The 71,008-nt window shown below is 47.3% G+C and overlaps 5 protein-coding genes across 7 annotated transcripts in view; 2 read left to right on the forward strand and 3 right to left on the reverse strand.

The window, feature by feature from the left end:
- The window catches only part of LOC144129060 (uncharacterized), an 11,713-nt gene extending 7,706 nt beyond the window's left edge, over positions 1-4,007 (reverse strand). The window contains exons 1-2 of one of the 2 annotated variants that reach the window (XM_077662946.1): positions 3,591-4,007; positions 1,107-1,213 (exon numbers count right to left, since the gene is read on the reverse strand). In XM_077662946.1, coding sequence (XP_077519072.1) covers positions 1,107-1,213; positions 3,591-3,676 — 193 coding nt within the window. In that variant the 5' untranslated portion in view covers positions 3,677-4,007. Of the gene's footprint in view, positions 1-1,106; positions 1,227-3,590 lie in introns of both variants that reach the window. The other variant, XM_077662947.1, reaches the window with a different exon arrangement.
- A 12,306-nt stretch (positions 4,008-16,313) lies between these two features.
- On the forward strand, positions 16,314-19,129 carry LOC144127512 (serine/threonine-protein phosphatase 2A regulatory subunit B'' subunit beta-like). Its single transcript, XM_077660504.1, has 2 exons — positions 16,314-16,451; positions 17,761-19,129. The coding sequence occupies exons 1-2, from the start codon at positions 16,421-16,423 to the stop codon at positions 19,077-19,079; spliced, it is 1,350 nt and encodes a 449-aa protein (XP_077516630.1). The 5' UTR covers positions 16,314-16,420; the 3' UTR covers positions 19,080-19,129.
- An 11,696-nt stretch (positions 19,130-30,825) lies between these two features.
- On the forward strand, positions 30,826-40,540 carry Cpsf73 (cleavage and polyadenylation specificity factor 73). The gene is made up of 2 exons (XM_077662948.1): positions 30,826-32,453; positions 40,004-40,540. The coding sequence occupies exons 1-2, from the start codon at positions 30,834-30,836 to the stop codon at positions 40,475-40,477; spliced, it is 2,094 nt and encodes a 697-aa protein (XP_077519074.1). The 5' UTR covers positions 30,826-30,833; the 3' UTR covers positions 40,478-40,540.
- A 3,719-nt stretch (positions 40,541-44,259) lies between these two features.
- On the reverse strand, positions 44,260-46,215 carry LOC144127514 (uncharacterized). The gene has a single exon (XM_077660505.1). It carries the CDS (start codon positions 46,052-46,054, stop codon positions 44,729-44,731), a length of 1,326 nt encoding a protein of 441 aa, XP_077516631.1. The 5' UTR covers positions 46,055-46,215; the 3' UTR covers positions 44,260-44,728.
- A 12,446-nt stretch (positions 46,216-58,661) lies between these two features.
- The window catches only part of rdgC (retinal degeneration C), a 174,401-nt gene continuing 162,054 nt past the window's right edge, over positions 58,662-71,008 (reverse strand). Inside the window, exons 11-15 of one of the 2 annotated variants that reach the window (XM_077662949.1) lie at positions 67,971-68,116; positions 67,786-67,892; positions 63,637-63,803; positions 63,007-63,091; positions 58,662-62,627 (exon numbers count right to left, since the gene is read on the reverse strand). In XM_077662949.1, coding sequence (XP_077519075.1) covers positions 62,311-62,627; positions 63,007-63,091; positions 63,637-63,803; positions 67,786-67,892; positions 67,971-68,116 — 822 coding nt within the window. In that variant the 3' untranslated portion in view covers positions 58,662-62,310. The remainder of the gene's footprint in view (positions 62,628-63,006; positions 63,092-63,636; positions 63,804-67,785; positions 67,893-67,970; positions 68,117-71,008) is intronic. The other variant, XM_077662950.1, reaches the window with a different exon arrangement.

A 71,008-nucleotide genomic window follows, 5' to 3' on the forward strand; every position in this document is an offset into this window, starting at 1 on the left:
GCACCTCTCTTTTCCTTTCTCCTTTCACTCCCTCCTTTACCCTTCCCTTACGGCGCGGTTCAGGTGTCCAACAATATATGAGACAGATACTGCGCCATTTCCTTTCCCCCCAAATCCAATTATTATTATTATTAAACGGGGCGATGTTTGAACGTTCGGCTCATGGGACATGACAACCTTTCTTCAGACACCGTTCGTTCAACCATCGCTCAACACTGTGCAGAGTGCATCAAGAAAAATAAAAAAAGACGTGCAAAGCTGTTTTCAAAGATACCACCGTGTTGTACCGGCATCGTGGCCCGCGCACTCCAGAGATTATGGAGGCATATTTTATCGGAAAGAAAAAAAAGATCTCTGTGTTAGCACTCCTTCTGTCACGTTGTTTGAAAGAGAGATAGGATTTTTAGATGCCTCATGATGTGTCGCCTATTGATCTGTGGCGCAATGTACTTCAGTTTTTCTGAACGTTAGAGGTGATAGTGCTCTCTACGCTATCTTTGAACTGCGCGCCTATCGCACCTATGCCGTTCATCTGTGCATATATTTGCGTTCCTTCTTAATAACATTTAGTTGCGAGACAGCGCTTGTTTTGTCCCCTTTGCACTGCCATTCGTCCCTCCACGCTGAATTTACCGCCAAAATGAACTACACCCAACTCGCCAATTCACCATTCTTTTGCAACTGCAATGTGCAACGTCGAGTCGGAAAGGTAATGTTGGGCACCGTTACAAATTTACATACCCAAAGCGAAATCGTCAACTGGTTCATTGGAGGTTCTATCTTCCCTGTTGTAGGGAAATTTTCCTTCGCAGAAACGAGATATTAAATACAAGCCCTTCTACGGGAGCTTCCAAGAGAAATCAGTATTATTTCGTCATACCCACTCTTTCGTTATAGCGAGGTTCGACTGTATCGCTTCGGATATCGATAGAACTAAATGGCGAATTTATGGACGATGTTTAGAGGTAGCGCGATTTTACCACACAAAATCTCGCGCTTTGGCGTGAGAGGGAGTTAAGCTTATTTTTGTTTTCCGCGTCATTGTTTGGGAGCAATTTGTTCAGTTTGCCTTTTCGTCGACCGGTTCCATTCTTCTGTCCACTTACCCTTGCCTTTCAGGAGGTGCAGAAGAAAGTACCCGGCTGGCGCAATGGACAGGGCAATCGCCAGCAGTGTGATCCTCCTGAACACTCCGATGGCACATCTGGATTTTCTGCAACGAAATGCTTGAGCATAAAAGTTAAGCTTTCCTTGTTTGCAGCCCTCCCTTCGTATCGTTAGCGCACAAAGCAGTGGCTGAGAGAAAGGTTGCATGAATTAACTTTTACAAGTCAAAACATCATGCGCTGGGGATTATCATGTGCCTAGGCCTAGTGAACACTCCTCTCCGGTTAACTTTGTACTTCCTGCGGTTCTCCAGCATGCACCGAATTTGCGTACATAACCGCTCATGCTCGTCTCTGAAAACAGGTTCGAACCGGTGAGTTCGTGCTTAGTAACAAAACGCTGTGTTGTTACCTCATTGTTTGAAAACATGAACCAGGTGCAGGGAAATAGAAATCAATGGAAGAAAGGAACAGGCAGGCAATGCCACCATGAGGGACACGATGCTTGTGATATAGAGAGAGGAGGGACATATGAAGAGAAAATTAAGAAGTGAGACTATGCGACGGCACTCGCCCCGCAGGAAAGCACAGAGAGACGAAGCCCACAGAACTACGCTATATAAGTTGGAGGGTTGGAGTTTTCTGTCTAGACAGGATCAGCATCTTTATCATGTACGCCATAGCTTGCTGGCTATTGTGTACGAGTTACAACTGGTCACAAAAGAGAATTAAAAGTGCAGGAGCGCGGTAAGACAAAGGGATCATTGATTAGGTAACGCAGTTGTACGTGTTGAGGCATTGCCCCGTTAGTTTAGACAAACGCCGGGTGTGGACCAAAAAGCTCCACTACTTCGTCGAGCGTCTTCTATTAGCGCGTTATTGGTTAAAGAGATTTTGCACGGCATGCAAGGACGCTGACAACGTTTACAGCCTTGAGAAGCCACCGTTAACTCCGAACCATGCTCAAGCGTCACAAAAAAGTGTTGAGTTTTACTTCCACGACTGCTCAGTGTCACTTCTATTGCTTCCGCTTTCATGCCGGCTACGTGGTCGGAGGCCGTCTGGCTCCTATATTTCGGCCGTGGTCACTTTTTATTTCTTTTCAATACAAAACTTAGTTCTTGTGAACCGTCTGATGTTTCCACACTTCGCACCGCGACTGAATGAGTGAGTGGTGTGTCACAACTATAGATACATAAAGCACTCAATACACTTGCATTTATCACAACTATAGATAAAGCTACTCAGGCATCAATACGGCCAGACAAAAAAAACAACGGGTTTTTGATGGCTAAGCGAAGTAAGTGTGTATGTATTGTTCCCCGCTTGCTTTCACTTGTTTTTTTTCTCGTGTACTATTTGGCTTTTGCAGAACACAGTTTTTAGAAATAAACTTCTTGTTACGTTATTGTCTTACGTTTGAATCACTTAATTTCCAATCTGTTACTACTTTTTACGGCGATAGTGTTTCACTTTGCAACCACTACTCTAAACACAAACATTTATGCGTTAATTACTTATATGAAAGCTGTTTTTACTAAGAAATAAGCGAAGATAAATTGAACTTGACTTGAGAGCACAGTATTGCCGCATATATATATAATCAAAAAACAGTAATCCAAAAGAAATAATATTCGCCGAAAACAAGCAAAGAAACGAAAATTGCGTTCTGAGATGAACACCGAACGAAGTCCGCCAAATTTTCTGAAAAGTAAAACTGAAAATTCCAATCCCTAATTACACGCTTAGAGGAGGCAAACTGAATTAAAGTAAGCGAATTATGGAACATCGACACGAATATTGTCTTGAAAAGCATTGCAGAACGAAACACCGCAGAATAGAATGTAACTTAAAGGTGCAAAGTGTAAACCATTGTAATAAAACAGTGTAAAAGCGCGCAGCACAAAGCATTGCACACAGATGGAGCTTTCTCTCTCTACACTCACACACAAATACACACAAGCCACCCTGAAACAGGTGGCTCTATCGGAAAATAGATCAGAAGAAAAAAACCTGATTTGTAAACAAATTTTTTTCTCTGCTACCTGCCACTTCCGTGTTTATGAAACAATTAAGGAAAAATAGCGTAGTTTATGTGCAGGACGAAAATGAGCGCTAGTAAATTGTATTTTGCAGCTCAATAACAAAGACCGGAAAAACCTGAACTTTTATAAAATTTTGCTGAATATAACCCAATTTGTACCCAAACTGGACCTACTTTAGCTCATCTTATTTCTGTACAATTGTGATAAATGGCGCGATGTTTTAGTGGCAGTATGAGGGTTGGATTTTCTCTTATTCGATATCACATACCCTATATTTGTATAAGGCCGGATGATTCATGTGTGTGTTGATGCAACGGGTTAGGGAAGCTAAGAGGCATGCGATTTCTTTAGCAGAGCATAGGCGTTACGTTCACGATCCCAGCACGTCAAACCATGATCACAATTAAAGCATGGAGACGACAAACTTTTGCTGTCTTACCTCGCAACCCGCCGCAACTCATTGGGCTTCAGAGCTCTGCTCGTCCCGCACTGGAAGGCTGACCAAAAGCTTGTGCACGGTCGCATGAGACACAGGGCACAATGCCGGAGCTGGCGCTTCCAGCGCGTACACGCCGAACGTTGCCTAAGCAACGTTCCTTATGGCTTGTGCAGATCAAGAAAAACTCGCACTGTTGCCACCTGTATACGCAAGCAGGCTTTCTCGTGTCTCGGTGCAATGACGTGTCTACGAAGAGGGGACAATGCACGCGGTGATCAATGATCTCGCTCACGCTGAACTGAGCTCTCTTATATAGCTTCCTCCACGGTCCATATCCCGGGCAGTGTATCGTATATAGTTTCGCTGATGCGATACTTGCACGCACTCCCGCACAATGGAGGCCTTTTTCGGCCCAACGCTCTGTGGCTCCTCCGTCCTATCGCATCTGCACATACCCCCCGTCTCTCTCATGCCCCGCACCCACTTCACTCTACACTATCTACGATAGTGCGCAGAAGCGTATAGATACAACAGGCTCTCCCGATAAGCGCTGCTACAAGGGGATTCCTGTAAAATAATGGGCTAAAACCATTCTCGCTTGGAGTTATTGATCGAACCGGTCTATCTCTATTATCTTCTAGACATCATGGTTAGCTTAGTTGGTAGAGTGAATCCCGGATCAGGACGAATTTTTCTTTAGCTACGGAGTTTCCGAGTAAGGTGTGTAGATTTCTTTTGCAGCTGTATGGCGGCGCTAAGGTAGATGATAGTGAGTAATTACTCCTTTATTGTTAACTGTATACACACCCCGAATGAAGGTCACAATTGCAAGGTTGACACTGTTTGGAAGTCACGTTTAAGCCCACGCGTTTTTAATGCAGCGGTTTCTCATTGCGCGTAGCGGATGCCGGAAAGAATGACTTTTGAGCAGGTCAGAAAAGTAGGTGAGTTGGTGTTTATTAGACATGAGGGGCCGCGTGACAAAGACAGGGCTACAGAGCCAGCCTGCCTCATCCTCTTGCCGTGCCCCTGTTCTCTTCGCGTTATTTATTTACATTATGTCTACTGACGCTTGATGCCACCTGCTTTTGATGATATCGTTCTTGTATCTTCGTATCATAGTTGAAACGGTTGCAATATCATGTCTAAGATGGGAAGGACAGCGGCAGTGACAAAACGGGTCTGGCCGTAGATTCAATTTTGTTATAGTAATTTTATAGGCTCATTGTCATCAAACCGGCTTCTGCGAATGGGTAAGCTGCAGTGCTCAGGCAGCGCTGCAATTGTTCCACAGCGCGTATAGAAACTGCAGCCCCCAGCCATTCGGGTCTCAATGAACGCGGGACCACATTCTGATCAATTATAGAGGCGCCCGTTTGGCTGATAACATAGCTGATAACTTGCCCGGGTGCTTTTCCTTTTGACATAGCCCAGTTGGCTGACACATGCCACGTGTGGCTTCAACAATGTGTGCACGTCATGCCTGTAAGCGCAGACAGGTGGCGTGCATGGATAAGTTGCTATTCCCATAAGGTTGGTGACTGAGCTTGTGTCGAAAAGTAAGGAGGCATTGTTCAGAGATGTAGATCAAGCCTTTCAGAGCAAACAGGTACCAGAATATTGGCTGCGCAGCAGACTAAGTTTAATTTACAAAGCTAAAGGAGAGACAGCAAGGATTGATAATACAGACCAATCACGATAACGTCGGCTATATACAGGCTTGCGATGCAGGCTATTTAAGCTGAGCTGCACATACAGATAGAGAAAAATGTAACAATGGGAGAACTGCAAAATGCTTTTAGTCAGTTCAGACGTTTGGAAGACAGTCTGTTTGTACTAAAGCAGTGTATTGAAATAGCTAGGATGCAAAACAGGCCGGTTGGCTTTTCTAGATGTAAAGGTGCATAACAATGTAAGCCAGGAAGTATACTGTGGCACTTTCTAACGGAAGCGGGGCAAGGTGCTGAAGTATTCAAGTATTTGCACAACAGAAAAGTGGACACGCGATTGAGGAAAAGGACTAGAAAGGTTACGGCAGGCTACGCGGGAGACAACAGGGCAATAACACACATCAAAAAGAAAGTCCGCGAAACCGAGAGTGCGAAGTGCAGGCAAGAAATGGGAACAAAAGATTCAGTGCGTGAATACAGAGCTGGTAATATTGAAATCCGCAAGGAAAGGAAACACTGTATGATAATTCAAGAGGCAGTAACCTTCTATTTGAGGCTAGGTCAGGTGGCCTTAGATCTAGGTGGTATAGAAGCAAGTATGAACGGGGAGGTGATATTTGTGTATAGGATGCGGGAGCAGTGTGGAAAACATTAAGCGTGTTCTGGTGGACTCTAAGGCTATAAAACCAGATGCGGGACAGGACATATATTGAGCCTTCCAGTAGCTTTGGGCTTTGGCGATAGTTAAAGCAAACATAACACATCAGCTGTAGAGACGTGCAAGAGAAGACTGGAGTACTGATGGAGAAAAAGCAGAATGAAGGAGTTCCCGGGTTCGAACCCGACCGCGGCGGCTGCGTTTTTATGGAGGCAAAACGCTAAAGCGCCCGTGTGCTGTGCGATGTCAGTGCACGTTAAAGATCCCCAGGTGGTCGAAATTATTCCGGAGCCCTCCACTACAGCACCTCCTTCTTCCTTTCTTCTTTCACTCCCTCCCTTGTCCCTTCCCTTACGGCGCGGTTCAGGTGTCCAACGATATATGAGACAGATACTGCGCCATTTCCTTTCCCCAAAACCAATTATTATTATTATTATTATTATTATTATTATTATTATTATTATTATTATTATTATTATTATTATTATTATTATTATTATTATTATTATTATTATTATTATTATTATTATTATTATTATTAAATTGTACCAAATGCCACAGAAATCGAAGTAGTATAGCTTACTACGTGAAAAAGAACCTTATATAGCGGGGAATGAAAACTGGACGGAACATAATTCAAAGTTTAAACAAGGAGGCGGGCAGATACAAAATATATAAAACAACTAATCACATTATCTATTGGATAAGGGTGGCACTCGTCACGGACGCGATGCAAAGGGGATGCCAATATTTATCTATCGTGGGCACGCCTGGAAAATTCTTGCTCCTTTCGCTAAGCTGCGTGTTAAGGCGCCGCTATCTACAAGGCAAAGTTCATCGCAGATAGTCTATAAGTGCACATGATCGGAACAGGGTATCTCAGCCAAACTGGCCTGCGGTATGCCCCATGCAAGTGTGTACCTTAGCTTACTTTCCAACATTTCCACAGCGTTGCTATACTTCGGTGTGCCTTCCGGGGAGCCGCAACACATAAATCTTTACTGAAGAGATGTCGTACTTTGATTTGCAGCCATTCACCGTATACTGTGTATCCAGCCTGAACAATCCTTCAAAATTCTGGCTCTGTCCTACCGCCGTCACCACTGCCGCATTCAGCAAAGCGTGACATAAAATTAGCATACGAGGGAATAGTTTCTTTCCTCCTAAATGTTAACGAAAAGAAATCCGCTGGTACAGACGCGATACCGACTGCATTTTTACGGAGGTACGCAGAATGGATGGCTCACTATCTGCCGGTTATCTTTAGTACCTAGCTTCAACACAAACAGGTCCCAGTTGATTGGTGTTTTACTAAGGTAGTGCCAATAGATAAATCAGGAGATCGGCAAAAAGTTGAAAATTACCGGCCAATCTCTCGACATCCGTCATTTGCAAACTTCTAGAACACGTGATTTCTAAATCAATTTGCCCGTATATTCAGGAAAGAAATCATTTTCTTTCTAATTAGTTCGGATTCAGGCAAAACTTTTCCGCAGTAACACATCCTCTAGAAACAACTGATCACTTCGCCAGGGCATTGAATAACAAGGGACAGGTTGACGCAGTTTGTCTCGACTTTTCAAAGGCGTTCGATAGAGTGTCTCATCCTGACGTTATTGAAAAGCTAAAACTGACGTAAATAAATTTTAATGTGATACAACGGATAAGCGTATACTTGACAAATCGATCCCGGTATGCAGAGATTAATGGCTGTAATTCAGAATGCTTGAGCGTAATTTTCAGCATCCCCCAAGCGATCTGTTCTGTGACCAGCCTTATATTTAGCATATATTAACGGCATCGCTGTTAATGTATTGATAAAAAAGCCATTGTACAAATTTTTGCTGATGATTCTTTACTTCACCGAGAATTAAGCCCAAATGAAGATCAAAACTTAAGAGACGCCTTAACAAGTGTATAATCAAGTGCATGCTTAGTCTTTTTTCTCACCGATTTCCATTTTCCACCATTTTTTAATTGTAATCAAAATTAAAAACGGGTGGAAGTCATTGAGGAAAAACCAGTCATCCTAAAAGCCACTAACAAGCATGCACTTGGTTATTTTATGTGCTGGGATTTATCGAACTTAATGCAGTTAATACAGCCATATTTCGGAGTAACGATAGCTAATGACTTGAGTTGGTGTACCTACATTAATCATGCTTGTTCAACTTCAGGAAGGAAACTGTGATTCTTAAGAAGCAAATTAAAACTCGCAAAACAGTCTGCTGTACTTACAGCTTATTTATCATACGTTGAAGCCCCATTAGAGTATGTCAGTGTCATCTGGGACCCCTTCCAAATCGGGCTAAGTGAAAGGCTCGAGAAAGGGCTACTTAGGGCGGCCGGATTCATCTTCTCAAGTTTCTCGCAAAGATTCACTCCCACATTACTCCCTTCCTTTATGGCGCGGTTACAATTACTGCGCCCCCCCCCCCCCCAAAAAAAAAAAAAGAAACGATTTTCAATTCGCTCACACAAATTCTCATTTCTCCGGAAGTCGGGCAGGCCTGAAACTTTTTTATTTATTATCCATGGGACTTCTTCAACACTGACCCGACACATTACTTAGTTTTACGAGAATCAATAATTTACGAAGCAGGCATGATTATAATCACCGCGCTCCACAATAACACATTAATGCTCACGCCTGCTCATTTTTCCCTACAACAGTAGCACAATGGAATTCCTTGCCAGCTGTTTTTGCGGTATCAGACACGTTGCCATCATTTGATGATACGATTATAATTAACCTGTAACAGCCATTTTGCATGCGTTGTAGCTTTATACTCAATCTTGTGTTGTTGCTGTATTGTAACAATGTTTTTTTTCTCTCACAACCATTGGTTTTTGTTGTGAAAAAGTGTGTGTTCTGCTTTCCCTGTAACGGCTTTTACTGGTCAACAGTACTGGAAAATAAATAAATAAAATAAACACTGTCTGAACCGTGCGGTTCGCTGCACTGAAGAGACATACCTTCAAGTCACGCCATGCAAAACAAGAATGCTTGTTTAATCCCGAAGAAGGAGATATTAACGTTTGCCACCAAGACAATGGCGTCGCTGTCAGCGGATACGTCGCGTCAGAATACCTCTAGTTTTCTTCGCATATTTATTTACGACCGCGATTTTGGATTTCCGCGGTAAAAGACGTCATTCAACACGGTCATCGTATCTTAATTGTCGGCGCCTCGTCACATGCGCGCTCTGCCATAAAAACAATCAAACTCCGCAAATATGGCCTCAGCGTGTCTCCCTTAATCTGCGGTCTTAAATCATTGCTGGGAGTCAATACATGTCGGTACAGTCGCATTCAGCCTTCCAGACTAATTCTCTGCATTTGCGTCCTGAGGAACACCTCTAATATAGCAAGGCTCTGTTTGTACCGCTGGCGTTGATGACTGAGCGAAACGCCTTATATCACTTAGGAAGACTGTACCGCTGTAGGACTGCTGCTCAGATTCTACCCAGATTAAGTTCGCGACCTCACTTAACGAATACGTTTTTGCAGCGAAAAAGTAGAGTACAAGAGATCTCATCAGATCAGCTCAACTTTTTTCATTTATTTAAGCATCTTACTCATATTTCACTTCATAGTTTTTATGCCCTGAGGCAATAAACATCGCTTCAAAAAAGAAAAGAGAGATTAAGGGGACAACACACGTGCTCTTTCAGCCTTTCAAATGAGGGTTTATTCACACGCTGGTGCCGAATTGAGTACGGTGACCGCAAGCTAAGAAAACGAGTACACAGAAAAAAATGCTAGCAAAGAAGGTTTACTCGCATGGGCTGTAAAGTGTGAATGCGAATAGTTTAGAAAGTCCAGCTCCTATTCTGGTGACGTTATAGAGCCTTACAGTTTGGAACGTTTCCGCTAGTTTACGGGTGGTGATAAATGCGACGCAAGAGGATGGTAGTGTTAGCAAACTTACACGCACAGCCACAAGAATGACAATGAGTTGCAGGTGTTCGGCAGCCGGTTTGCGCTTGATAAGCTACATGGCGACAGAACTAACGCATAGGCCACGGCGCAGACAGCGAATTCTGTTTTTCCAGGATATAGTGCAGAAGAGAAAGCGGCCAGTAAGTATTAAGACCACATACAAAATGCTTTCCTGGCTTTAGCTAACTGGAGATGTAAATAGACCCTATATAACTGACGCAGAAGATGGTCAACGTTCGAAAGGTGCTCATGCTGTGGGTATATGTTGCGTATAGTGGAGCAACATCCAGTCAGTAATGCTAAGACGTCTGCCTATAATGATTTATATGCAGCGCGTACGCATGTCCAATTTTAGAATTTGGATCTGTGTTAATATCCGCTTAACCTGCTTGTAAGCTTCGCTCCTTTGTTCTTCTGGAGTGGGAAGCGCTTGGTTTGTGCCTTCGACGGCCCAGATGTGTGGCATATAAGGTGTCTTATATTGAAGCCTTAATTCCATCCCTTTTATCTCAGTTTCAATATCTGACAGTGCAGACATACATCAGGCTTTATGTGGCTCGTGCTTGCATCGAACACAATCAATTGTTTTTTTTTACGTTATTGGCCTTGTTTTTATACGTCACATGTTACCTGCGTGTGAACACTGACTAACCTTTATAAATATGGATGTTATATAATTTGTCTCAGCAGTGTGGAATCTGTGTTCAAATATATTTGAAGCCTTCCCTAACAATACTAACCTAATGCTTACTTTTATTTTGAATGCTTTATTACAGAATCATTTTACGAGTCTTACTACAAACATTACGATTGCGACCGACGCTTCGTAATGCAACGAAAAAGCAGGCGTGGAGAGAGAGAGAGAATAAATATTTATTATGTAAAAGGAGTCTGGAGCGGATTGTGGGTGGGGTCCTCAGACATATTATAAACGAAAACGTAGCATATGGACGGGACGTAGAAGGGTGAAGACAGGACAGGACAGACAGGGTCCTCAGTCCAGGACTCCAGTAGCTTCCGCCGACGCTTTCGCGATAGCAACTAGCGCCTCCTGGTCTTGCAGGGTGCCTCTGGCCAACATCACTTCCCACTGCTCCAGAGCCACGTTGGGCGGCTTTAAGTGGTTGGGTTTAGCTGTACATGTTGATGTAATGTGTGCAGATGTAGAGATAACACCATACCAGGCACATGTACCTGCGTGAAAAGTTGAGTAATGTGGTGTAGGTGGTGACTGTCGAAAGTGAGTGTTCGGATGCGTCTTAGGCGGTAGGAGTCCGCCAGGGAAAGTTCCTTATGTGGCGGGGGTAGAGACGCCTATTTAGGCAGAGGGTCTCTAGGCAGGTTAAAAAATTGGTTGAGACTGGGCAGAGGGTAGAGTCAATGTGCACTGCTCGGTAGGTAATATCCTGAGCTAGGGAATCGGCCCTAATATTGCCATCAAGATCTGCATGTCTTGGGACCCAGGTGTGGACATGATCATGTTGGAGATGGCTGCCCAATACGTGGAGAGCCGTGCGCCGGACACGTTCACTCTTATAAGCTCTACAGGCGGCTTGAGAATCTGCAAAAATGTAGGAACCGTGGTGTTGGGTGTCTTTCATTTTAAGAGTGATGGCTATGGCTTCTGCGGCCGCCGGGTCTGGTGCCGCGAAGGAAGCTCCAAGATAGGGGTGTCGGCGTGGTTGGCATAGTATATGCCAGTGTTGGTGTACTTCAAGAAAGCGCAAGTGATATTAACTAGTAAAGGAATTAATTAAATGCTAATATTTAACTTTTTAACTATTACGGTAGGCACCCGCTTGCAATTAGAGATTTGTAGCCTGCAGTTAATAATAACCATGTCAGTTTTTGTAATTTCGAAAACGCGATTATCCTCGCCCCTGTGGCTCAACTAATTTGGGTCATTCCTCGCACCATCGAAAGCGCGCGCTGCGGGAGGGGCGCAAAGCGACGTCAGTGAAATTGCGTCACTCCGTTGCGTATCTACCGCAGTATACGTATACCAATGCACGGGCGGGGCAGCGATTCGACGCTTTTAGTATAGGTAGTGGAGACGTATTAGCGGTGACGTGGTATACCGGTTTACCGGACTCCTCTTGCGCACGCACAGTGACATGCTGGGTCCAGGCGGGGCAACTGCACGTGCGCAGGACGGGTCCGGTAAACCGGTATACACGTCACCGCTAACACGTATATTGTCGTCTGGTACGTGCGTTAGTTGCAGTTATTCGTGATTTATTATCACTGCACTCGTCCCTCGTACGTCCGCTGACTCTAATGCGAACGCCATGTCATTGCTCCCTCATTCCCTTCCGTGGTGGCTGGAGTGCTTTTGGCGTTCGGGCTATGATTTTAAGATCTCGTGATTGAATCCGCTACCTAGATGGAGGGCGGCATGCAAAAATGCCGTGTGCTGTGCGATGTCAACGCCCGTTAAGGAACCTCAGGTGGCCTAAACTAATCCATCACGGCGTCCCTCATAGTCCATGCACATGTCGCTTCTGGACGTTGCACGTATTTCACGTGCCACGTACATGTAGCACTGTTTCCTCCTCACCTGCGCCTGGTCCATGCGATATTGCCGCAGAGATTTCTTATACCTCTTTTAAATCGCATTTCGCTATCGCGGAGAGAACAAGCCTGTATCACCTTCCGTGCGTTCCGTGAGGCGAGACCAATAGGTCACAATGGCACGATCATGATCACAAGGCGGCAGCTTGCACAATGATCGAGATTGTTCCCTGCGGGGCTCTATCTCTGAAGTTCACTTTACATTTAGCGAGGACTAAAGCAATGTGCATTCCGCTCCCGCCGAGTGCATACTTGTCGCTATCGTCCCTGCCGAGTTTCTAAAGGTGTCGTTCGAATCATACGCCATCCTTCCCTTTTGTCGTCACCGAACGTTGCGAAGGACGAGCGTAGTGATAAGGGATCGCGAATGACTGATACTGATTAAAGAAAGGACCTATACGGTGACACACTAGCTTTTAATTCATCGGCACTTCCTCGAGCCATCCGATTTTGGATTGATTTACCAGATAACATCGCTTCTCTGCCTCATCCAGATACATTCCATCTCCAACTCACCGCACATTTTACTGAAGCCATCGCTTAACATGCTTTCGAACACATCTTTTTAATATCTTGTTTGCTTTGCTGCAGCTGTTTTAAGTACCATTTTGATGCAGTTTTCGTACTTAAGTTTTTCTTTTATGCCTTTCAGCTTTTTTTTCATATCTGTTTGTAGTATTCTGCTCACCATGTTTTGAATTTTACTGCGTCACGACAATATGACCGCATATGGAAGGTTCTCTCAGATCATGAATGGCAGTTTACCAATATCCCTGAAGAGGAAAGTATACAACAGCTGTTACCGGTACTAACCTACGGGGAAGAAACGTGGAAGCTAACGATAAGGGTTCAGCTCAAGTTAGGGACAACGCAGCGAGCTATGGAAAGAGAAATGATAGGTGTAACGTTAAGAGACCGGAAGAGGGAAGAGTGGGTGAGGGAACAAACGCGAGTTAATGACATCCTAGTGGGAATCAAGAGGAAGAAATGGGCTTGGGCAGGGCGTGTAATGCGAAGGCAAGATAACCGCTGGTCCTTAAGAGTAACGGAGTGGATTCCAAGAGAAGGCAAGCGTAGCAGGGAGTGGGTAGATGAGATTATGAAGTTTGCGGGCGTACGGTGGGCGCAGCTGCCAAATGACAAGGTTAATTGGAGAGACATGGGAGAGGCCTTTGCCCTGCAGTGGGTGTATTCAGGCTGATGATGATGACGATGCATCACGACTTGTTTGATTACGCACTGATAACAACACGAGTAGGAGGCGACGACTGGCTAGTTGGTTCATTTGAAGCCAGCGAGTAAAATTGCGCAAAGAGAACGCCACGAAAGGCACACATAAGCACACGAGCTACTTGCATTTTACATTATTTTGTTATTGCGCTTGAACCTGTATTTCGCATTTCTTTTTCTTATTTCCCTGGCGTTAGGTCCATTGCTTTGTTCTTTACATGTGTTCAAGTATTTTTGCAATGTATTGCATTTTTATTCTGTTCTGCTTAATAGGTTTGAAATGCACTGTTTGAAATCTGGCGCCCCCCTCCCCCCCACTACACATTGCCCTACGGGCCTGTAACGTATTTCAAATAAATAACAATAAATAAATAACCTGGCCTCCTGGCGGGTAGCAATACCACGCGACTATAGGTCACGAGGTAAAGAAGCACAATAAACTTTTTTTTTTTTCTGAGAACACCTGTCCCGTAATATTTGTTCGCGATAGTACACTAATAACTAAGCGTCTTCTTTTAACATCTTCAGATTACCACCATCTTTAACAGAGCATGAAATTCTGTCGAAAAGCTATATTAATCTCTCTTACGTGGCTGCGCTGCCGCATTCCGTCGCTGAAATTTCAGCTTCACAGGTCAGGCTTACTACTCTCTCCTTTATTCCCATTTTGCCGTGAACCAGAACCAGGGGATAGACCACATTGTACTGTTTTGCCGCCGCTTCTCGTTTGGAGGAAGAGCTTTGGATGGGCTGCTGCGTCACAGATGGGGCCCTCGTTTTGGACAGTCCTATCTTGCGATCATTTGGCGCCACTATGCTTGGATGCAGTCACAGGAGTGTTTGTTGCGCCGTTCAAAGTTTCAAATTAGAATCACTTCGGATACCGTGCTAAAACTTACATTGACCTTTACGTCTTTATTGGATTCAATCCACCGCCTCCTTTTAATAAGCACACTTAGTAATGCTCAGCCGCGCGTCTTGTGTAGTCTACCTTTTGGTTTGGTTTATGAGTGTTTAACGTCCCAAAGCGACTCAGGCTATGAGGGACGCCGTAGTGAAAGTCTCCGGAAATTTCGACCACCTGGGGTTCTTTAACGTGCACTGACATCGCACAGTACACGGGCCTCTACAATTTCGCCTCCATCGAAATTCGACCGCCGCGGCCGGGTAGTCAACCTTTTATTTTCTCTCGTCAAAATCATGTCCTGCTGATTAGCCTTCTCTAAGCCTGCCAGCTCTTGGATTATACCTCAGTGTGAGTATGTGCCACTAGATGCCTGGATAACAACAGCAGCCATAAGCACGCGCACAAACTAGTAGACAGCAGCGAATAGGTGATGGGGATGGCCGACAGTCCTGCCTGTGAAAGCTGTGGTTGTGAGGAGCCCATCGCTCATCTTCTCTGTGAGTTCGCTGCATTTGCGAGTGCAAGACGTACACTGTGTTGTGCCCTGGACCGCCTCCATCCTCGCCCATTAACAGAGCAAAAGATCCTCGGTCCGTGGCCACAGCAGTCGACTGCCCTCAAGGCATACAAGGCACTCTTTGGCTACTGGAGAGCGACTTGATTGAGTGACATTGTGACAGCGTTGTGCGTGTGTGTGTGTTATGCCTTTTTCCCCTTCTCTTTTCCTCCTTTTGGTCTCCTAATCCCTCTTCTCCAGTGCAGGGTAGCCAACCGGAAACCCTTTCTGGTTAACATACCTGCCTTCCCCTCCTCCTCTTTATCTATCTATCTATCGTGCAGCGAGAAACGAGCCGAGGCATATTCTTCTTCTTCTCCTTAGTAAGCATGGCACGTACCCACGCAGGGGGATTGGCCAAGGTTCAGTAGATAACTCCAATGAGGTATTTGCGCGGGGAAAAATAATCGTGAGAAGACTAAAAATTGGAAAAGTCAAATGAATTAAAGAAATATGAATTACCAGGAATATAATCGAGCATTTTTGGACATGCGACAAAATTTTGTATACAGCTAACAAGGTAATCGATCAATTGCACTTATGTAATCATGAAGGTAGCCGCAGACACTGCTAACGGGAATCCCTTTGCGCTCGCACCGAACGAAAGAATAACTGGAAGAGACAGAGGGAGTCCTAACCTCGAAAGAGGGACCTCCAAATACTGTGTTCTCTGAACTGCTAACCGCCGGCAAGAGAGGAGAAAATGATCTATTGTTTCAACTTTCCCACATGATACTCAAAGGTTTGTCGCAGCGAACCCACATCTGCATAAGTACAAACTTAAGTGAGGGATTCTGTATCGCAGAAGCGTCATTGACACCTTACAAAGCCTTGATTTACACCACCGGATATTCCATGAAAACATTAAGTGGTTAAAATCCACGGTATTGAGCGATGGATCACTCAGGTTGGCTGAAATATGTTGGAAGTGCTGGAAACGTGAAATTTCTAACAGAATGAGGTGAGGGACGGGATAGATTACAGGAGCGCTGAGAGCTGACCTTGCCAATAAATCATCCACCTCGTGAAAATAGACGCCCGAATGCCCAGGTACCCAGACCAAACGGATCTCACGCACTGTGCGCCGAACAAAAAACCTAAGCGAACGATTCAATAAAGGTTTTCCCGAATTTTGGAGAGAGACTATAGAACAGCGCGGCTTCGTCCTCTTCGTCGTAGCTCGTCAGACGCATCGCCATGGGCGCACCAGCAAGGCTGCTGGGCCCCAGGCACGCCAGGGGACCAGCACTCTGACCTCGCCGAGCGCCTCTTCGGCACTGCATTCATGCTCCTCCCATGTCGGAGCCCTCCCGCCAGCTGCACGACGGTAAGGACGGCGGCCGTTCTCGCTCTAGCTGTCCCCGCGCCATGAATACGCGTGGCATTTTTCAGTCGGCCGTTCGCAGAGCCTCACGTGACGCGGTGCATCTTCCTGGCGACGATATCAACCGATTTAAGTCGCCTGTCGACAGCGGATATGCAGAAGCAATGAGGTATCGTGTGAGACGGTAACACGACAGCCAGCGTACACAGCTGCATGCCCCCGAATTGTGCTGCAATTTCGCGACTCCGTGAACATGACTCGGAGTCACGGCAATCTGTCGGGGCAACCGAGCGACTCACAGTTTTAAAATGAATGACTATAGCGATGTACACCCCGATAATGTATGAGGCGGAGCGAAGAGCTGGGACCAGAGCCGCAAGTTCTCTTTTGCGAAGTGCACGACGCGACTGGTCGACGTCTTTCTGGTTGACTGGTATAAGTGTGGGCTGTTGTCCGGTGGCCTTACATGACTGTTTACTTTCGTGCTGCGGATAATCATAAAAGGCTGTAGCTTAAAGGTGCGCTAAAGAGGAATCTGAACTCGTCTCTTTACCGCGGTAACTCTATCTACACGTTCCGGGCATTTTTAGAAACTTCAAATTATTGTCCTGTGCGGCCGATTTCCCCAATTAAATAGGATTAAACGTCCCGGCTCCCGCATTTTCTTTTACCTCAACGCGGTAGGTAGAAGGAGTCAACCAACGCGCCAGCCAGTCCCGCGGCGGCTTGCCGCGCTGCCATCGGCGGAGTGATACCTAAATCAGAGTCCGTGTGTATTTTTATTTCCGTGGGCCTAATTGGAGATTATATTGCCCGTGACTGAAACTATTTATTCACAGAAACCTAACAAACAACATAAAAGCGAAAGCGAAGCCGCCACTGGACTGGCTCAAAGACAATTCACGCGTTGGCTGACTCCGCCTACCTACCGCGTCGAGTTAAAAAAAAAGCGGGAGCCGGGACGTCGAATCCGATTTAATTAGGGCAATCGGCCGCACAGGACACTACTTCGAAGTTTCTAAGAATGCCCGGAACGTGTAGATTGAGTTCCCGGGGTAAAAAGACGAGTTCAGATTCCTCTTTAGTGCACCTTTAATGGGAGTTCTATGGACATGGCTCCCGATTACCTGTGAAGTCGTGCGCAGCAAAGAATTTCGGATGCAGTGTAAAATCACAATAATCCCTTCACCGCCAGTAGGTGATTTCACCTCTTAAGCATCTTACAGTTTCGCCCTCTTTGATATTGCTCATTCATTGATCCTATTTTATCAGTGTTCATGGAAGAGCTGTCATTGCCTGCTCCTCTGCGCAGCTCCTCACCCGCGTGAGGTAGACGCACAGCGCCTGAAATGCAGCCGCCGGACACCATTCTGCATGGCTTCCCACCTGAGCGATGGCGCCGGAGGCCCCCTCGAAAGGACCACCGGCGACCAGGACGACCGCGGCAGCGGAAGGGACACGGTGACACCTTCGGTCGCCAGTCTGAGCGTGCTGTCCATAGAAGTGGACCCTGACCTCGTAGCCAACGTGTCCGCCGAACTGAACCGCATCAGACGGCGCCTGCTCAACCCCCAGGACCTAGAGACGATTGTCAAGATCTGCAGACTTCCACTCTACCTCAAGTTCCCCATGTACCAGGCTATTTCCAAAGCGCCGACGAAGCAAGCTCTGCTCGAGTTCTGCCGCAAGATGCACCAAGTCGCCGGCAGGGACAGGCTGTCCAAGGTGGTCTTTGTCCTCACGAAGGGCCGCCGCGCCTACCTACAGCCCTGTGACTTCAAGGACCTCATCCAAGACCTTATCGACACGCACAGTGGACTCTCGTTTCTGAAGCAGGTAACCAGGTCGCACAGTGTGTACATCGACACAGTCGTAGCCCGTCTGTTCTTCGAGGTCGGCAAGACATGGACGTGGCGTCTCGGCATGGCCGAGCTTCGACGCAGTGATTTTCTGTCGCAGCTTGATGCTCTTGAACTTCACACTGACTTCCTGGATGTGGAAGGGGCCTTTTCTTACAAGGATGCCTACGTCATTCATTCAGTTTTCAACTCTCTGGATAAAGACAACGATCGTCTTTTAAACAAAATTGACCTGACACGCTACGAAAAAGGTGCCTTGGTACCCAAAGCGATCGAGCGAGTGTTTGCTCTGCTGAGTACGTCAGTGATGACGTACGTTGACTTTGTTGTCTTCCTCCTCGCGGAGAAGGACAAGTCGCATCCCAGAAGCATCGAGTACTGGTTTAACCGACTCGACCTCGACGGCGATGGGAAGATCACGATGTACGAGCTCGAGACATTCTTTTGCGAGCAGTACGAGCGAGTCAGTGTGCTCATGAACGAATCGGTGTCCTTCTCGGACGTCTGTCGGCAGATGATTGACTTGGTGAAGCCCAGGTCGTCGAGCATTTTCGCTCTGTCTGACCTGAAGCGATGCGCGCTCCCTTCTGTGTTCTTCAACACGTTCATCAACACCTACGAGTTCATTCACCACGAGATCTTCGACCCTTTCGACACTGAGCATTTGCGCAGCGGCTTCACGCAGTGGGAACATTTCTCCAAAGCGACGTTCAATCTTCTCATGGAAGAAGGCGAGGGGGATGATAGCTCTGACGACGATGACCTGCCGTGATTTGAGCTCTCTGTCTCATTCTGAGAATAAATTCCTACGTCGTTTGTCTGGTGCTGGTTGGACCTTTTTACGCATATCGCGTGGAACGTCTAGAAGACCTAATGTGTTACGAGGCCGTGCGACTGCTCGCACCTTCACGGTCTACAAGTCCGCAACGCTGACACCCTGTTAACTTACGTAATAGTAACACGAGGGCAGTTTTTGATGCACACGAGGTGTGCCACCTTATACCTGATACAACATTTTGCTAAACTTAATGGCACATTACACGAGCATCGAATAAGCGGTAATGTTGGCAACTGCCTCGTTCGAGATCTGTTTTGAACATATGCCACGCTCGGCTCTGCGCAGTAAAAGTGGCGCTCCCAAGAGATAGCGCAGCTGTTGTCGATATCAGCGCGCAAATAAGTAAACGTAGTGCGCATCCCGAATTCTGCGCAGAGAAATTGTTCACAGAAAATGTACTCTACTGCATTTAAGACATCTGTTGGCCCTGCACAATCTGAAATCGAAATTTCTAAACTGTCTTCATCGCCCACAATACTGCTTCTATTTTACTCTCGCCTGATACCTGTTTAGTTCGCTTTTTTCCCCCGATGACTCAAAATGGCGTCATCTTGCGCCGAACACTATAGTTTAGTTATCCAGTTTCTGAGTTAGTGCTGTAACAGTTAGTCACAAGGTTACGGTTGTTGCAGCTGGCGCCGGGCAGGGTTACTTGTACATCAGCTAGAGATGCCTTTGTGTTGCGATGGGCTTTAGGTTGGTGATGATGATTGTTATGAATTCTCGCAGTTATTGTGGTCGTCATCGCCTTCATTAACCCATCCACTCGCTGCAGCAAAAGGCCAGTCCCATTCACATCTGTATGCGCCTTATTTTCCGCATGCGGAATGAAGTTCGCGGGAAATTGGTCCCGCTAACAACACGCACGATTGCGCTCGTCTTTGTCGCCCTTCTTTTCCTCGCCCGGCTACTGAGCCGGAGTACTTGGGTTTGAAACTCGGCCGCGGAGGCCGCGTTTCGATGGAGGTGGAGCGCAAAAGGCACACGTGTGCTCTGCGATGACAGTGCACGTTAAAGGTTCACTGGTGGTCGAAACTGCGTCACCTCTTCCTCTCTTTCTTCTTCATCTACTCCCTCCTTCACCTCTTCCCAACGGCGCGGTTGAGGTGTCCATCGAGAAGTGCCATTTACTGCCCCACCTTTTTTTAAGCGAAATTTATTGCCTCGGGGTATCAATGATGGGTGAATGTGAGATGAAAGGTGTAGTAGTGATCAAATGAATGGAAAACGTCTAGCTAATTTGATGAAGTCCAGAAGATGAATGATGGTGCGGTCCTTGCGTCCAGGCAATGTATGAAGCAGGGTTGCTTGGTGAAAGACCCGCTACCTTCAGGTGCCGGATCCGTGTAGACCTGAGAGCTGGGCAGTCCCACTGTAAGTGATGAATGTCGGCTTCAATGTCCTCGTGTTCACATATCGGACACCCTGGCCGAGGAAACGATTAAACTGCTCCATTTCATTTCCTCAAAACCACTGATAATTAAGAATGACACAATTGTGATTTGGATGTCCAAGTGGCTAAAAGTCTTCTGAGGCATCAGCAGAATCGAATATTCTGTCGTTATGGCAACGTAATTTCTGTCATTATTATTTCTAAAACAAAGGCAAATGCCAGAAATAATGGTTTCCTTAGATGTTTAATTGACATTGTTAAACAATCATCACCGGGTTGGATATGTATATTATGGGAGATGTAAATGGGAAATATGGGTCCGTGAATAATTCCTATTGTCCTTAACGTATATACAGCTTGGGATCAAATTGCGAAAATGGATAACAGAAAGAAAAAATTTCGCGCTTACTCTAAGGGTGCGACGAGGGATCTGCGCTAGCTGGTTCGCGAAATTATTAGCACAGTAGCAGAAATAGATGCAGCAGCCCATGAATGACTATGCCAATTAGTGGCTGAGGTGAAGTACAGCCAGCATTATGGTCCTGGCGGTACTGGTTAGAGCCTCCGGTTTGAATTCGGTTTCCCAGGGTGGCCTTTCAGGAGGGTGGAGACCAGCCCTAGCGATAATTCTAATACAAAGTTTTGTATTTGCGCAATACATTCCCCTATTAGCCTGATATGGGTTGTGATTAATATAGCCTAAGAGGAAGCCACATGCACAATTTGAAACAAGAACAGCAATGAGTTCTTTGGCGTCACTGATCATGGCGGTCTTCAATTAACAGACCCGCACAGGCAACTTCCTTAGTTTCACACGGTGCATAACAAAAAAATTATGGGGCCGGTTAAGACACCGTAAGAGCGGAATGCGATAGCATTGCGCTTCACATATGTCCACTTTTTAAAATCAGTCTACTAATCCACTTTAATCCATCTTAATCCGTCTACTAATCCCTATTAATACACTGTGTACCAATTATCGATTTTGATCCATTTTTGAGCTTGCCTCCTCTGGCTAGCGGCCTGTGATTAGATAATTTGGAATTGTCACGTGATACACTTTTTGGGGTCACGTAACCTTGCGACGTCATACTTCTCTCGGCCAATCAGCGAATTTCGCGACACCAGGCGAACCGGGTGGCCCCTGACGTTAACTCTAATGCTAACTAAGCTGCTGTATCTAGCAACTAGGTACCTCACAGCCAAATGGACAGCTTGTGATGACGTCACAAGGTCACATGACCTAGCTGGACAAATTATTAATTTAACTGCCGCCTGCTACCGTGGGCAAGTTTCTCACCATCGGGTGGCCAGATTGCCCCCTGCTACTGTGGGCAGGCTGTGATGACGTCAAAAGGTCGCGTGACCGCTCTCGACCAGTCAGGGTGGCCCAATTAACAGGGCAGTTTGTGATGACAGGTCAGTGACCTCGCTAGACTAATCATCTAATTTCGTGACATCGGTCGGCGGATGTTGCTCCTGACGTTAACTATAATCCTATCGCATTAATATCTAGGCGTGACATTTGTTAAGACAACTTCGCTTATCCACAAATCACCACCGGTACATATATGAATGTTATGTTCAGAGAAGCTTATAAGCTAGGTGAAGGCTGCGTGCTTAAACGCGGTAAGTGTATATGTATTATGCTTTGCTTGTTCTTGTAATGCCACTGTGTTTCCAAGGGCATTAGTGAATGCATTATGCTAATTAAGACGGCGCTGGCCGTGCAAATGCTGCTTCCCAGCGCCAGAGAATGTATGATAGCCTCTCAGATTTCTTTCCAGTCGATACACTTCTTATTAGACTGACTGCATGGATATTAATTGTCGATAAGCAAATAGGCTAGGATTGGGTAGAAGGCAATGGCGATGACTATTCGAAACCGCGGGAACTATATGCTGTGACAGCTAGCGTTGTAAAAGACCCCCGTCGGCTCGGGGGTAAACTTTTTCAAGTGACAGCTGCTCCCGTTCCTGGCTATCGCGTCGTAGTAGTAGTCTAGTAGCCGTAGTAGTCTATGTAACCGGTTGGTACGGTATCATAGGAACCACTCAGATGATGGTTACCGAGGTAGGAGGAGGGAAAGCGGAGGACTCCATAACCGGTGAGTGGGTACCACCGGAACCACCCGAAGCCTGGCAACGGTAGTAACAGTAACGCGTTACCGTATTTGCCATACGGCTGTCCGGCTACGCTAAAACTTTCTGATGTCAGAGAAGTTAATCGAGTGACGCTAAGCGAATGAATGAACGCGAGGGTCACGCGTTGAAAATTACACTGAATTTTACCGCATGACAGGATTATTACACGCTCAGAAAAATTCGAGAGCTTCTGAAGTTAATTTTTATTACGTTGAAGAGTAAGCTATGAACTAGTCGCTGCCAATACACTGCAAAAGACAGCGCATGAGTGCGGTTAGGCTAGAGCAAGGAGCCTTGAGGGAATTAAGATTGTTTTACCACTGTTATTTTGGAGAGTGACCTCAGCCTTACGCGAAACATATATTTTCGGATATTTGCGAAACAGGAACCGGAAATAAAGCGTTCAATATTAATTTGCTGTTAGAAAAGAAATGAATTGTCTTCGTATTCATGCGACTATCAATTTCTGTTGCTACTCGCCGAGTAAACGCTGCCACCTAAGGAGGAATCCAGGTAGCAAAGCGCGTATGATATTCAGTGCTATTATATTCCGCCGCGCAGACTGACGTGTCGCATATTGTCACGAAGCTTATATTCTTATTTTAATTTTTACCTGTCAGAAACAATGGGCTAGCGCGGCAGAGAGCACTAGCACGTTCTTCGCCCAATAGCATTGTTACTGGGCTCACAGTGACGTACATTTATCTAGTATGACCATGCAATATTTGTGATGACATTTAATGCTAGACATTATATGAATCATCAACCATTTTCGCCGTTCTTTCGGGCAATTAAAATTTGCTTACTGATGGGGTGTGACCGATGTGCGGTAGCCTTCAAGTTTAACAGCAAAAAATATAAATGCCTAACATGTGCTATCCCCAAGAGAGAGAGAGAAATAACATTTATTAGCACCCGTCAAAAGGATGATGGGTATCCGAGGCGCCGCTCGGTCCCAGCCATGTCCTCCCCCTCAGCCGTCGACCGGGATCTCTTGGATCTCAGCAGCGGCAAGGGCGAGACGGATGACTTCACGTTGTTTAGTTTCGTCCTCGTTGTGAAGCAGTGCCTCCCAGGACTCATCTGTTCGGTCAAGTTGTCCAAAGCTCGGACATGTCCATACCATATGGATCATGTCCGCTATGCCGTCGCAACGTTTGCACCTGGGGCTGAAAATCTCAGGGTGCCACTTGCTATAAAGCTGAGGGTTAGGGAATACTCCGGTTTGGAGCTTGCGCCACGCAACCTCTTCGTTTTTGGTTAGCTGATTACTTGCTTTTGGAAGTACCGCTCGGCCTAATTTGTAATGGTTTAGGATTTCCTGATACGTGTTAAGGTCGTCTTCGAACTGTAGGAGCTCCTCATCGCGCGAGGGGGAAGGGGTTGTGCACAAGACGCCACTGGGATCCCGGAAAGTAGCTAATCCTCGGGCCAGTGCGTGCGCTTTCTCGTTTCCCCTCAACCCTTGGTGCGCGGGTGTCCAGATGAGCGCTACCAGTTCTGCCGGTGGTGGACTGCCGGCCAACACTCGTGCTGCTGTAGCTGAAATGCAGCCCGCGTCAAAGTTTCTAATTGCTGATTTTGAGTCACTCACGATAATTTTAACCTGTTGTTGAGTTAGAGCCAGCGCAATGGCCAACTCTTCCGCCTCCGTTACTGTCGAGTGTCTGGTGCTGCAGCACGCTACCGGGCCTCCGTTTTCCCTAGTGGCTACCGAAATGTGCCCCGAACTGTTTGTGCATTGTGCGGCATCCGTATACAAGACATCCTGTCTGCCCTGAAAGCGGGCTTGCAACGCTACTGCTCTTTCCTTCCTCCGGCTCTCATGGTAGATGGGATGCATGTTTTTGGGGAGTGGGGGTATCTTTAATTTGTCCCTAACCTGTCTAGGAACCAGGTCCGTACGTCTCGAGCACGCTCGAGGCTCGTGCCCCAGCTTCTCCAGAATGCTGCGACCAGTACGACTGCGTAAAAGTCTCTGATACTGCGAGGTCCTTGCAGCCTCAATGAGCTCTTCGAGGGTATTCGAAACCCCTAGACTCAAAATCTTTTTTGTTGGCGCACAGGGTGGTAAACCTAGTGCTGTTTTTATCCCTTTACGGATTAAAACATCCAGTTTGTCCTTTTCCGCCTGGTAAAGCCGCAAATAAGGTGCCACGTAGACTATCCTGCTGATTATAAAAGATTGCACTAGCCTAAGGAGGTTAGCTTCTTTCATACCCGCATGTTTGTTAGCGATTCGTTTTAGGAGTCGGCAAGTTTGACTGGTGCTAGCCTCTAGTCTCTGAATCGTTTCCGAGTTCCTGCCGTTCGCCTGAATTCGTAATCCTAGAACCCTAATGCTTTCCACCGCTGGAATTACATTACCGTTGACCCTGAGTGTGATTCCCGCGTTATACGGTCCGTCCTGCTTTATGCGCCGACGCTGTGGCGACCGCATGGGCGCGAGAAATAGCGCTTCCGATTTCTCGGCCGAGCACCTGAGACCGATTGGTTCTAAGTATTTTTCTGTTACATCTATAGCTCTTTGAAGCGTCAGTTCAATTTGGCTATCACTGCCCCTGCACATCCACAGAGTCAGGTCATCTGCGTACAACGTATGGTTCAGCCCCGGAATGAAACGCGAACAATAGAACAGAGATTCCAACAGAAAAGCACAAATATATTAGCTCCTGGAGAGGAAATACAAGAGAGGTCTATTAACACTTATAAAGGCTTTCTCATTTTTTCTCAGGTAAGGCTCTCTAATTTTGCTGTTCGCGTTTCAGTTGACTTTTCGCGTTTTATTAGTTGCTGACAGTAACTTTCAAAACCGATTAACGTGGGGAGAAAAAATATACAAACAACTTGATCATGCATATATAGGCCACAAAATGTCCCGTTCAAATTGCCTTGTGTTTGGCAGCAGTCTCCAAGCCGACTTGTGTATCAGTACTTATCGGGTCCCAAACATAACTGACATAACTGGCATAACTGGCGGCTGCTTGCAGCGGGTGGGACGGTAGCGGCCTTTTGCTTTGACCCGCGCCTAACACCATCGTCGCTGTGTTTGAGACGCCGCTTGGCAAATAACCTGAAGTGCCGGAGACCGACATAGGATGTCGATCCAGCATCACATACTGGATATCGATAATTATTGCCTTCATTGTAACCGATGATGATAGCGTGCTCACTTTTCTTCGTGAGAGGCAGGCAAGTAAATAGGAACGCACTGAAACTGCGAAACAAACAACCGTCACCAGGAATGTGTGTCGTACGCGCGCACATAAACACCGCTGACTAGCAAACGACGCGCGCTGGCATCCACACTAAGGAGGGTTCGCCACTCTGCCGCAAGGTGGCGACTGTGCCCGTTCTTGCGGCCAATGGATGACGTACGTCACATCGGGGAGGAGCGGAGGCGCTACAGATATTGCCCAGACTACTCGACCGCTAATGTCGACCTGTCGGTCGTCAGGGGCTAACATATGAAGCTTGAAAGCAGGCATAACAACGAGAACGTCGCAAACTCCAGACGGAGGAGGCAGGAGCCGCTACAGCAGCCGCTAATCAACTAACCACTTCTAAACAACGCAACTCGTTGCCACTTGTGACAAAGCGGCGAACGAGTTTGAACGGGAGATGTCAGGCATCCGACTGAATACTATAGTTAAATCACATAAATATACTATAGCTAAACCAGAAGTGACATCTGTCGCTGAAATTCAACTATAGGATGAACCAAAGCTTAGCTTAGCCAGTCTTTTTTTAGCTCCGAGCCTTCCTATGCGGGGGGAGAATAGGACATGCGGGTGAAACGACGGCGTGAAACCAGGGAAACCAAAGACAACTAGCACTGTGAAAAAAAAAAGTGCCGTCATGACGAAGAAGCACATTTCTTTACTTCGTACCGTGTGCCTCCTTCACCCAGATCCAGCTGAACACTCTCGCCACCGCTCTACACGGTCTCTGTAAGGCTCCTCTCCGCCTCCCTATAACCCCCTCCACCGACAAACTTTACGCCACTGGTCTCTTCCACCCTCTCCGCACTCTCCTTTCCTTTCACCGCAATCGGCAAGTGGTTCGCCTTTCAAGCACAGCTCACGGGCGCTGGCTTCTAAACCAGGCTACTATTTCCCCCATCCATACGGCCCCACTCCCTATTCCCTCCTCTCCGGAGGTATCTAACCTCCGTATACTTCCTCTTCCCTCCAGTGTGTCACCAGTCCTGCATGCTGACCGTCGATATGCTGCTGCCTCTCATCATACTCCTCCCTTCAATACTCATGGAGTGGAGTACACGGATGCCTCTTACGTGGCCCCTCGCGGCTTTGGTAGCCAAATCCTATTTCATCCTCTTCTTTCTACCCCTGTCACTCATACTAGCGGCCCGTAACTACGCCCCCTTGACATTCTCTCGCTCGAGGTCCTCTCCATCATTCACGCCACTCAACATTTTCATTCTCTCCCACCTGTGCCTAGCTATACCAGCTACATCTGTCCTAGAAGTACTTTGGTTTGGGCTAGTTGGTGCATAGCTTTTTGATGATGTCAGGACGGCGCGAAAATAACAAGGACAAAAGAGGCACACGAACACAACAGGACAGGCGCCAACTTGCAACTGCGCGAAAATAACAAGGACAAAAGAGGCACACGAACACAACAGGACAAGCGCCAACTTGCAACTGAGTTGCAAGTTGGCGCCTGTCCTGTTGTGTTCGTGTGCCTCTTTTGTCCTTGTTATTTTCGCACCGTCCTGACATCATCAAAAAACACATCTGTCCACGGAACTCGAGGCCGCACTTGCGTCGCTGCAGCCTTTCCCGGTCTTCCTACGATGGATCCCTGTACACTCGGGGACTGACGGCAATGGGCTGGATAACCATCTCGCCCTTGAAGCTCTTATCCGGGCACCGTTGATCCCCTTTCCAAGGTCCTCGGAGGGCGGATCTAGACTGTCCCCTCGTGCCAGTGTCAAAGAATATTACGACGCTCTCCGCCTCGACCGTAAACTCTATAGAGTTTACGGTCGCCATCCTAGTCTTTCTGTGCGGGAGGCTCACATCCTTCGTCAGATACAACTCAACACACTTGTCACACCTGCACGGCTTTATATGTACAAACTCCGTCGCGATCCTTCATGTCCCAACTGCCCTGACGCTTATGCCAACACTGTTTATTCTCCTCCCCGGTTGCTCTGCGATCGGGTTTCCTTCCCACTCTCACCCATACTGTCGGGACCTGGCTGTACCGGCTTGGAGCTGAAGGTGAAGAAGAACAGCGCCTGCTCGTGCAGCAGTCCATCGACGTCTTAGGCGCCTAAGTTAGGTGCAATAAGTCGATTTGCAGGCGACTATCGCAAGTGGACACTTGATAATCGCGTTTATCGAGAACGTTTGCCACTTTTTAAGCGAGGCTTGTGTACACTCCTTCTAACTTTCTTCCATATCTCCCCTCCCTTTCTCATTATGTCTAATGGCAAACATCTCGAATAAGAAAAAAAGAGTCTAGCACTACGGCTACCCTACTATGTAAATGAGAACGCATAAGGCAACCAGGCGTGCACTTGGTTGAATGGGTTGAACGGCGATGGTGCACATGCAATGGCTGCCAGCTGAGGCTACTGATGCGATGCTGTTATATTGAAGCAGTCAGAAGTTTGAAAGCAAGTCAAGCATTGGGAATAATTTATATCATTTTCTTTTTGTCGTTTACGGAAGGAGAGTAATCAGCCGCCACGGTGGCTCAGTGGTTAAGGTGCTCGGCTGCTGGCTCGGAAGACGAGGGTTTGCTTCAGGCCGCGGCGGTCGCATTTCGATGGAAGCGAAATGCTAGAAGTCCGTGTACTGTTCGATGTCAGTGCTCGTTAACGAACTCCGTGTGGTCGGAATTATCCGGAACCCTCCAATACGGTGTCCCTCATAAGGAAGTAATTAGTATCGGTGGTATGGTATGGTATGGTATGGCACGACATGACATGACATGGCATGACATGGTATTCTGAGAGAAAATTCTTATATCAGGACTAATAGTACAATTTCTTATTAAGAGTAGGCAGTTAGTCTAACAAGAAATGCATCGAATAGAATATATTAGGCTATTGGATTTCCTGACGCTGGGAAGTAGGATTTTCAGGGTCATAACTGTGAGAGAGGTCTCCATCCTTTGGGAACACCGCGACATCATAAAGATATCGAGAACATAAAATGGGGGCACAGTGAACTAGTAACTGCTGCACTTACCGTACATAAATTGGCAGGCTTCACTGGGCTTTTATAGGCCATTTGATCAGTGCGGCTATGCGTACGCGGGGTGAGTTGTGGATCACCAAAGTTATGGAAATAAATATTACTAATAGATATTCATTACGTGTAAAGCCCCTAACTTTCTGCGGTAGAAAAATTTAAAATCTGCGAAGTGAAAGCGAAAAATCCGCGGGAGACATCGAATAATGCTTCAGAATGCACCGCGCATTATTATCGGAACAAAGTTATGAATATAGTGTGAAGTATTTTTTTTCCCAAGTTTCCAAGGTGACTAAAGCGACCTTCACCACCAGATTTGAATGTCGTTGGGAGGCGCCAGCTTTTTAAAGGCCAGTGCACGCAACTATAGTTACGTGCACTGGAAGGGTTGCTTTGCCTGCGTGCTGCTCAAAAACGCATTTATTTTGGCATGATGTAGCCAAATTTTGCGGAGCCAAACCGCCAAAGAAAATCGCGTTTTCTAACTTCTAAAAGCTGATAGGGCTATTACTAACGACCGGCTACAGATGTCTAATTGCAGTTAGGCACTATAACTGTAATAGTTAAAATGAGTTAACCGGCTTACTGCTTAAAACGATTCACCAGTTTTATGGTGTACGCCAACACTGGTAATACTATGCTGAAAAATCCACATTTTTACCTCAAAAGACAATTTTTTAGATTTACTTAAATTCTTCCCTGAAACACCTGGTATGATTTTTCTTGTGTGTGATTTATGTTTGTCTGTTGGCCTTGATTTACATTAAAGCATGTAATTCTCATAGTTTCAATTTCCCTGTAAAAATGTTGTTGACATCAGGCAGAGTGTCTTCCTGCAGTTCTCGCAGATCGCTTTCTTTTCACATATTAATAATAACTAAGTTCAGTTCTAGAAATATTCTTCACATGATGTATTTGGCGGAACTTGTGATACATCTTCTCAATAATTGATGAATGCAATGACTGCTGAATGGGTCCAATTGCTTTTTTTTTCCCATTTGGGTATAATATTGGTTCTACTTCAAATATCGAGTGCTTTTTTTGTTGGCTGGGGTAGCTAGCTCTTAACATGCGTTCTTCTTGTCTGGTGATTTCACTGATAATTTGCAAACTGTCTGCCGAAAACGTTAGAGATTCGATGGCAACATGCAAAAAAAAAACTAGATGTAATCACATTGTAGTGAGGCAAATGCATATTTTTTGAAGTACGCCCATCTTCATAGTAAGGTACAGCAGAAAGTTAGGTCAGCAAATGGCACGGGAGAGGCCTTAATCCTGCAGTGGGCGTAGTTAGACTGATGATGATGATGATTTTCATATGCATGGTTACATTTCCCTAATCCAGTACACTATAGTTACATTCAGAGTTTAAAGTCAGGGGGTCGTAGGTGGTGTCACACCCACCAGTATTGAAGTGCTCTAGGCCACCCGCGCTATGATTAGGGACTGCATGAATCCGAAGCAGGCAACCATTTATTTCTTCTCTATCGTTTCGAAAATTGCGTAATTTTAGTAAAAACCATCAACATGTTTTTTTTAATCCGAGACGGAGAAAAATAAAATCTAGAAGAAAAAAGGAAACTCGTTTCTTTCACATCACGAGTGCGTACAGATCGAGCAGGCCACTCATTTCCAATGCTGCACAACAACAACGAGCACACTGGCAGAGCTTGCAGACCGCTAGTTTCTGTGGTCTGTGTCATATACTGAGCTAACAACCACCTTTAAAAACGATTTCTCCCCTTTGATGAAACCAGACTTTAAGCACTGGTTACATTACAGACCTTGTCGTCAGTGGAACCGCAGCGAAGCGACATGAAAACCGAAACCGAAACTGGAAAAACAAGTAGTTCCTTCATTACCCGTTTCCTTGTGTGTGGGGCGGCGAGCGCTTGATGTCACGCGGTTCCATACATTTTGTTTAAAGATGGCAGCTGCTATGGAAGCGCCGGGCGATAGCCCGAAGAGAAAGACAGATTCTCAAGTCCCTGCTGAGGAAAATGACTTACTGTTGATACGACCGCTTGGTGCCGGCCAAGAAGTAGGGAGATCGTGCATTATGCTTGAGTTTAAGGGCAAACGTATAATGCTGGACTGCGGTATACATCCCGGCATGTCAGGCCTAGATGCCTTGCCTTACGTCGATCTCATCGAAGCCGATGAAATTGATCTGTTGCTTGTGAGCCATTTTCACTTGGATCACTGCGGTGCCCTGCCTTGGTTTCTACAGAAGACCACGTTCAAAGGTCGGTGTTTTATGACACATGCCACTAAGGCCATTTACCGCTGGTTGTTGGCAGATTACATCAAAGTCAGTAACATCGGCACAGAGCATATGCTCTACACAGAAGCTGATCTTGAATCGAGCATGGAAAAGATAGAAACCATAAACTTTCACGAAGAGAAGGAGGTGAACGGGATTCGGTTTTGGTGCTACAATGCTGGCCACGTTCTGGGCGCCGCGATGTTCATGATCGAGATAGCCGGAGTCAAAGTGCTGTACACGGGCGACTTCTCGCGGCAGGAAGATCGGCACTTGATGGCTGCCGAAATCCCCAACATACACCCCGACGTGCTCATCATCGAGTCCACGTACGGCACTCACATTCACGAGAAGCGCGAAGAGCGAGAGGCCCGCTTCACGGGACTCGTGCACGACATCGTCAACCGCGGCGGCCGCTGCCTCATTCCCGTTTTCGCCCTGGGCCGAGCGCAGGAGCTGCTTCTCATTTTAGACGAGTACTGGTCCAACCACCCAGAGCTTCACGACATCCCGATCTACTACGCATCGTCGCTGGCCAAGAAGTGCATGGCTGTCTACCAGACGTACGTGAATGCCATGAACGAGCGGATCCGTCGCCAAATAACCATTAACAATCCGTTTGTTTTCAAGCACATTTCGAACCTGAAAAGCATCGAGCACTTCGAGGACATCGGTCCGTGTGTTGTCATGGCTAGTCCGGGCATGATGCAAAGTGGCTTGTCGCGGGAGCTCTTCGAGAGCTGGTGTACGGACCCCAAAAACGGCGTGATAATTGCGGGTTACTGCGTTGAAGGAACGCTAGCCAAGACTATACTCTCAGAACCCGAGGAGATTACCACGATGGTTGGCCAGAAGCTGCCACTCAAGATGAGCGTTGACTACATCTCTTTCTCGGCACACACGGACTACCAGCAAACGAGTGAGTTTATTCGGACACTGAAGCCGCCGCACATTGTCCTGGTGCACGGTGAGCAGAATGAGATGGGGCGCCTCAAGGCAGCCATTGTGCGTGAGTATGAAGATGACCTGGAGGCACGCATTGAAGTTCATAATCCACGCAACACGCAGGCAGTTGAGTTGCACTTCCGTGGCGAGAAGACGGCCAAAGTCATGGGCTCTCTTGCAGTGCAGCCACCCGTGCTGGGACATCAATTGTCAGGTGTGCTGGTGAAGCGGAACTTCAGTTACCACTTGCTTTCTCCAGGGGACCTGGGAAAGTACACTGACATGGTCATGAGCACCGTGGGGCAGCGAATGAGCATCAGCTACACAGGGTCTTTCCAGGTACATTCTCTTTGTCTATGTGTGCTTGGTTCCAAGCCAGACTTACAAAATACTCAGGCCAACCTGTCAGCTCTGGCTGATCAAATTGTGTCTGCTTATCAGTGTTTTATTTTTTATGCAGGTAAATGGGCCCTGTGATATTCTGAATGGCAGTGAAAGCCAAACTTTCAGTAACTTTCTACTGGAAATACTCATACATTGCCTACCATCTGTAATTTGCATGCTGAGGTGTCATGGGGCGACTGCGTCGTTCCAAGGAAGCTTTCTTTTTATGCAGTGACGTCACCTTTGTGCACCGAATATTAATCATAGCAACTTCTCAACTGCACAAAATTTATTATTGACTGCGCTTGGAGCTTTATGTGCCAGGTTTAATGTGTGAGATGCTTTATGTGTGTGCTCCAGAGGGGACTTGCTGTCAGAAAACAATATGAACTGCTCTTGGAACCATTGTGAAGCTATGTAAAAAACTGGTTTTTAACTATTTCTGTCATGCATGAGGGTGAAAAGGGAGATTGGGTAGAGGAAAGTCCTCTGAGGAGAAGAGAGGTGCGATCTTAGTACAGTGCTGAAAGTACATAAACTCGTTAGTCTGCCAGCATGACTTCAGCCAACGTCTCCAGTAAGTTGAGACGAAGCAAGCTCTAGGGTGCACAAACTACATGGCTATTGCCTTTTCACTGTTGACGGCAATGGGAGCTTTTCAAAAGCTCCCAGCCACTCTGCATGAGTGGAAGGTATAGTGTTGTGTTGGGGGGGCCTCTGCTGCATACTAAAGCCATTCTATTGGCACTGGCACTTATTTAAGTAGCGCCATTCTTTGAAGATCGCTGTTTGGGGCCTTCTTTCTGCATCTGCATATGGCTTTTCTGATTCTGATTTCTGGCTTCCGTCGGCAACACGATCCATTTTCTATTCGCTGGTATCAATGCCTCTTCAGGCCTCTGTCACTTCTCTGCAGCATACTTCAATGGTCTAGCAAATCTTGTGTCATTACACTGCTACGCTGTTTTTCGGCTTCTAGCAGTCAAGCCATCTTACTTTGAGCTTGATGGAGGAAACTAACCAGCGCTGCTGTTGACAAACCCCAAGAACACAGAATGGCAGCGCTTTCGCTCGATACCGGAAGCCAGTAGGCCATGCAAGGAGGAAGTGTCATGGGGGATGGGAGATTCGTGCTACTTATCCAGTTGACTGAAAACGCTGTAAAGGGGCCTTGCCTTACTGCATACTTGCAACTCCACATGTCAACAGAAAGGAGGAGACTGTCTCATTATCTGAAGCATAGCATAGCAGATACCTACCGGTGCAGCAACTGTTTCTCATGCAAAATGGGCCAAAAAATAGTGAAAACTTTGTATATTAAATATAAGGTTTGCAACGCTTTCCTAGAGAACAAGCTTACCTGTCGAAGGCTATATGAAAAACTAAACCCCCTGCTGTTGCACGGTGTGGATGGCACTAGGCTATTTATTATGAGCAAGCGGATTTCGTTCTGACCATGGCTACTGCATTTAATAATGGTTGAATTCAAAAGGGACTGGGTGCTCAGATTTTCACATGCATCAAATAACACTGAGTAGCCGAGATGCTCCTGGGTCCTTCCATTATGACATGCCTCATAGCTAGACCATGGACTTGGAGTTAACCTATTAACACCTATAAATATCCTCCAGTAAAAAAAAAGTACAGAATCGATTAAAACTGAAAAACACGGTTTTCTGTGTGTGTTCCTGCTGGCTGGGAACCACCCTATCCTTGTTGTGAAACTTTGTGCCTTGCTTGAGAAGTGAAGTCTGGTACCTGCAGCGAAGTATGGACGCATAGACAACACCCTAATGAATATGGTAGACGAGGTCCGTAGGATGGAGCTTGTGGCCTCTCGTGCAGCATATTACAAGGTGCTTAAATATATGTGGTCTAGACCATCCAGTGGAACATACTGGATGAATTGCAATTAATAGAGTGTTCTTTCCGGTTCTCTGTCCAGAAAGTTAGGAGGTGTATCTAAACAGAGCTGCTGATGGAATTCACGCAATGTGAACAGATCTACAGGCTTGTAGTGTGGGAAGAATGAAGTCTGAAGAAACTCGAGTCAGAGTTTCAATACCGCCAGTACACGGTCAGTGTTGTTGTCGATGCTCCGTTGTTTTGGAGGAGGAGGAGGGAAAACTTTTATTGAGAGCTTAAAAGTTGTTTGGTCTCAATCTGTGAGCCCACTGGCCTAAAGCGCTACTCGTCTGTTCTGCCAGGTTCTTCTGGACATTGTGGTCCTCGCTGCATAGGGTGGCCTTACAGCGCTCATATAGTGTGTCAAATGCTTCTTGTGAGTTCAGGTTTTCTGGCATGGCCATTTTATGTGAAGCGTTGTACCTGGCATAAGGAGCAGGCTGGATCATGTATGTTGGGGTACCAGTTGTTCAAAGTGACTGGATTGGGCGGAGTGTTAGTTCGTATTCTCCTAATTATGTGTTTCTCCGTTGCTGAGATGCTTGCTAGGTATGGGAAAAACTCTTCTATTCACGCTAAAGTGCACTGGGATGTCCGCATAGCTTAGTAGCGGGTTTGACGTGTTGCCAAGAGAGTATAGTGGCTGAGTACTCGGGGCTTGGAAAAGTGCGGCACGAACCTCAGAGTCAGCCGCCTCATTTTTGGGCGTGTTTGTGTGCACAGGGGTCCAGATGACCAATACACTGCTCGATTCTGCTTCTTTTAGCGTGTTCCAGCAGGGTTTACTTACTTGTCCGCTGATGAAATTTCGCACCGTTGTTTGAGAGTCAGACATCACTATTGCATTCCGGTTGCAATGGATGGCTACCTCTTCTGCCTCCGTCGCATTCTGCACTCTGATCTTTTCGCTCGTAACGGGAGAGTCTTCGGTCGTTGTCATCGATAATGCAGCTAACCTTTTAATGGGGCCTGCGGCATCTGCGTATATTTGCATCTTGCACTATCCCAGCGCTTAGATAGAAATTTCGCTTTTGCTTCTCTCCTGCCTTTGTTCAAATCTTTGGAAGCTACATGTATGCAACTGGCCCATCTTGTTCCGGGCTTCTTTTAAAACCTTAGGGTTTTCTGTCTCACGTGCTAATGTTGAACAAGCATTTTCGAAATTGCGTGCTGTCATCACAAAGGAGCATGCTTGGCATGGCTGGTTAGTGTCCGAGTTTGCATGTATCTACTAAGACCAACTGTGAATAGTGTTTGCGCTTATGAGGTCACTAAAAGTGTAGTGCGTTGATAATTTTTTCACCAATAATTTCTGAATTTAGGGTTTTCACTATGCAACTAGCCGGAAAACAGCGTTTTCTTTTTTTAAAGAATTGAGTGCCGAAAACATATGCCGATTTTTCTCAACAATAAGCACCAGAAAGTCTAGGGCCTACTCACAGTCCACTTGGGCACTGTCAGAATCCATTAACGGTGCACTAAATGTACCTTCTTTGTTGAAAGTTTAGAGCTTAAGGAGCTTGCTTCTGAGCCACATCATGTGGTTTGTAATGCATTCTTAGTCATCAGAATCTCCAGAGAGTAAAAAGATTTTTGGTTCTGCCTCCACCACCGGATGGGACTTCCACGAATGCTACAGGAGCCCCACTACATGGCTTAAAAGCAACCCCCCTAGGCTCTAAACTTTTGACAAAGACTGTACATAACACTGCAGGCATTGGGCATGCAGACTCTCAGAGTGCAGTGGCATGACTTTCCTTATTTTAGTCCAGTGTCTTAACAAGGTACTGGCACATAAAGAAAAAGAGGCCCTATGCATTCCAGACTCCAGCCTCTGAACATCCTGAGGATCACCACAATATATTAAAGGGACTAATGACCTACTTTGAAGAGCCCTAATCATTTTAGCACAGTGCAAAGCATAGTTTCAAAATGGGCTGCTCCTGTAGCACTTGTGCTAGTAAGCCCTTAAATTCTGTTTGTTTGCCTTGAAACACTTGTTGAATGTTATAAAAAAATTTGAGCAGATATTTTAAGGAATTTTTATATTGATAGGCAGAATCAATTTTATGTATCCCGATGATAAAAAGAGTGAGTGCAGTAGTAATTGCGTGCTGGCAAATCGAGAAACCAAAAGTAAATGCAGCAGGAAAGGAACATTTCATAGAACTGTGTAGCTGTCATTTTGCATATTCCTTCAGGACAGTAATGTTTCTCTTATGCAAATATGTGCGTGACAGTGTGTTGCCTTGCTTTGAAAGTGCCACTGTTTCATTATTCTGCTTGTTGAAACGAAGGGGGTGCTGCTTTTCAGTGTGAATTTTCATTGCATCAGATGATGAACTGCAAAGTGTGTAAAGTGTGATAGAACATAGTTTACATGTACTGACATGCAGTACTGTAGTACTGATAGGACCAGTTTCACTGCAGGATATCACTTCAACTAGTTATGCCAAATTTTAAGGCGAAAGCCTTTAATGGCTCATGCATTCGTCCATTACACCCTAGTTCATGTGACCATGTCTGTCCGTTACATTCTAGATCACGTGACCGTGTCCGTTCGTTACATTACTAGCGGCGACCGTCTGTCTGTTACATCGCCACCTAGGTCACGTGACCTTGCCACGTGATCACCACCAGACCTGTAAACTTGGGACCTTGGCACATGCCGCAAGTCTTAACTCGAGAATTGAAAAGGTTAGGAGAAAAACCGCTGAAGAAGGGTTGCTTCAGATAGAGGAGGACCGCACCCAACCTGCAACCCGGCGAGGGAGCCAGTGTCCAGTTAGTTAGGGTGGAATGCCAACCTGGACTGCATCGCATGTGGCACTGCACAGAATTCCAACCCACCTGCTACCTCCCACGCGCATGCCGAGCTATCTTAATCACTACGACACAGCTCTGGTGCGGGTACAGGGTTTAGTTAAGATTTATATACAGTAATGATATTGAATGATAATGAATTCTAGCACGGCAAATTCAAGTTCAAATCAGTGCAATGAGTCACAAACGGCTTTCGCCTTCCCGCAGTTAGATATCTAAGTGTCTCCAACGAATTTTTTTGTGTTGAACTGAAACTTGATTTTGTTTTTTGACCAATAATAGTCGCCTGACTCTATTGATGCCAGGCAAGATCTCTGCATTCCCACCATGATCTCACAAAACGATTTGGTCTGCTATTGGTCTCTTTAACAGTGAGTGTAGCACTATGGGAGGGGTGTGTGGCTGACTCAAAAGTGATGCTACTCTGGATGCAAAGAAAATGAGGAAACAGTTTTACTTGAGGTACAGTGTGACACCTGTGACCCTCTATGGCATCCAGCAGGGAGTGCTGAAGCACCAGTCAGCACTGCAGATGTATGATTATATTACCAGCTTATATTACCACCAGCTGTGTACCACGGTGCCATGCAGCATCAGATCATACTTATTGATCTTTGCATTAAAAGCCAAAATTTTTCATAATGAGTGATTATTTGTTCTGCACTGGAGCAGATATCACATACCATGGTTAGCGGCTCCCAGCAATGTCACAAATGGAAAAAAATTCTTGTTGGTATTGTTTCAAGCTCAGTCAGGTTCAGTTGCGCATGAAATTTCAAAATGCATAAAAATCTAGAAAAAATTTCTTTACATTTCCAATGCCATTCCACTAGTAGTGCAAGTTACCATGAACTCTTGCCACAGGGTGTTAGACTGCTGCGAGAGACCTGATGGAAAAAGCTCCTTCGTCCTGGAAGTTCAGTAATTTGAGCCATCTCTGATTCTTCCTAGCACTTATAAGTCTCATTTAATATTGTTGTGATCATTGTTGATGATCATTTAGCTATTTTGTTTTGCACAGATACTTGCAAATGCATAATCTGCTACACTTGTTTGATTATATTCTTAGAACGGCGCTTCAGGATTCTTGTGTAGCTTTTAAAGACATGACCAGGGGCTTGCCCATTGGTTGATTTATTTTCTCTTTATTACTGCATAACATGGCACAGTTTGTTGGCATTTAGTAACATTGCTTTAAGCATTGTTCATTCTTCTTTCTGTCATAAATTCTCAACATAGACACTATTGTGTTTAAAAATTCACAGAACAGTACCTATAATTAGTAGTGCATGTGCTGCTTTGACAGCACCTGCACCTGTTTTCCAGTATGCAATGTATGGTTTGGTTTATGGGGGGTTTAACATCCCAAAGCCACTCAGGCTATGAGGGATGCCATAGTGAAGGGCTCCGGAAATTTTGACAATTTGGGGCTCTTTAACATGTGCTGACATCACACAATATATGGGCCTCTAGAATTTCGCCTTCATTGAAATTTCACCGCAGCCGGGATTGAACCCGTGTCTTTCAGGTCGGCCCACGGGCGCCATAGCCACTGAGCCACCGCGGCGGCTCGGTAAGCTATGTATGTCATTGTCAAAGGGAACATTGGTCACTGCCTGGCATGCTTGCTATGACTGCTTAAAAACTGACTTAGCATGTAGATGTTTTTGTGTGCACAAAGTTTGCAAAAAAGCAGTGTGCAAATAACAGGAACTACCAGTTCTGTATTCATGTGCAGAAAAATTAGGGGCACACTTAAGCTCCTCCATGAAAGTATGACGTGGTAGTGGCCTGTGGTCCTTTTCAATTACACACATGCCCATTAGCACACAGTTGTAAGATACCACTTTCCTTGAAAGACCACAAGACATATATCTAAACTCCTGCTTGTTCCCAAGCTGTGCAAGCATGCCTTGCGTGGCCTAGTCTGTAGCATGTCTGGCTTGCAGCCGAATCCCGTCTAAAATTCTTAAAATTTTTTAAAAGCGAGGTTAATTACTTTAAATTGAAATGATTTGAAACGTGCGGCAACATTTAATTTGCCTTTAAATTGCATTACATGCCATGTTTTAGTCACTTCCATTCCATGCGTAACGTCACGTTTCATGTGAGTGTTGTGGGTTATTTGAAACTCCCACACGATCATGTGGCAATGAGTTCATGACCTGATCGACCAGTCGGGATTTTCGCATCCCAACGCCACTAATGCCAGCTTTTCTGTGACACGAGCTCCTGAACGCTGTCACGTTAAAATGAATTTAGTTTTTTCATAAATTATTACTACTCGAAACTTCATGCCGGGGTTCCAAAGCGTGGCTGGGTCAGTCGACATAGCAGAAGAGCATAATGTGAACTGCAAAGGAACGTTTGGCTTGTAATTAACTTTGTAAGTGTGAATGTTTTGAGTTACTTAATGCCATTTCTAGTCTCAAGTGTGCGGTGAAGTAATCGCTCGTTGACCAATTTGCTTTCTTCTTATCTTTTTAAGTGGAATTACACATTCATTTTCACTTGTTTGTGTTGTCAAGAAAATTCCTGTTTATACTTATCGTGGTTAGAACTAGTTCGGAGTATGTCTCTTGTACAACTGTTTCTGCCATTAAAGTTAAATGCACTTTCTCTCATATGCAAGTTGGTGGTGATGCCATCAGAATTTGAAATTGAAATGGTATATTTGCCACTTTAAAAAAAATTGCAGATTGAGGGACTGCAGAAAAAAAAAGCTGTTCTTCAATTAAGCTGAGTTTTGATTGTATTTTTTTTTTTCACTTTTCCAGATGCTTCATTTCTTTCTGAATCAACTGTCTGGCGATGTTGAAATTGTGGAGGGCCCAAAAAAGGCGTTGCGCGTGTTTGGAAAAGTGACGATTGTGCAAGAGTCAGTAAGCATGGTGGTTTTGGAGTGGAACTCCAGTCCTGTCAACGACCTCTTTGCTGATGCTGTCATCACAGTTGTTCTGCGTGCACAGTGCTCAAATGTTCCAAGCAAGGCCCTTCCTTCATCCCTCGTAAAGGTGGACCGCATGCATTTCACGGAATGCCTCATGGAGACATTGGCAGAAATGTTTGGTGAAGACTCGGTTGGTAAAGTGGTTAAGGGAGAGCGGATGATGGTCACTGTTAATGACAAAAGTGCGCACATTAACCTGAGGAGCCTTGAAGTTCAGTGTGACGGAGATGATGTGTTGCAGCAGATTGTTTCAACTGCTGTCACAAAATTGTACAACTCTATGGCACCACTGAAAGTGTGATCTTCATCTCATCTGATTTAAAGTTGTTAACCCAGCATTAAACATGTTTCTGTACCTGTTTCACTGTGCTTAATCTCGTTTTATTTGTGCTCACTTTGCTGATGCTTGCAAGTTTCGTTCTTAGCCACATGCATGCACTGCAGATTCATTTGTAATTTTCCAAGTGGCTAAAGAATAATTTGCAACATTTGCTGCAAGTAGCAACTGTGTGTTTTGACTTTTGAATGTGTTAAGTTTTTCGGGTATGCTAGCAACATGCAGAAGATGTACTGGCAGCAAGAAATGAAACATGAACAAGACACTTGAGCCATGCTGCATGTTTATGTGTGCATTCCAGTTCAGATCAGAAGAAATTTACATCCAGGTATTAGTACTTGGCAACTTCTCGAACAGTTTTTGTGAAAGCCATACAGAAAACTGAGACGATTTTTTTTTCAGTAACAGACATGTAAACAGTTTCTTAGTGTTAATCGTCACTTTCCAATCTGCACACCACCGCACTACCTGATTTAAATAATGGTTTAGTTTTACTTGATCCTCATGGTTTCTTATGAAACGATGATAGCAGTCATCTGCAAAGAGGTGAATGACGACATCGACATGCTTTGTTATATCATCTATAGCAGTTATATAACAATAGCAGTGGAGCCAGGACAGAACCCTGTAGAAAATCGCACAGCACAGGAGCAGTGTTGTAAGATGATCACTCTGTTCCATATATTGGTAGCAGTTTGACTGAAAATCACCGATGCAATGAGAGGGTCATCACCAAGTATGCACGAGAAACCTGATCAAAAGCTTTTAAGAAACCCATAAAAATTGTCTTATCTATATTTGGTTATTCATAGTTTAAGCTAAGTCATGAAAAGTTTCTGCAAGCTGGGTGACAGTTCATACACAATTTCGGGAGCTGCGTTTATTTGCATGTGGGCCGGTAGTTAGATGGGGAAGATGAGCCATCTGGTTTCAGTGTTGGAATTATTTTTGTAGTCTAAGGGTGCATCACATTGTGGATGAACATGCAGAAGCCCATCGCACTGCCCAGAAAGTTTGCCTCACAGCTACCCATACAGGCAGAGAAGTGCTGAAGAGAGCAAGTATGCTGAGGGTATACACCACAAACAATAAAGTCCAAGTCCCCATGGAAACCAAAAAATTTAGAAAGCGCCCCTACGTGGAGGCATGCATCCAGAATGTTAGAGAAATGCACAAAGCTAGGGCAACGTTCCTTCAAAAACGATACGAAGGGTAAGCCAACATTCTTTATTAGATATTGCATCATTAGGCAATGTTTTTGGTACTGGTAAATAGCTCACTAAATGGTATTAGATACAAAAGGCCCCGACAAAGTAGAAGCAATTGCCGTCATGTTTGCGATCGCTAAACAGCCCAATCGATTATTTTCATCGATTCACGCACTGCGTGTAGAAACTTCATTGGCGGTCAACTTTGCGAAAGAGTGAACTGAGTTCTATGGTTTAACAATTGGAAAGTAAAGAGTGACAATCATTTGGACTCCATTGTCTGTTTGTGAGACAATGGCTCCCATGCGTTCTTCCAAGGGTGTGCACTCTTGGAGGAATCCGATCGGTAAGCCCACCGCGTGCCGTTAAGTCTCCACCAACTAGAATGGAGGTAACGAGGTTGGTAGAGCAGTGGAAAACGAATCCATCCAAGGTCAGGAGATGCGAAGCCAGGACGACTGTAGAAAGAAATTAGAATAAGGGGGTGCATGCAAGTTTAACGAGAAGGGCAATGACTTCTTGCAGATTGTTGCACCACTTTGGAAGATCGAGTCGCGTATGGAGAACAAAACTGGGACCATAAAATTTACGTAGCTGGAGGGAAGCGATGCAACAGCGGTGAGAAATAGGAGAATGGTATGCGCAGAAATCTGGGAGTGAAGGAAGGGAATAATGCTGCTCTTGTAGGAAAGCCCATGCCTTGAGCTTGCCATCGCAAAGGCGGATGTTCTCTTCAGAAGCCTTATTACCAAAGTCTCGGCAGATCCATTGCACTGCAGCAGAGGATGCACTATCCATGGCAAGGACTTTGTTTTGTTTTACGGAGGGCTCCGGATAATTTAAACCACCTGTGGTTCTTTAACATGTGCTGACATTGCGCAGTAAACGGGCCTTTAGCATTTCACCTCCATCGATGCGACCGCACCGCCGGTATCGAACCCGTGTTTTTTGTGTCAGCAGCCGAGCACTATGGCGAGGAGGTATAGCTCCAAATGAGGGTGGTCACCTGCTTCATGAGTGCTAATATTTTGTCCACTGTTGGGCTGGTCATAGTTAACGGGAGGCCGGCACCGGGATGTTACCCAGGGATTATTGATGCTGATTCATGCAAAGCTAGCCCCCATGTTTGAATTCTTTGAGTGAAGCGAGAACCAGCAACGTTGTCCTCGCTGCTGAGCGAGTTCTAGACAGCGACGAAATTGCGATGGCATTGTCTAGAGCAAAGCCCCTTCATTTTTGTGATCCTGCACGACATTCTTAATCCCGGCCCATTCGTGCGCACCATACTCAGTCTTCATGTAAGCAAAGCCTTTGATAATGTGTCGCACGCATCTGTCGTGCACAATCTCTCACAAAGTGTCGGGTACCGCACCTACAGCTACATCGCTAGTTTCCTTCATAACCGCACCGCAGAAATCGACATTGGAGACCTTTGCGGGGATACCATCACCATGGGCACACAGGGGATCCCCCAGGGGCTGTGCTTGCTTTCCCCTTTTCTTTTTAACATCACCATGCGGGGCCTGCCCCCCCCCCCCCCTCTTAACTTCTTAACAGTATCTCACATATCAACCTCTCCATTTATGCTGATGACATCACTATCTGGACTTCCATTAATTCTGATGGGGAAGTACACGAGTCCCTTCAGCAATCCCGTTCTAAATCACAGTCCCCTTCTAAATCTCAGCTCTAAATCATTCACGACCGACGTACTCGCGAATCGGACACAAATACCCCGGCTCCTGTTCACCTCCACATTGACGTGCACCCCATTCCAACTCTGTCCCCACCTTTCGAGTACTCAGCATGCTGATGCACAACAACACACACAATTCGGAAGTCATAAATCGCCTCCGTACCACTGCGACACAGGTCACTGGTGTCATTCGATGCATCTCCACTCGACACAGAGGCATGCAGGAAGCTGATGTCTGTCGCCTCACCCAAGCCTTCCTCATTAGCTGCATCATCTATACCTACCCCTACTGTCATCTTCGATAGGAAGACAAAGCGGTAGACAGTGTCATCCATGCGACCTACAAAGCAGCCCTAGGGCTGCCCTCCTATGCCAGCATACTCCTCCTTCAACCTGGCGTGCACAACACACAGAGTTGATTGAGGCCCACAAGACAGCTCAAATCTACCGCCTCTCACATACCATTCATCAGTTACGTATCAACCTTATGGGCGACTTTCACTCCCCCACACCCCTTCCCGCAGGTATCTACAGTTGTCTGGGGGTCAAACCTCTGCCAAAGAATCTGTTACCTGGATGACGTGACACAAGCCGGCACCTTAAAGCCCTAGGCACCACATACATGGATGACATCCACGCAGTCTATGTAGATGCCGTCAAATACCAACACCTACAAAGCATGTGCTGTCACTCCTTGAGCTGCCCTAATCAATGCAGCCGCGACGCGGGTTTCATCTCCCACTGCTGCAGAAGTTGCGATAGCGCTGGCCGTCACTCGCCCTGCCACTCGTACAGCCCCTTAGTGACTCCAAAAATGCCATCCATAATTATTCGTGGGCCCAGGCAGTCGCTTCCACTTGGGGGCCACGCTGCCCCACTATGCCTCACTAATTCCAATTATGGCAATAAAAGTTTATTCAGTCTCATGCTTAACCTAGCCACCATGTGCCAGTGGTTGTCGGAAACCGGTGTACATGGTGCAATTCGTATTCAAGTATTGTCGCCTACTCAATAGCAACATTCTTTCTGCTCTCACGGCACTAAGCAATGTGACCAAACATACTGAAAAGGCGGTATGTCTATAGAACGGAGCTGAGGAGATCTCAATTATTATTATATTGGTTTTTCCCCTAACATAGCTTAGTCCATCAAGTATAAAATACTGATTATTAAACTTATTAAACCACTAAACATGAACATTTGCAGAGGCCTGAAGCCTGTGTTTTATTTCGCTGTGCGCAACGCCTCGTCCAGGAAAGTTTGATGTCATCCTAAACGTGGCCCGAAGCGCATCCCTGCTCCCGAGTGGTGTTAGTGGAGCTTGCGCAGCTTTTCCGACTGGCGACGGGAGCTCCAGGCGGCAAGGTCACTCGCGAGCTTCTCTTGGACCTTTCGAGCCTCCTGCAGCTCGAACAGGAGCTTCAGCCGTCGCTCCTTCTCCTGCAAATGCTGGGGCTTGGCGTCGTCGAGGGCGGCTTTGAGCTCCCTCGCTCGGCTGTTGAACGCGTCTTCGTCTTCCTTCAGCTCTTCTGCGCGCCTCCTCTCGTCTTCCACCTGCTTCCTGGTAAATTCCAGCAGCCTCTCCATCTGCCGCATGGTTCGCGCGGCAGTCCGGTTTCCTTCCTCGGTCTGGTGAAGAAGGTCGGATGCCTGCGCGAGGCGCTCCTCGAGTCGAGCCGCGACCGAGCGCTGTTCGGCCTTACGCGATTCCTCCACTTTTTGCAGCTCCGCTCTGAGTTCCGCACACTGGCGCTCGTGCACGAACGCTTTGTCCGCGAACCGTTTTGACGCGCTGCGTTCCGCGACCAGCTCGCCGGTCAGCTGGTCCGCTTGTGCCTTCACCTCGCGCATCGCGTCGGTCAGCATCCGCGTCTTGTTTCGCTCATCCCCCAGTTTTTTCTCCATGGCCAGAAGCTTCGCTTCCAGTATCTTCATGTCTCCGCGGAGAAGCGACATTTGGCGCATGGCGTTCGCTATGTCTTCTTGAAGCTCGTCGCGTTCGGCCTGGGCGGTGCGACACGCACGTTCGGCCGGAGCCAATTCTTCGCTGACTCGATCCCGCTGCGACTTCAAATCCTTGACGCGCTTGCGAGCGGCTATGGCTTGCTGCTCTAGTTCCTGTCGCGACGCGCGAGCCTCTTCTAGCTCTTGCTGGCTGTGCTTTGCCGAGCCCTCCAACTTCTCGACTTCTCGTAGCACTTCTCCAACGCATTCCCCAAGCAGAACTATCTGACGACTACGCTCATCGATACCCGCCTCCAGCTTCTTGCATCCGGAAAGCGTCGATGATCGCAACATCTTTTCGTCCCTCAGCTGTTCTTCCAGAGCTCTAACGTGCCTGGCAACGGCTTTGCATTCAAGCTTGAACAGCTCCTCGCGCGCTTGGACGTCGCGTTCGTTCTGGGCTTTCAGCACCTTCAAGGCGAAATCCCAACCCGAGCTGGCTAGGCTTGCCGATGGTAGCTCGACATCCAACTCGCTCAGGCATGACTGCGCATACATATGTCGCAGATTGGTCGCTTGCGACTCGTAGCCCTGGGGCCCTTCGTCGAGCTTGTCGCTGCTACTAGGAGACGCTTGCTCACCTTGGTTCTTCGCGTCCATGCTCCGGGGTGCAGTTGTGACTGTGGAGTCCATCGCCACGTTCAAGGGATCCAGGAGTGTTCGCCGAGCAGTAGCTGTTCTCACTCGGGGCCTGCTCCGAGCTCTGCCGTTTGTGCGTTTGTGATTATAGAAGGTTAGTGCTGAGCTCGCTGCCGGTTCGATGATGGCTGCCGTTCGAGCGTTCGCTCACGTTGTTGTTGTTGTTGTTAGCACGTTGATGATGATAGCTGTATCCCTGCGCGTCCTTCAGCGCTGTGCGCGCGCACAATGCGGGAGTGAGAAATTAAAATTGGTTTTGGGGGAAGGGAAATGAAATGGCGCAGTATCTGTCTCATATATCGTTGGACACCTGAACCGCGCCGTAAGGGCAGGGATAAAGGAGGGAGTGAAAGAAGAAAGGAACAAAGCGAGGTGCCGTATTGGAGGGTTCTGGAATAATTTCGACCGCCTGGGGATCTTTAACGTGCACTGACATCGCACAGCACACGGGCGCCTTAGCGTTTCGCCTCCATCGAAACGCAGCCGCCGCGGTGCTGACATTATCTGTGACTTTATCTGTGCTTCTGACTGTCTGTGGTATCTGGACCAACTGTGCCTTTGACTTTATCTGTGCTAACATTTTCTGTGCTTCTGTCTGCTCTGTGCCTTTGGGGCTTCATGTTTTTTGTTTGTTGTTTCTATTTTCCTGCTTTTCTCTTTAAATTAAGTTTTTTTTAGCGTTTTGCTCCTTTTATTTTTTATTGGCTTTAAGCCCGGTAAAGCGTTGCTGGTCCGGTCTCCCTCTCTCTTTAATTTATGTTTTTTTGTATTTTTTCTGAGAGGACCAATAAAAAAGGGTTCGAACACGGGAACTCCGAATCAGTAGCCGAGCGCTCTAGCCACAGCCACCGCGGCGGGTATGCGAGAGTTTCTAAGAATGCCCGGAACGTGTAGATCGATTTCCCAATGTAAACCCTGTTACCCCCACGTACTCGGACATACTCGATCATTACAGGGGTCAGCGGAAACGCTACCGAGCCCCACACAAAAGGTTGTCCAAAGTGGAGGCGGTAGACCACTCGCGCAGATTACAAACCGGTACCTACCCGCACCTGCACAAACTACACAAGATTTTCCCTACAAAATATGCGTAAAGATGTCCGTGATGCCAGGGTAAACCTACACTAGAGCATGTCACATGGACGTGCCCTAGAGCAGACTTAGAACCTGAAATAGACCACCCGAGTGTGACGCAGTAGGAGCACTTGCTGGCCAGCCAGGACGAGAAAGCGCAACGATTTCTCGTACGCCGAGCCACGCTGGCAGCTGTCAAGTGCGGCATCCTGGACCGAGTATTGACCACGGCGCCCAGTGACCCTAAGGGTCAAGAACACTAAAGTTTTTCCCAGCCATCCGCGCTAAAGAGACGAGTTCAGATTCCTCTTTAGTGCACCTTTAAGGTGGCGCACGGCAACATGTATTAAAAAAAAGTTTTCCGGAAGTGCTGACTGGTTCCTTCAGCTGAAGCAGTGCTGGGAGTGGAAGTGCAAACATTGCGTCCAAAGTACAAACGCTTCGCCCTGCACGCTAAACAAACGCCGCCGCAAGTTGACACCACACGTTTGCGACGCGTTTCGGCACAGCTGCGGCTCGGCAATATCACGTGGTTCTCGGTTCAAGGTCATATGAAACAAGCTACGGAAAGGAGTACTATAGTTTCGCTTTTAAAAGTGCAGTTGTGGGCGTGTTCCTAGCGCTCCAAATCCTCCGTGTTCACACCCTCTCCCCCGTAGTCTCACTCGGGAGGAGGAGGTATCCGTGCGTCATCGGTGGCGTGACAAACGTTTAGAAGTGTCTGTCAAGTGTCCCCATTGTGGTGCTGCGCCTGAAATGTGTGACGCAAAACACTTGCTGTGGACTTGCCCGGCTACAGCCTCCGTGAGACGACGCTTCCGAAGGAAGGTAGGCCTGCGATGGGACGTTCAAGACGATCGACTACCGCGACTGGACTCTGGATAATCGCTTTATCGAGAACTTTTGCCACTTTTTAAGCGAGGCTTGTTTACACTCCTCCTAACTCTCCTTTTCTCATTATGCTTAATAGCAAGCATCTCCAATAAAAATTGGCACTGGCTTAGCTCGGCTATGCCAGGATATACGTTGCGAGAGGTACACGTTTTCCTGGCTGAGCTTGTTGTGGTCACTGTATGTTCAGCAATGAGAGACATTGGGCATACACATCTTTTATTCATTTTGCTAGACAGAGACGAAGACTGCCTGATGATCAGTGAAGTAGCATGCAGCGGTCTCAATTTTGTCGATACAGTATTTCGATTTGGTAGAGCCTGTTTAGTATACAAGCTCTATAGTAGTTCCCCATATTGTGTAGTCTGAACATGAGGGTCCGAAGCTAAATTAAAGTCAAACTTTTCTTTCATACACTAAGAGAGTCCTGTTTCCTGATGAAATCACCCAAAGTCACACACATCTGTGGCAACCACATCAATCTTCTGCTTGACAGATGTTTCCAGTGCCACGTAGACTCATTGGATGATAATGCCGCTTTCCGGAAGCCGAACACAGCAGGCTTCACCATTATTCCCCGCGATCGAAGTGAGATGTCGCATAGCGGCGATACCTTGTTTCACGTATACACAGACTCCAGCGTTCTTATTTGGTTCAAGCCAACTGCCAGGCGACAAGCTCAGGACCTGGAGTTAATCTTCTCTTGTCTATACCGCCGTTTAGCAGCGGCTGGACTCTTCTCTGCATGCATGTCAAACGTAGTGGTACAGACGACGACGCCGCTGCTGCTGCTGCGAAGAAAGGAAAGGAAACTGCACGGGCCTGCCTACTGGCTTTTCCCCCAAAACAAATTCTTCATAAAACGCCGACCCGCCGCGGTGGCTCAGTGGTTAGGGCGCTCGGCTACTGATCCGGAGTTCCCGGGTTCGAACCCGACCGCAGCGGCTGCGTTTTTATGGAGGCAAAACGCTAAGGCGCCCGTGTGCTGTGCGATGTCGGTGCACGTTAAAGATCCCCAGGTGGTCGAAATTATTCCGGAGCCCTCCACTACGGCACATTTTTTCTTTCACTTTTTCCTTTATCCCTTCCCTTACGGCGCGGTTCAGGTGTCCAACGATATGAGACAGATACTGCGCCATTTCCTTTCCCCCCAAACCAATTATCATAAAACGCCGGTGCACTTTGAATTGTCCAGCGGAACGGTAGGTGGTATCCATGCGACGCCTGCCGGGGAGACCGACGCCCGAACTGCGGCCGTAAGGGAAGGAAAATGAAATGGTAATTGGTTTTAAGGAAAGTAAATTACGCATGTCTCGCCTGTCTCACATATCTCGGTGGAGAATATAATAATTAATAATTGGTTTTGGGAGGAAAGGAAATGGCGCAGTATCTGTCTCATATATCGTTGGACACCTGAAACGCGCCGTAAGGGAAGGGATAAAGGAGGGAGTGAAAGAAGAAAGGAAGAAGAGGTGCCGTAGTAGAGGGCTCCGGAATAATTTCGACCACCTGGGGATCTTTAACGTGCACTGACATCACACAGCACACGAGCGCTTTGGCGTTTTTCCTCCATAAAAACGCAGCCGCCGCGGTCGGGTTCGAACCCGGGAACTCCGGATCAGTAGTCGAGCGCCCTAACCACTGAGCCACCGCGGCGGGGCTAAGAAAATTGTTTTAAGAAAAGGAAATGACGCCTGTCTCTGACGTCATGCGCCGCGCGCGTGCTGCTCCTCTCTGGTTTCGCGCATGCGCACTATCGGCCTCCGAGGCTCACAGCGAAATGTTCGACTGGGTAGCGTAGTGTAGCTCTCGCTACAAAACGAAAGGGAAGACCAGTGCAGTGGCGTGCCCGTGTGCTCACGTGCGGACTTTGCAGCTTTTTTTTTTCTTCAGCCAGTTGTTCGATAGTTGCACTAAGAACACGCCCACAGCTGCACTTTTCAAAGCGAAACTTTAGTACACCTGCCGTAGCTTGTTTAGCGTGTTTAATATGACCTTGAACCGAGGAGGACCACGTGGTGTCGCTGTGCCGAAACAGATAAAGGGCGGGAGCTTCGGAAGCAAAAGAAATGCGCATAATTGGCATCCTGGGACACTGCACACCTCAGTCGCGGTTTAAGCTACGTGGCGGTATATAGTTAAAGATGTGTGCTGCAGTGCGTTGGCATTGACTAAGTAGTCAAAGAAACGCGGCACTGAAGCCTTTCATTATGTTCATTGGCGCTGGCAACCTTCTAGACTGATGATGTTGAGGAAAGGAAGGGCGCATAACAGGCTCCCAGTGTCAGTGGACGCCTCAATCGCGCTTTGAGGTATGCGGCGGTGCTGAAAAACGTGGGCTGCATGCATTAGCGCTGACAACGTCGTGGTAGACACGCGGCACTGCAGCAACAGGCCGCAACGTTCATTGGGTGACGTACCTTTCGCGATCAACCATTATCTGCCACCTGGCAGGGTGGGCGCGCTGCCTATCCAGTGTGCGGAACGCACTCAATGTTAGACTCCAAGCCGTGTCTACTTGCCCAATACCACCACAGCTTTCGCTCTCTAACCAGGTTCAGAAGTAGTTAAACCGCAGCTAATTTTGAAGCTAACCACTTGAGGGTTGGGACTAGGGCAGATGGGCTGTGTGGCCCCCAGATGGGGACGACGTCTTGACCGCGGCAGCAGCGTTTCGATTGAGGCGAAACGCATAGGCGCCCGTGTGCTGTGCAATATCAGTGCACATTAAAGATCTCCAAGTGGTCGAAATTATTTCGGAGCCCTCCACTACGGAACCTCTTTTTTCCTTTTTTCTTTCCTTCCTTTATCCCTTCCCTTTCGGCGCAGTTCAGGTGTCAGCCGATATGTTAGACAGATACTGTGCAATTTCCTTGCCCCAAAAAACATTATTATATCAATTTCAGTTTCACTGCACTACCTCGTAACAATTTCGTGGTGCTTGCTGTTTTGACCTTCAAGTGAGACAGAGGTCAAACCACTTACGGTGAGGTTAGGGTGTCCACCGATATATGTGAGACAGTTACTACGCCATTTACTTTCCTCAAAACCGGTTCGGGTGTCCACCAATATATGTGAGATAGTTATACTGAGCCATTTCCTTTCTTCAAAACCAGTTTTATAAATCAATCTTAAATTTTCTTCGAAAGCAAAGGAAAGGCGCATAACTGGCTCCCTGGGACGGTGGACACCTCAGTCGCACTTTAAGCGGTAGTGACAAATGTGCGCTGCATTCGTTGGCATTCACAACGTTGTAGCGGGAATCACCAACTTCTACAAGGAGACAAGACGCGTGTACCGGCCTCCCCACACGGACCTCGATCGAGCGCATGCTTCGCAGAGTGCAGACCAATTCGATTATCAGTCATTCTAGACTATACCTCATCACTGACGGGGAATATGACCCCGTCTGTCCTAATTGCGACCACGGAGTGTTTGCCACTCAGGCACACATCCTCTGGGGATGCGAGGGTAACCCGCCCCCCCCCCCCCCCCCCCCCACTAACATTACTGCCAACTCCCTCCTTGGAGGGTTGGGTCCAACTTCTTGTAAGACCAGACCAGAAGACACAACTCGCACTCCTCTCGTGGGCTCAAGACATCGCCCCATCTGGTGACCACACTCAGCCCACCTGCCCTAGTCCCAACCCTCAAGTGCAAATAAACTTGTTCTCTCCGACTTGAGTTGTATGCTACAGGTGGGATAGATGGATGGAAACAGCTTTTATTAGACGAAAAAAATCTTCCAGGTTGGTTCCCTACTGGTCCAGGAGTCCACGGGCTTGTGCTTCAAAGACCGATACACCAGCCATTTCTAAGGCATAGCATGGTTATCCTTGGTTAATCTTGATTGCAAGGCCAGGTTATTCTGGTTGTGTAGCTTTGTTGTTGTCGCATTAAAAGCGGCACAACTGTGGTTGCGGCGCACGCGAGCTCTGCTTTTCAATCCTCCGACATGTTATCAGGCATGCGACGCAGCTGGCGAAGCGAGCGCTACGGCGAGGAACGCGGTGTGACATCATACCAAATGGCGGCGGCGGCGAGCGGTGTGACATCACGTCAGAGGGCGCGGCGAGCGCGCCAAGCACAGTAACCGTCTCACCTCGGTGGACACCCGAACCGCGCCGTAAAGGAAGGAATAAAGGAGGGAGGGAAAGAAGAAAGAGAAAACTGAAAATTGAAAGTTGCATTTTGAGGAAAGGCGCGGCGCTGTGCAGCGGCGGAACACGGGCGCCTTTGCGTTTCATCTTCATCAAAACGCGGCCGCGATGGTCGGGTTCCCGGGTTCGAACCCGACCGCGGCGGCTGCGTTTTTATGGAGGAAAAACGCTAAGGCGCCCGTGTGCTGTGCGATGTCAGTGCACGTTAAAGATCCCCAGGTGGTCGAAAGTTTTCCGGAGCCCTGCGTTTTTATGGAGGAAAAACGCTAAGGCGCCCGTGTGCTGTGCGATGTCAGTGCACGTTAAAGATCCCCAGGTGGTCGAAATTATTCCGGAGCCCTCCACTACGGCACCTCCTTCTTCCTTTCTTCTTTCACTCCCTCCATTATCCCTTCCCTTACGGCGCGATCAGGTGTCCAAAGATATATGAGACAGATACTGCGCCATTTCCTTTCCCCAAAAAACCAATTATGGTCGGGTTCGAATCCGGGTACCCCGGATTAGTAGAAGAGCGCCCTAACCACTGAGCCAGCGCGGCGGGGCCATGAGGTGGATGCAGAGTTGAGAATCAGGGCAAAACAACCAGACGTGCTTGTTTTACCCCGATTCTCTACTCGGGATTCCCGGGCACTACGGCACCCTCCACTACGGGATCCCTCCACTACGGCACCTTTCTTCCTTTCTTATTTCACTCCCTCCTTTATTCCTTCCCTTACGGCGCGGTTAAGGTGTCTGCCGATATATGAGACAGATACTGCGCCATTTCCTTTCCCCAAAAACCAATCATTATTATTATTATTATCCTCGGGCACTGGGGACAATATTAATAGTAGAGAAGCCTGGGAGGCCCTGCTGCGGAGCGAGGTCCCCGCCTGCCAGCAACGAGCTGTCCGCCTGTTGTTTTAGAACTAAACTTGTACTTACGGTTTTGTCTGGGCTACTTCCTTCAGCTATCGATAGCTCTCGATACGACCATTTGTGTGTTATTTACTGCTACACGAGTTGCTCACCCTTAAAAAAAAGGGGGGGGGGGGGGGGCAATATAAGCTTTTTTTCTTATGGCAGTGCCAGATCATATTGAGCACCGAAAAAAAAACAAGAAACTAATACTCGCCTACAAAAAAACCAATAAACCACGCCGAATAAAAAAATAAAACTACCGGGGGCACTCAAGTCTTCTTACGTACTGTGAATGCGAAAACATTGTGCGCACTACTGCTGTTTCCGTTGATGCGTTTGTGGTTGATTATGTCTGTGGTGTTCTGTGCGTTTCGCGTTGGCCACCAAACCGCACATCATTCGGAGCTCCTTGGGATAATGCCTATATATGCAGAATTGGTTAATCTCTACTTAACATTCGTAGATGGCGGCGAGTCCTCACGCCACTACCTGTGCAGTGGCGCAGCGGTAAAAAGCGATGCGCCACTGCACAGACAGGTGGCTGTTCCCGCCACAGCCACCCGTAGGGATTGTGCGAACCATGTTGCTCTTCCCGAGAACCTTCTCGCACAGCTGGTGCGACGTTCCTACGAAATTATCCGATCTTACGCGAGTTACTTTGTGGACAGAAAGTATTTACACTTTCTGTCCACGCCACGGATGAGGCAAGGATAGGATAGGATACACTTTACTGCTCTAACAATGTCTTTCGGTCAGACAGAGTTCTTCATCTTCAAGCAGATGTCCCCCTCCGTCTTGCAGGGGTCGGCGCCCCTATTCCAGGGCACCGCTGAGTTTGGCCGCTCGCTGGGCATGGATGACCAATCCTCTTTGGAGGATTTGGTTGCCGCTGGAGAGCACACTCTCCCACTGCTCCGCACTCGGATTTTCTGAGCCATGGAATGCTTTATTTCTGTCACATTCCCAAGTAATATGGTATAGGGTGGGTGTTGCACCGCACCATGGGCAGATGTCCCTGTATTGGTTCGGGAACATTTTGCTAAGGATGTGTAAATTGGGGAAGGTTCCGGTTTGCAGCTTCCTCCAGTAAACTGCTTCTTGTTGATTTAATTTGTTGTGGGGAGGAGGATACTTTAGTCTCGTCCCTCTGTAATAATTTAGAATGTCGGAGTAGGTTGGGATTACCCTCAAGAACTCCTACGGGTCTTTGTTCAAGAGCGCTGTAATGCTTGCGAATTAAAAACCCTTAATCTCCAACCCGTGGGTATCAGTTTGCGAATGTGCGTCGGAGTGCCAGACAGTTTATGGAAGCAGTGATTGAGGTGCGGGTCTCCCGCCGAGTCTTCGCCCACTAAGCGCCCAACTGTCTCCTGCTTTTGACTTTAGGTTGCAGCCAATCTCTTCGTTGCTTATCTGCAGTGAAAATACTGTGTAATAAGAGTGATCAACGGGAACCAGACGTTTATTTTTAAATAACGAGTTTATTTTCTTTTGTGCTGGACGTGGGTGCGTAGTGCGAACCACAGTGTCGCTTCACTGGCTCTATCTTGGGAGATGTTATGTACACACAGATATACAGACAGCAAGAAAATTCGGGGCACAAAACTTGTTTCTCGTCACGGCGCGTTCTTCACAGCTGCGTCCGCCGATTCTGTGCACGTGGGACTTGCCGTAGCCATTGGGAATCTCATCGTCATACCGAAGCTTTTGATAGTTCATTTAGAATAGATTAAATTGTTAGGACAGTTACAGTGTGAGCTATTACTAACAAAAAATAAATCAGAAAAAAAAACAGTATAGATTTGCAAAGCTTCGCCCAAGTTTGCCCATTTGGCACCCTTGTATGCGGTCGCAGCGCCGCCTTTCTCTTCTTGAAATGCACTAATTCCCATAGACCGCGTATACCTTGTTGTTGGCGCGTGCGTGGTTAGGGAAATATAAATCGGTCCTTTATTTATATAATATATACGTTGACAAATGCTGATGATTGCACAGGTTATGTGGTCGTTTCCTTTCTTTTTTTCTTCAACCAGTCAAGCCAAGACATTCCTAAAGCTTAAATGACATTTTCTGCCGGAGAAACCTAACGAATGCACTTGCTGGCTGGATCCTAAACAGGTGACCGCGTGTGACTAGAGCTACTTGCTAAAGATTTGAAGGCAAGGACTATAAGAAGCACCATGAAGTTCCCTAAAGAATAGCGACAAGCTGGCGCTTTTTCCAGAGACATGTAGGACACAAGAAATGGAAAAGGCAATCGTAATGCGATCCAGACGTTTGTATGCATGACGGTTACCTTGCCAAGATATAAACTCAGAATGAAGATTCCGACGCGTTCGATTTCGCCCCTTGCCCGATATACTTGTAAAGGACCCATTTCAGCGCTAGAAATGTCATTTGCATTACTTTTTGATAAACAATTGTGGTGCTTTCGTATTCTTTTATAGAAAAGTAAAAGTGCGCGGAGATTTGGTAACACAGAGCGCTCTTAAGTTTGCCAGGAAAGAAAGGAAATAGGAGCAATATTTCGCAAATATTAAAGAGCGGCGTAATTTTTCCGACGCAATGCTGCCAAAGCGACGCAATGCTGCTTCAGCGTAGCCTAAGTGGTGCTGTGAGAATAGTGAAACATTTGTATTGAGCACCAACAAGAAAATTGAAACATACGTTGGACTGCAGGAAGTCAGCTTTCCAGCCTATGTTTTAGTTGTGTAAGAAGGGCAGTAAGTTGGGCAAGTTGGTTATAATCACGGTGTAAGAATACCATACTTGCACCGTGGTTATAGTATTCTTGCACCGTGGTTATAATGCACGGTTTAGAAAGCGCGCAGAAGGACAAATGGACTAATAGAGAACACCTTGTGTTGGATCTTGTGTTGTTTCTTCGTCTGTTGGTCTTTAAACGCGCTTTTTTGGCCGTTCAGATGTGCAAGCATGACGGGTATTGCACCTTTGCCGATTTGCATCACCAGCATATCAAAATAACAGGAAAGTCAGCTGGAAATTGAAGGTGCGCGCGCTTTCGGCTCATTCACGGGGCCGCCTAGAGGTCGGTGATTGCCAGTGCGAAGCAGCTATTTACTGAAGCAGCTATTCAACTTTAGCCCATGTTAGCCGATTCGGATCTTTTACAGCGTACTAAGAGCGGTCACAGTCGATGCCATCCCACAAACAAGGCTTAAGTCGTCAAACCTCCCGGCATTATGACAGAGAACTTATGTTATCCGGGTCTTCTGGCGCTATTTTCAGTTTGCATATATGAATATACAAAATGGTTGAAGGCGCACCGCACCCACTGTTTGAAGCAATATAGACCGAATATAAGTGCACGTATTTGTTCCCAGAGCGCCTCTGACCATCTCATCGCCCTATTTCCAAGCGAAGGATGGCGCCGAAACGATGCCCGCCTTTCATCACAATACCGGGAGGTTTCACTATTATCCCTATTCTGTACGCCTTGTTTATGAAATAGCTTCGATCTTGACGGTCAAGTTAAGGTTAAAACCCTATCCTTGTGCTCCTGAAAGCATGACATCGCGGGGAACTGAAGCCGGCGCTGAAAGCTAGAGCAAATAAACGAGCTCCTCGCGAGCACGACTGGAAAACGGTTGCTCTAAATATCGCCTAAGAACTTCTAAATGATCTCCGCCTTTCTTTCCGGAACTGTCAGACACAGGGCTAGGTGGTGTTGATAAACGTGAACGTCGAATGGAACGCTTACGGAACTCGACTCGTGCAAGTTCGAGCTTTGCGAGGTCGGCGTTAGGCAAGGGTCAACGAATTCACTGTCAAAGCCTTCTCTACTTGCATAATTTGGTGTTTGACACACTGGCAGGATCCTGCACTCCTACGAGGGTCCTGCGCAGTATTCTGCATACGAGGACCAGAAGGCGCGGCTCAAGTTTGGTTTCCACGGTAAGGAACGAGCCGCTCTTCGGAGCCCGCACAGGTTGGCACACGAACGTTAGAAATAAAAATATACGGCTACCTGTCTACCTTGTTTCACTGTGAACCGTCTATCTCCTGGGACTAAGCACTCTAATCTACCGAGTGGGTTATATCTCGTATCATACATAACGCGTATATATAAGCACATTGTGAGGAATAGTCAAAAAACGAACGGGCATCCCGCTGACGAGCACCGGGTTTGTTGCATTGGTAGCATTAGATGGCGCAGCTACGGAGGTAGCGCATGTTGTACGAGGAACAACAACAGTGCACACAAACAGCACGAGAAAACGCGGTGATAAAGGTAGCGACGCGCTGTGCGTCGGGCGTTACGCCACGACACACAGTGTCTGAACGTGCAGATTCCATCCACTGCATAGCCGTGGTGGCGTAAAAAGAGGCAACATTCAAAGAAGCTACGATATACCGCAAACAGTGCAGAGAGAACACCTATAACAGCGTATGGTTTCCGTTAAAAGAATGTTAAGGTCACACGAACACGATATTCACACAATGGCAGCAACTCGCACAGCCTTTGGGCCGCATGCGTCTTTCCTTTATGCAATCACGAGCAGTGTGTGGAACGTTAATTCACTAATTAGTGGAGAGTTATAGCATAGAGTGATGCGCGATCCGCTACCGTGATCCGCTTTCCGCGGAGCACCGTGATGTAAACGCGCTGATTGGTTCCGACGCGGCAGGCGCGCCCGTAGCTGACGGGAACGTGGCGCCATCTGGCGCCCTCAGGGTGTACTGCGCACGCGCAGTGGCGCCTCGAGGAAGCAAGCGGTAGTGGATCGCGGATCACACTAAGCTATAACACTCTCGTACCTTCTTTCACGTTATCCTAGGGCGCAATTAGTAAATGAAAATGTCGGATAGAACGAAAAAATACGTAGCGGGTATTTATGTTCGCTCAATGAATAAAAAGGAACCTCGACGATTCTAATTGTGGTAAAGAAGCAAAAATAAACAATTGTCGCCGTTTTCTTCGTGCACCTTAATGAAACTAGTAATAGAAACGAAGACAGCTCAAGGAAAAAGCGCACATTTGTCCGCCAGGAACGGCTTATCGTCAGAAGTAGTAATTAAGCAAAGTGGATGGCTTCCGTGGCAGTGTGCAGTAATTTCGCTTTTCTGATATGCTTAAACATGACTACAATGTATAGTCGCACCGGAAAAAAAGATTGGCTTAAGTGACTGATGACTGGTGCGAATTAAGTGTCAGAAAAAGAAGCAGAAGTAATAATGGTCAGAAAGGAAAAAAAAAGTCTAGAAATGTAATTTCACGGCTAACTGCCAGGATATTTTCGAGTTGTCAGTACACGGCTTACGTAGGGAGCTTAAATATGTTATTTTCTCTGAGGTATACTGCAGCCTAGAGAAGAAGAGCCACGTATTTTATTGTTTCTTTACCGACAATTAATCTTTGTTTATTCGTGTGTCTAGAAAGCATTTCGTACTAGAGTCATCAGTACGAATTAGCAGCGCACAAGCGCCATGGTTCTTGCGTTGATGTGAGCCTGTTGTATAGGCACTCTTACCAAAATATTTCAGATGTTTTCTGGCTGTAACCACAGGCCAAGATAAGCAGCCCTAAAGTGATCTCGGGTAATTTTTTTTAATTTGATGACTTACCATAGGGCATATGACGAGACTACCTGACTGCAACATTCCGCGGAGAATTCGGCTGACTGGTACCCGAAAATATATGGCACAGCAGTGTGAAAAGCTAAGTTGTGCGTTGCTTCTTCCCGTCGTTCCACTCGTTCCTTTGATGCATGATGTTTGCTTTGCAATGCTGTATCAAAAACTTAGCCACTCTATTGAATAGGATATAATTTTGCGTAAATAGAATAAATCAAGGACGTGTGAAGGTAACGTTACTGAGCAACACTTCAGGCGCAGAGATGGTCGAATACACAAGGCTAGACCGATCTCGTCGACGTTCGCACGACTGCATCGAATTCGCTTTTCACGCGGGGGTTTAAGCGCCGCTGTAATTTCATCTCAGCTAACTACTCCCGATGAGTCACAAACCACAGAGACCAAAAGGCTGCGCGACTGCTGCACAGGGAGAGAAGTTGCGTTCATCAGGTCAGCTTAAGCGCGTGTCTGAAAGTGTAAAGCGAATGTGCGCATTTCGCCGGGAAACCAACGGATGTTCCTGCTATGTAGCGGAGGCCAGGGATCTGCCTCATAGACACCGAGAAATCCGCGTCCAGATTTTCTTGCAGCCATTGCACTTTTGTAAGTAAAGTGTTCGAATGCGAGGACTGCGTTAGGACTTGCGGTACTTTGGAGGCAGACCACGCAGCACTAAGTTTCTGAGAACCGATGGCGAGCTATCCGCGTCTCCACAGAGTCATCCGGAGGTTTGGCAGTCGGCGTTCTTTTGGGCCAGAGAGTGTGCGAAGCGATCAGCACTGCACGCAATAAAGGATTGGTGAGCGCAGCCGTAGCGAGTTGGACCCTGAGGCGAGAGAGAAAGAGGTTCTACGAAGTCGCCTTCTGTTTCAGTCTCTGGACCACCGTTTCAAACCAGCTGGTAGAAATCATAACGAGAGAATGAGTGCGGGAGTTTACACACGAACACACACACACGAACTGCAACCACAAAACAATCGCCAGACAGGACACAGTGCGCAGGCGTACAGAGACGTGCACATCGTGACGGGACATCTACTCTGCAATATTCGGCGGCGATCGCGCAGACCTGGAGCTGTGCATGGGTCTCGCAAGGTGATCGATTGATGGCGTAGGTATAACTATGTTAGTGCTTGTGGTTGATTAATGATTGATAGAAACGGGCTTTCGCAAGCGCTGGCTGTAGGATGCGGTAGGAAATCCGCGGAAAACGCGCGAGAATGGAGTGAAGTGTGAAACTTGGCTGAGTTGTGCAGGAGGCAAGACGGTGCCGCCACAAGGGCTGCTGATGCATAAGTCGCTTACGCGTCCAACACGCGGTGATCCGTCGGCGAGCGTCCTTGTGTTCTGTGTCTCGGTCTTGTTCTGACAGTTGGGGCACAGTTGATGTGCTGTCATCAGTACTCTGCATCAACGCTTACAAAGGGCAGAAGCGCATTACTCACGATGGGAGCGAGAGAGAATATAGCTGTCATCGAAGCCCGGCACGATACCTGGATGCATTTTGTTGCGAGAGGCGCCTGAAGCGACGCAAACTTTTCGTCTACAATCGCCCCCCCCCCCCCCCCCCCCACCAAGCTGCGCAGGACACAGGGCTGTAAGTGGAACTGTTAACACTAGCGTGGTGTCAACAATGTTCACTGTCGAGCTGACTGCTGTGTAACAAAAGCGTATACGGGCAAGAAATCCAATCGGTGGTCATACGTAGGCTATATATATAGTTTGTTGAAGGCGTTATGCAGCTGCACAGCTTTGAAGATCATAGCGTCTGCTTTTCTACGCCAAAATTTTGGCGCTTGTACTCGTTATCCCTAGCCGTGTGCAGACACAAAAGTAGCGAAGCAAAAATCAAATGGATATCCCCCGTTCTCCCCCAAATCTTTTGTCTCCGATAGTACAGAAATTATTAGCACCTATGAAACGACTTCTGGAAGGTTGTTTCAATGATCCACTAAGAGAAAACTGGAGGAAAATGATTTCTGTATCGCGTAACGGAGGCAGCGAATCACGGTGCAAATTTGTAGAAAGACAAGTACGCAGTACGCAGGCCTCCACATAGTGCAGTTCTTTTTACTCTGAATAAAGCCTCGACCTCGAGATTGTGTCCACAACCATGAGTTCTCGTACGTGGCTTTCACAGCCTGCCGTGAAAACGTTGGCCAATAACGAGGGATTCGCTCTTCTAGCATCTGCCACTTCAAAACAGACCCAACCTACAATACATGATTTCTGTCTTTGGCTATCACATTGAATTTTTCAATACGCACATGCTGAGCCATTCTATGTCAACAGAATGAGGTCAGAAGTGAGCTATTGTGCTATGCCTGGGTGCGTCATGAAGTTGTTGTTTTTTTCTGTCTTGTCTGTCGCAGGGCCTACCGCTTACGTACCGCACAAACTTGCGAGCCAGCGCGATGCCACAGGCAAATCAAGTGCCCATTTTTGGATTATTGTGTGAAAAAAGTATCTGCGTCCGGCTTTGCGCAACTAATGATCCAGATATTCACTTGTAACAGGAGTCTTATGCGTATGAAAAGGTCTTCGTTCGATCGCAGTATTCGTTTTTTTTCTTCAAAAACCTATGCGGTTCAATGTCAGCTTAAGTACACTGATTACACGGGCGCATAGTAATTGTGAACCACAAACTTAGCCTTGTTCAAAGTGCTGTTTGAGATAAAGCGGGAAATTGCATCTACTGCGGCCTGGCTGATTTCTTCCAACTAAGGACTGTCGGTTATGAACAGCTCCATGTAGACAGAAAGAGTCCGCGTTTATAACTCAGTGCCATTCGAGTACCATCTGCCTATTCGTCCGACCTTTTATGCAACCTTTGCCTGGGAACTATGGCGCTGGTCTTCTTTGCGTCATATTCAGCAGAACGGAGCCTCCAGAGACAGGCAAACTATTGCGCCATAGCTGCAACATTTTCGGCAGTGGAGCACTATAGTGCCGCTGGCGGCAGAAACTCGCACTCCTCTGCTACTCAGATTTTACTCTCCACTTAGCTCGCCGCATTGTGGTACTATCCAGCACCTTATTGCAAAGATGCCAGCCTGAAGATGGCGCTGATTCAATTGGCGCTGTCTGCTTTCTACTTCCGCTTCTACGCGATGCGCAGAGCCTTTCAAATTTCCTTTTCTTTTGATGTGCAATCAAATTTCACAATAAAACAACGCTGTTTTCTTCTTGCTTTGATAAAGATCATTCTCCGGTCAAAACGCCACTTAATGTGGCTTTTACAGATAGCTCCTTTGGCAACTTTCAGCTCATCCTGGCCGCCGAGAGTTTCGTTTTCAAAACTCCTCCGCATCGGGCTACTACCAGCCCCGCTTCCTGCCGTTTTACGGAGTCGACGATCCCGCGCACTTTGTCCGTAATGAGAGACTCCTGTTCAGCTCCGCTGTTGAAGGTACGACACGAGTAGACGTCGAGATTGCCGGCGGAGACGCACGCTGCGTCTGCCCCCAGCGACACGCTCCTTCAGCCTCAGCAACATGCGCTCTTGCCGAGGGCGTTTCGGGTCAAGAGGAATGGACATTGCGCGCACCCTTCATCACTGAGTCCCGGAGAGCCTTGGCTATGAAAGACAGTCCCTCTCGCTACGGCCCACACACTGAGCCAGTCGCAGCATCAGAGCTTGGTGCAGTAGGACTCTTCGTCGTCGTCTTCCTCGGCGTCCTGGTCTTCGTCGATGGTGGCCACGGGCGCGGTGTTGGCCGTGCCGTTGCAGGGCATCCCGTTGCCCTCCTTGGTGGCCGGTGGCGGGGTGGGCGGCCTCTTGTCCACGAGGCGGAAGGCCTCGAGGAACTCGTTGAAGTCGATGAACCCGTCCTTGTTGATGTCGATGCTCTTGGCCAGCTCCTCGACTTGCTCCTCGGACATGGGCGTGTTTGCGTGCTGGCTCAGGAGGTCGCAGGCGTCCTTGAACTCCTCCATTGAGATCAGTCCTGCGGGACAGGTGCCAGGAAGCGTTACGTAACGGGAAAAAAGAGGACAGTCTCGAAATGTATTTTCTCTCGCACGGTCATTCTATTCTGTTTCCGCTATGCAACTGTGGAAGCCGCGTTAGCGACCTCGTCCAGCACGCTATTCCGAGCGAAAATGCTTTCGCCCTCCCTCTTTTCACTGTACTTTACGCCGGGGCATGCGGCAGAACGCCTCTGTTCTGGCTAAATGTATGTAAATTGGGGCGGTGCTGACAAAGGACACAAAGTAACCTGAATAGTTTTAACTCAGTAGCCACGCGTTTGCCAACTTCACCAAGGCATGGGAATGGCACACTTTTCTCTACAGCAAAAAGCTACGTGAATGCACGTGGTAACTCACCGGATCCATCTTTGTCCATTATCCTGAAGATGGTCTCCAAGCTGTCTTTGTTTCTGTACAGCGATTCGAGGAAGGATGGACCATTCTGTAAGGGAACGTTTAAGCAAGAAATATTAAAGTTGTGCGGGCTGATAATGTCTGCCCAGCGAGGATATACGGCGATAGAGAGAGGCATCTCAAAAGTTTGCAGATTCGCGACGAACCCTCGAATACTTATGCAAGCTTAACTCTCATATAGCTCTGAGACGTTTTGGTGGGCTAGTTCGTTCGGAAGCATCATGAAGGGTATACCGTGAGATCGGAGACGTTCACAATAGGACGAAGAAACACCAGACGATACACAGCGCATTGCATCGCCATACGTACGTATAACACAATCATATATCATACAATTCTTTTCAGTCGTTCAGTTCTCCTGTTCTTTTTAAACATCATCCCAATTAAATGTTCAGTTCTTTCATCCAGGAACCGCACCATGCATGTGCACTCACACACTATCACTATCAAACTATAGCGCTCACTGTCACTATTTTCGCCTATCACACTATTCTGAAATTTCGTCCCATTTCTATATTCGAAAAAGTACGACTACACAGTGAAGACATAGTACATGGTGTAATTCAAGCCTACCTGCGCAAGCCTGTTGGTGAGCGCATACTCGTCGAAGGTGGACTCGTAGAGGACGGCGCCGGTGACCGGGTCGCACTGGGCGATCTTGGGACACAGCATGCGCCACGTGACGTGAAGGCCCACCACGTTCTCCATCACCGAGCACCAGTCGGACAGGCTCACCTGACCTGCACGCATACACGGGGCCGTCGATGCTCAAGGCCATGCCCACAGGTCGGCTGGGTATTTCTTTTGTAGAGCGTTTGCGCAATGGGTGGAGGTGGGGTGACATAGACACGCAAGATCCTAAGGGAGAACCAAGAACCATGACCGCCGTGGGCATGGTGCTTGCACCTGTGGTCACTGATCGATCGGCTGAGTGAATTGAAGTAAACAGGTTTGGTCTAAGTTTATGGGGTCGCGACTCAGGCTATGAGGAACGCCGTAGTGAAGGGCTCCGGAAATTTCGACCACATGGGATTCTTTAACGTGCAATGACATCGCACAGCACACGGGCCTCTAGAATTTCGCCTCCATCGAAATATGACCGCCGCGGCCGGGATCGAACCGGCGTCTTTCGAGTCAACAGCCGAGCGCCATCACTGAGCCGCCCGGCGGAACAATTGAAGTCAGCAGAGCAGTTATGTAGAGCTAAGGTTTTGATTTACACACTATATGCTGACTGCGGTAGTAGTTTATCCTATTCTTTCTTGCGTGGACAAGCTCTACAACGTCGTATTTTGCTGCTTAATTATAGCTTTTGTCTTAGAACAGTGACATCCATCTGGCCTATTGCCAATCTCTCCAACCTAATACTGACCCAGGTCAAACTATAAGGCAGCATAAGTTGTCCCACTTCGCACGACACTGTTTGAAACGCTCTCGTAAAAAAGCTGTTTTCCTTCTCGCCGCTACCAGCACGCTCAGAAGGACATGTTCGCGAAGGCCCCCCGAAGGCAGTGTGACCAGTGATCGCCTATCGACCACGGTGCGTAGGCATGACAGCCTCTACGGTTGCCTTTTCTCCTCGCTGTTTTTAACCAACCAAGAGCGCGTCGCTAACGACGTCTGGCCGCTAGAGCTCTACCGCGTGTTTGCGGATTGCAGGCACGAAGGATGAGCGCCCGCAAAGCAGCAACGCACGCGAACCTCTCATTTAGAAATGGTCGCGAGTCCTGCCCGCGGTTGTGTAAGGGAGCGCCCATCTCGTCTTCGCTGAGCGCAGATCGCCGCCGATAGCCGTGTGTGTGGAGGCTCCCCTCCCATCTGTAAGCAGTCGACCTTGCCGGAACACGCGAACTTGTCGTGTGGCACGCAGAAACCCGCAGGCGGACCAGGGCTTAACCAAACTTCGACGTCTTCGTTTAGGAAACGCATTCTTCGATCCGTTTACCTTCGGAGCATTAGAGCCGCGCGCCGGGTATGCTGATGCGCGATCCCGAACCACGTGCCGTTTCTTTATTATCTGGACGCTGGTTCAGTTCACTGCCTGAAATAAAACAGTCAAGAAAGCAGAGGGAAGGTGAAGAGCAACTTCCATCTCTCAATTTGTTCTTCCTTGACTCGCTTAACTTCTGAAATACGTGCAAGGTAGCAAACCGGTTATTCTTCCGGTTCACCTCCTTGCCTTTCCCATTCCTCCTCCTCCTCCTCCTCCTCCTCCTCCTCCTCCTCCTCCTCCTTTTCATAGACGAACGAGCAAGAAGTAGACAGAAAGGGAAAAATAAAAATAAAGAACCCATTTTTGATTCTGGCTAACTAGTAAAGTTTCAATGCTTCAATTTTAGACTTCTCGTAGTTTCTTATCCTGGTGTTAGGGATCACTAACGGGGAAAATGGTGTCCCTGGACGTTGACACAATAATACATAGGCTCGACCAGCGATCTGGCTCCTCTGAAACCAATAACTCTCAGGGAGCCAACTCATGGAACCACAGTGGCCCCAACCAATGATTGTCAGAGTAACCGTCTCCCGCTGTCAGCAATGCATAAAGAGGACAGTCTCACTTACTTATCGCGTGTTGTTTACGGGTCACCACAAGGATGTACCAAAGGAGCTTCACATAAAGCACAACAGAGATAGAAGGGACAAACGCAGCGCTAAACTTCGGTAATATTTTTCAATGCCTGGGCATTTTTTTTTCTGGTGAGGGAAAAAAAGAAAATAGCATCGAAAATAATAGCTTAGTACGCGCGACCCTGCTACAGCTGCCACCGGGGCCTGACAGTTCGCCGGATATAGCTCAGCATTTTCAGAACTGTCACAGGAATTCGTCGAAGTCACTGCGGACAGGAGATGCAACTTAGAGCGAGGTGCCGACGGAAAGCTCGACAGACGTTTTCAGGGTTGTGGCCATTGCCCTTATTCGACCACGATAGCTGGCTCATTTAATCAGGAAAATATAAAATAGCGAAATAAACCAAGGCCAAAAAGTTTTCAGGCGCGGCAGTACACTGTGCCAGCATTTTCCCCGTAGCCTTGCATGATTAATAGCTTGGGTGATCAGGCATGCCTGTTAGGTACAGAATAGACGTAGCACATTGTTTTAGCTCTCGCTGTCTGCACGATTCTCGCTTTCTTAATTTAATTCCGCCTTTTTAAAACAGGTGACACCTCCTTAGATCACCGCCTGCGCACATTCCATCCGTCTTCCTGTCCTGGCTGGGTATATGCGTCGGATGTTTGCGGCGTGGCTCAGTTATACCCGAAATATTCTTGAGTACCAAGCACAGAAGTTTTAGCGACGCTTCATCAGCGTGTTGTCAGTAAATGGAATATGCTTTGAGAAGAATAAACGAAAATTGAATGGTCCCAAAGGTTAACAGCGCTACAACACGGACGGAGGAACGACGGAGGAACGGCGAAAGACCAACAAACACAGTTTGGAACTTGCAACTGAAGACAGATACTACGCCATTTCCTTTCCCCAAAAACCAATTATTATTAATATTATTATTAGCTTTTTGAAATTTTTTTCGCCTACATATTGCTTTAATTTTCAGCAGCAGATGACATACAGAGCGTGCTGCAGGAATAGAAGCTAAAGGCTGTTATTACCTGATGGGTCCTCTGACATTACGCAGTTTATTTATTTCAGAATAAACTTCAAATACCCCAGGTATGGGGTATTACATGAGGGATGGGATTACAGATAAGCAAATGTTTTTTTCGACGGCATTATTTAAATTAACGATTGAATTTTCGCGATGACCTGAATTTCGTGTTTTTTCCCGAATAATTTGGGCAAGCTGGCTTATAATAAGACACAAATAGAGTCGCTAAGAAGATGGCTTTGTTCCTGTCTTCATTATTTTTTGATGCAAATGAACCATGCAGGCCGGAATTCACACTTGCACAAATATTTATTTTACAATGCCTGCAGCGTATCTATCTTGCACAGCGTCTTTGCACCTTTCGATTTCCAGGTATACCGCAGCGTTGACCTGGTGCTTTGGGTATTTGCCTCATATGCGTGAGGTGCGGGGTTCGTTTCCCTGTGCCGCCGGGTACCCACAGGTTCCCAATCGGTACAGGATTTCTTTTGGTATGGCCTGGTGCTTGGCTTCCTTGGGGTGCAATGCTTGGAAAAGGGGGTCTTTGATCCCACCTTGTGTAGACAAAAAAATACCTTGTGCCAAGGCCGGTTTTTGGCTAAGCTGCCCTTGGGCCATTAAGTCCACCATCATCACCACCATCACCAGTTCCCGACACACGTCACCGAGCCATGCCGCGTGCATGAGCTTCATCAGGCGTGCTCTCAAGTTTGCATTTACGTCCAGTACGTGTTTTCCTAGCTTAGCGTCTTTTGTACGCGCGTGACATACCACACCATGAAACTTTTTCGTCAACGAGGGGGGCACTAAAGAGCCTTCCCGTTCTGCTTCGCGAACTTCAATGCTCGCGAAGTGCTGGTAAACTGCGACTTTAGCCGCATTCGCCAAATAGTGAGCTCGCGAAATATAAGTCGTACACAATATGAATTTCTTGATATGTATCTCCACAAGTAGAAAGAAAAAGTTCCACTCCGTTGAATCGTGCAGGAAACTAAATGCCGCAGTTAACATTTGCAGTCCCTCTCCGTGTTGTTTGTGCCGTGAATCTTCAAGATGAGACACTTGTCGCCCATGCTGGTCGAAAGGAACTCTTGAGAAAGGTGAACAGTGAGCGTACCTTTTCCCTCGGGATCTCGCTTCTGGAACTCTGCACGCAGAGGCGTCTGGCAGGCGTAGACGTGTTGCTTGAGCTCCCGGAGCGCGCTGTGCTCGATGTAGCCGCTCCTGCGAACGGGTTCCCGCCACATTACGGAGACTGTCCCGCACTCGTCTCGGGACCTCGTGCTCTCGGTGCACACTCACCTTTGCTGGATGGTGGCCTTCCGCGTCTGCGCCGTGCTCACGAACATGACGGTGTGCGGTACCAGCTTGGGGCCCACCAACTTCACGTACGCCCCGCGGTTGCTGCCGATGTCGTAGTAATTGGACGCCGAGAAGATGGTCAGCACCTGCGCAAAAGTTGCAATCTTCAGCCACTCGAAAGTTTGTTAACCGTCATTCATCAGAAAGTTCTCTGGGGGTCAAAAACAGCTGCCACCAAGCCTTGAATGAAAGGGAGCCTATGTCCCGGTGCAGGAACTAGGCTTTCATGAATTGTCTAAGGATTGTTGTATGGTACACAATCAAAAGCATTAAGTTTTTGGTGATAAGATTTTTGAAATCCGAAAAAATTTCGGTCTCCGGCGTTCTGTATCTCTTAGAGGAGCGTACAAACACTAAAACTGAGCGAATTCATTGAAATGAATACCACCGCAGTGAAGCTCATGCCAGTTGTACAGCTTTGTCCAACAGACCAATAAGAACACCAGAACCATGCCGTGTCTGCATGTGAGCTTGTACATGAGCTAGTTTTAGTATCTTACAAAAAGCCCCTCGGTCTTTTGCGTGTGTAACTCAATACAACCGACAGAACTCTGCTGTGCTGTCACCCTTCATTTCTTTTTCTCGCTTCGTGCCGGTATAGGAGCAATAGAGAAAATATCCGGAGCGCACAGTGCGTAGCAGTTATCCTATGTCTACTCGTCCGGACGACAAGGCAGGAGACTAACAAAGACAGGGGTCCGCTCCAGTGTGCCTTTGTTCCCCTGCTTATATTTCATTTTTATTCTGTTCCTTTGGGGCATCCTTTGTGTGCACTCATCTCAGCGTGCGGGTATACCATTGTGCAGAAAATTTCTGCAGCGCGGTCACGTAGTGGGACGACAAGCGTTGACAAAACATCTAACGAAGAGCCTTTTTACCGACGAGCGAAGAAAGAACTTTGTGTCGGCAGAACAGACTAACGCACCCAGTATCGTCGCCGAACAAATAATCTGTAGTCCCGATATGGAGGGCGATATAGCGGTAACTCAGTGCCTATAGACATCTGCGTTGACTACAGGCCGAGTCGTTGACAGAGCGCGTACTGCATCCAGAGCAGGTTTCTGCGAACTACTTGACTGAAACCAAACGACACAAGCATCCATGCGTACAGCTCCGTAGCAGAGGTGACGCGGCGAGCGCCAGCAGTGATGCATAAAACGAGGTAGGCCATGAATGAGAGCCGTAGACGCTACTACTGCCCACACACGCCCGTGAGCGTACACGGCCTGACAGTAAGAGTGAGAACAAACTAGACAGAGGATATGACACGGTCCGCCTTCCATGGGTTGTGCAAGCACCATTTATTCAGACTGCCTAGAGAGATGACAAACTGCTGAACTGAGCACCCGTTCTAAAAACCGCTTCCTTCCACGGGCTCTCCAACGAGATGTGCGAAAAGCCGACAGCGACACTATGAAGCCTGATTTGTAAAGGTATTCACATACATAAGTTAGTTTCGTATATGCCTGGTGGCCGAAACATAACCTGTCATGACATAACCTGCCAGGCGGCTAACGAACCCCGCACGAAGATTAAGCATTGCGGATACTACCACTTTTCGTTGGACGGAATCCCTCGTGACGACCTGTAGCGTCTTGAAAAACAAAAGAAAAAGGAATATGAATTCATAACGTCACTGGCTTATACCAAGTTGCCACTAGGCGATGCTGCTCGTAATGACTTAACTCGGTTGATCCTGCTGTACTTTTAAGTCTCAGCACGAGCAAAGGTCTCAGAATTAATCTGTGAGAAATTCTGTACTTTCGTACAATAAATTCTTCGTACGCTTCCAAGAAGTGAACTGCACGGATGGGACTCGAATCAGCGTCAACAGCAACATGGTGGAATTGTTATACCACGCCAGCCTGCGTAACAATATTACACTAGCCGCTATTGTATAGAACCGGCACAGACATCCGTGCTAATTTCCAGCTTTCGAAAATTACTGAACAGCGTGAACAACAGAAAACCACGCTTGCATAGAAAACGTTATCGCAAGTGGTGGACGACAGTCGAGACGCCGTGGTGAAATGGACAGCTGTTTTCCCAAGGAAGCGAGAATAAAATGGTTCGGAGGTCGCTTCGCAACTGCGGACTTTGCGGGCAATGTCAGACGTACCAGTGAAGAAGAAATGAGCTTTCGTAATTGAAAAGTTCCTGGAGGGCTATGATTGGCTGGATGGACGCGACAAGAAAGCGAACGCAGCTGACCCGAAACAGTTTCGAATTAAAAAAAAAATAATGCGCATCTCCGAATACACACACGAGCCTGTTCTGTTTCCTTCAACCTCTCTTCCGCTTTTCGCGAGAATTTAGCAGCACAAGTCCTCGCGAACAGAAACCATCACGAATTCTCTGGAACCTCTTCCGGCCACACGCACCAAAAACAGAAATAGAGCGCACATATAGAGAGGCTGCAGAGTCCGGTAAAAAGAGCGCAGAGTAGGGAAAATGGGCTCAGCGCGAAAAATGGCATCCAGGAAGACGTGCACAAGCGCGGGTTTCGTGGGTGGTTGGTGGTTGTTGCTATGAAGGAGGGGAGGGGTATACTGGTTCCGGCGTATGTCGGTCCTTTGGGCATCTCTCTTGGGGAAGGGTCTCGTTGAAAGGGAGGGTACGGCCAAGTAAAAAGGGCAAGAAGGACAAGTGCACGCAAAGGGCAACGGAGGAGTGGCGTGCCTCTCCTGCCGGGAAGGGGCGAATAACCGGCCGCTGCCCTAATTGGGGGGGAAGCGCGCGAAACGGCGCTTGGGCATAGCTAAGAGTGCGCGCGCGCTTTTCTGAAAGCTTAGGGAACCGCTCGTCCGTCATACCGGATGCAAGCGCGAAGCACGGAAATGAGCTCGACCGCACCAGGTGCTCTGGTAAGAGCGGACGGATCGGGCTTTGCCAGCTTTAAGCTGCTCGTACCGAGTTTTGCCGGTGAGATGGAGAAAAAAGCCTTAGTTGCGAGGGTCATGCAAATGAAACGCAGAGCC

This window comes from Amblyomma americanum, chromosome 4 (genome assembly GCF_052857255.1).
Source record: "Amblyomma americanum isolate KBUSLIRL-KWMA chromosome 4, ASM5285725v1, whole genome shotgun sequence".
NCBI classification, from domain to species: Eukaryota; Metazoa; Arthropoda; class Arachnida; order Ixodida; family Ixodidae; genus Amblyomma; species Amblyomma americanum.

What these genes read in the sequence shown, in the direction of transcription:
- LOC144127512 (XM_077660504.1), top strand. Translation starts at nt 16,421, where the DNA reads ATGTCGGAGCCCTCCCGCCAGCTGCACGACG. An exon ending in CTCCCGCCAGCTGCACGACG is followed by an intron (nt 16,452 to 17,760) that starts GTAAGGACGGCG and finishes TCCTCTGCGCAG; the next exon opens with CTCCTCACCCGCGTGAGGTA.
- Cpsf73 (XM_077662948.1), top strand. Translation starts at nt 30,834, where the DNA reads ATGGCAGCTGCTATGGAAGCGCCGGGCGATAGCCCGAAGAGAAAGACA. An exon ending in GCTACACAGGGTCTTTCCAG is followed by an intron (nt 32,454 to 40,003) that starts GTACATTCTCTT and finishes TCACTTTTCCAG; the next exon opens with ATGCTTCATTTCTTTCTGAA.
- LOC144127514 (XM_077660505.1), bottom strand. Translation starts at nt 46,054, where the DNA reads ATGGACTCCACAGTCACAACTGCACCCCGGAGCATGGACGCGAAGAAC.